Genomic DNA, 72,089 nt, shown 5'->3' with positions numbered 1-72,089 from the left:
TTTTTACATCATTTTTCATTTTTGCACAATGTGTAGGCCCCATACAATTCCCACCTCCCTTGTTTTGATTCTACTCTCTTCTCCCCTCATCATCCCCACCCCCGTAGTGTGTCTCTGGTTTATAGTTGCTTGTTGATTTTGATTTTTACTTTATTATAATTAGTCTTTTTCCAGGTCCCTTATTTAGGTTTTCTACATTCCTGCTGTTAAAATAAATAGAAGAAATACTGGATGGTCTCACTCATAGTAATCTGTGTTTTAACAGGTGCTGTTTATTGTTCTGATGGATGCTAAAGTTTGATAATGACTGTCTTGTGTGTGCCTAGCTCTGTTGGTGTGATATGTGCAAAGTGAATTTTAGTTGAGAATATACACCAAGTTGGTATTGGGCACATTGTAGGCTTAGTCGTTTATTCATTGATGTATTTAGTATACATCCATTGAATATTGGGCATTTGCTATTGTTACCCTGTATCATATAGATACAGCCCATTGCCCACTAGTAGCCAGAATGATCTTTTATTTTGTTATTTTTTTTAATTTTATTTATTTTTTGCACAGAAGAACTAGGGTGTAGGCCAGAGACGTGGGGGTGGGGGACATGAGAGGATTCACCAGAGACAGAGTAGGGAACAGAACAGGCAGATTGACTGAAATACACTGCTGAGGGGAGCAGCAGGTGAAACAGAAGAGGTCTGCTGTGCCATGTGGGCTAGCTCCCAGGCCAGGGATAGAACTCAGGCCACTGAGGTGGGCTGTTGCGGTGATATTGCTGAGACTTAACCCCTAGGCCACCAAGAAGGCCCCAGAATGATGTTTTAAAAAGGTAAATCAGTTGTTCACTTGTTATAAAGTAAGTTGTTCATTTTCAGTGGCAAGATGAAATAGAACTCCAAGTCCCTTCATGCCTCCATGGCTTGGTCTGCCTGCCACTCACATTTCCTTACTTACTATTCTCCCTGTCCCCGTTGATACTTCTTCCAGTGGTTGGCTCTTCCTTGCTATTCTAGTTCCAGCTAGTTTCACCTTTTCAGAGGAGACATCTGCCTTCTCAAATGTACCTCCACTTGCCCTCACTTCTCTTCATCATGTTAATCATTGGTTTTGTATATGGCATATGAAATTACTATGTCTATTCATTTGCTTATAATCTGCCCTTCCACTAAAATGTAAGCTCCATAAAGAATGTCCACTGCCTTTCAGTGTCTCAGTGGACACCAGACCACTGAGAGCCTGTTGTTAAATACATATTTGTTGAATAAATTTCCAGGTACTACCCTGGATGTGCCAAAAGTGAGATTTGAATTGCTAGAGGAAATGAACAAGTAGAATCAGCATTTTGGCAGAGGCATATCATGATTTCTTTTTTCCATTCGTAAATTATTTTCTTTCATTCTTAGAAACTTAAATTTACTTACAGGAAGTTCTTCTAGGGATCATGAAATTTATTCGTTTGGGCAGCATCAATTTGCTCAAGTTGAGTTGGCATTGTGTTCCTTTATTGACAGGAGATTGCCAGAAATTTGAAAAAGATTGTCAAAATGCCTTATACTCTGTACCACATCAGATAAGTAATTGACTCAGAAAATTATGATAGTCTTACAGTTGTTTTCCTACGGACAGTTCTGGAAATAGAGGAGCTCAGACTCCAGTGCCATCTAGTGGTCATATTTAGTTCCTCTAGAAATAAAGGCCAATATACACTAATAGTGAATTCGTATTTGGGAAGTGTGTGTGTGTGTGTGTGTGTGTGTGTGTGTGTGTGTGACTTTCTAGTCATCTTCATATTACTCTAATCATATTAATGGTGATGCATATTGGTCAAACTCATCAGTAACATTAATGCTTTATGTGTCATGTTATGGTGAAAATGTGAAGATTTTATAACTAGTAATTATATTACTTGAATTTTCATTTTAAGCCATATAATCCCAAAGACACTAAAACTATTTGGCAACCCCATTTGATAGTGGATGTTGGTGATCACCCAGAGACAAAGAAAGAATCCAGAACTTCTTATCTCCCAACTTTTACTCTATTTTTGAGATGCCCCATCCTTATTTGGGCTCATCTCAGTGACTGCTGACCATGACATTAATGACCTATCCACTGAGTCTTATGCCATCAAATTGCTCTGTAATAACATAGATCAATCCCTTCTCAAATTAAACAAGAATGCTTTGTAATCGAACTGAGGCAGGTTCTCATAACCTACCTGAGAGTCTGTCTAGTCAGTCTTGGTAGAAAAACTAGATCCAAATCCTTGCTCTCTCAATTATAACTATTGTTCTTGATGCTTCCATTTCTTGCACCTGAAGTAGACTTTATAACAGTTCTTATCTCAGAAATCTGTCATGAGGATGAAATGAGATCCTCCCAGTAAATTCTTAGTATAGTGCTTGAAGCATGAAAGCAGTTAATTTGATCTAAATATACTTGTGAATTTATGTTTAAGCTCTCTAGAGTGCTTCCTTATGTATCTTATGTTTTAGTTTATTCACAATGTAATTCTAATAAGGTGGTAGGATTTGACACAGTTTTACCTCTTTTAAGTAATATTTGAGACACAGAAAAATTAAATGACTTTCCAGTAGATGTTGAAATTTATTTTTTCTTTTGCCCACCTAGTTTCTCTTTCCAAACTCTTTTATTTTCTTTATAAATATACTAAAGGGGTGGGGAAGGATCATCCCCACCATCCCATGCCTACATCTCTGATATTTGCTGTCACAGAACTACAAGACTCACCTAGATAATGAAACCAAAAATTATCTTAGAACAGAGTTATGTTTTGACTGTCAAAAAAGAACCATCTATAACTAACTGTAATGCATACACCACATTCTAAACTGCACTCTTATGGTAGCTTAGGAAACCCACTTCCTGGCTTTGGTCCTCATTCTAAGAGTATGATTTTTCTGTTAAGTTAATGAAAAACAACCTCAGATTATATCCCTTAATTTGAGAATGGTCTACTGAAAGGCCTAGGAGACCTTCTTATGATAAATCCCAAATGATATTTTACCTTAGCCAACAATAAAACTCTGTAATAGAGACATGGAACCACAAATACATTCCCATTTAATTCCTAATATTCTCCAGGTCCTCAACCCCTTTTCTCCCTTTCCCTCCCGGAAAACCCCAAATTCAGGCCAAACAATAATGAAGAAAAACATTGTTGACTATGTGTCATAATCACATCTGTCTTCGGATAGAGAAGGCTCTATTCCCCAGATATTAGATTGAGCCTTGAATCATTTTAACTTATGAAGCTGATCTATTCAGAAGAAAGGTCATTTTATTATTGAAGCTCTGTCTTTCCTTCTCTCCATTCCCTCTTTGTAAAATAAATAAACCACAGTTTCTCTGATCACACTATACACTCCTGATCTCCTTTTCTCTCCTTTAAATGATTATAGTCTTCTTCTAAGCAATCTTTTGTCAAGTCTCACATTGCGTACAAACTACCCATCTATTAAGACTTTTATTTATTGGAGTTTGCAATGTGCTTTGGAGGGGTTAGAAGGAAAAAATGAGAGTGAGTAGGATAGTCATTTTGATGAATAATGGGTGAAACAACACTTAATGAATTTGTCTAATATTTTTTCAATTATTGGATATCTGTTTAAGAAAAAAGATATCTTTGTGGAACATCAAACAAGGTACTTGGTACCACTTTGTTGTTCAAAAGAGGGAGATCTTTCAAAGTCAGGCTCTGTAACCTTTTTGTGTCCCTTTCATTGGCTAACAAACTTAGCTCTTCTGGGAGGCCTCCCAAGGCAATAGGTCATCACCACCACTAGTGTCTGTGTCCAGCCCTACAGCCAAGTGAGAAAATCATTTCACCACTGTGACCTTTATGGGGGCTGACCTAATGGAACATTGTGTTCTTCAGAGCTGTTAATGACTGAAGAGCATGCATATCAAAACACCAGTGCCACCATAATAAAAAGTGTCTGGATGTGTATGTGTATATACCTGTTAAGTCCATATATACACAGTGACACAGGTATGCATAGGTGTGTATATACAGATATATTTATCCATCTATTATCAGATAGCTTGAAGCAATGGCATATGGTCATGTCACATCTGGAGTATAATATACAGTTCTGGATTATACATTTATGAGGGCCCTAAACAAGTTGAAATATATCCAGAGAGAAACCTAGGCTAAGGAAAGACTTAGAAATTTCTAGGTAGAATGAGCAGAAGAAGAAAGTAGGTGTTATTACCCTGGAGAAGTGAGAACAGAGTCATTTTCATATACTCCAGCAGTGCCACACAGAAGAATGGCTACATGTTATTCCAGAGATGGAGAGCTAAGAAAATACACAGACGCAACAGAAAGGAAGATTGGTCCTCAGTCTACCAGGTAGTGCTGCTCCAACAAACAACTGCGACTGCTGTTGCTGAGACTACTTCTAACATGACTACTATTGCTACCACTACAACTACACTAGCAAATGTTTATGTAGCACTGTGCCAGGCTCCATGTACAGTTAACTTTACCTGTCAGAATATAATAGCTCCAAAGATATCTTTAACTCCTGATATAAGACAGAAAGTGGGAAAATAGTTCCATATTTTGACAGCAAGAATAGTGGGGAATTCAATCAGACCAAATAATATATTTCAGTTCTTTGGTTATCTTCAAATGATCTCTTCCTTTAAACAAAATGTGGTATATACATGTTATGAAATATTACTCAGACATGAAAAGGAATGGTGTACTTGTGCATCTACAACATGGATGACCCTTGAAAATGTCATACTAGGTTAAAAAAAAAAAGCAGACATCAAGGACAAAAATTTGTAGGATTGTATTTGTAAAATATCTATTCATGATTCTGTTCATAAAAACAGAAAGTAGATCAAAAATATCAGGGGCTGTTGAGGGAGAATAGAGAGTTATTTCTTAATGGATACAGTTTCTATTTACAATGATGAAAATGTTCTGTAATAAATAGTGGTAATGATTGTACAACATTATGGATGTCACAATTCAATGCCTCTGAATTGAGCACTTAAAAATAGTTAAAATAGTTGACTTTATGTTATGCATATTCTAAAGAATAAAAGAAATCAAACTTTAAAAAGAGATCTACCCCCTAAAATATATCCTCCTCTTTTCCACTCAGAGAAAATTTAGTTTAAATGGAAAGTTTCTGAAGAGTAAAGTCAGTGCCCTACATGGTGCATCCTGGACTCAGAGTTGCTTGGAGTTCATTTTCAGAAAAGTCTAATTTTTGGGAAATATTTGGGTTTCAAACCAGCAGTGATTCTAGAGAGTAATACTACCCCCTTACATATGGTTAAGAGGGTTCCTTTACAGAGCCCTTTGCTTTAGAGTAGTGCTTTCAAATAAAACTTCCTGTGAAGACAGAAATGTTCTATAGTTGTCCAATAGTCATACATCATCTGCAGCTACTGGGCATTTGAAATATGATTAGCCTGAAATATGAAATATGATCAGCCTGACAGAACAGAGCTGAATTTTAAATATCATTAATTTTAATTAATTGACACATGTGTACAGTGGCTGTTGTATAGGACAACATGATTTTAGAGTGTTCTCTAGACCTTCTTTTGCAATACCCCTCCCCAAGAAATGAGTGATAGAAGGGATCTAGGAGTCTTGAATTACTCTCTTCCTCTAGGCTTATCAAGTGGTAAGAGTGGGCCCATTGAGGGATACTTGGGTGTCAGGACCATGAAAAATGTTTATCCAGTATATCTAAGGGAATTTTGAATTAGAGTCCTAATAAGTAATAAAGAGGTTTCTATGAAGTTGGCAAGCGTTGACAGTGATCCCAGCAAATACAGGTCAGAGAGTGCAAGATATGAAGATAAAAATAGGATTCTATCCCTGCTGATGCAGGCAGTTGAGCACAGTGCTGTGAAGCTGTTGGCAGCTTCTGCAGTGTTGGTTTGATCCTGGCCAGCAGCAGAGATACCCACATGGCATGGCAGACCTCTCCTGTCTCGCCCGCTGCTCTCCTCAGCAGTGTATTTCGGTCATTCTGCTTGTTCTGTACCCCACTCTGTCTCTGATGAATCCTCTCACGCCCCACGCCTCTGGCCTGTACCCCAGCTCTTGTATGCATAAATACATAAATCTTTTTTTTTTTTTAAGTGTTTTGAAGAGGAATTCTATCAGGAAAAATGTATCTCACTTGTTTGGCCCAGACTTACACAAAATAGGGTAGGTGATGGGTAACAGCAGAGCTTTTCTACCATGGGGAATTGGCAATCTATTATTTGAAATCCTTTCTTCTCTTGCGTTTGTAGGTGGCAAAAGCAACGTAAAAGTCAGTCAAGAGATAGGAGGGGTTATAAATCTTCATAATGCTGAAATTATCAATCTTTTTAAAAACTTCAAAAATTACAGGAGTTAAGATTATCTTTAGGCACAGTTTTAATGACTCCCTCTATAATTCAAAATTGCTATTCTGATATTTAAGGCTCTTAAAAATCTCCGATGAACTATTTGAAAATAATGACAAATAAGTTCATTTCTCTTTACAATTTTTGAAATAATTTTATTTGAAAGCTAAATGCAAATTAATTTTTTCTGTTTGTATTTTTTTCTCAGCAAATATGTAATATAAAAACTAATTTTTTCAACAAGTCTCATATAGGCACTTCCAAATCACTCCCTAAATTTACTCCAGTGTGCACACAAATCACATCACTTTTTGTGTGCTCCTGCTACAAAATGCATCTCAGTGAAAGGAGGAGGAGCATCATAGTGCAGTGACTATTTTCTCCACCCTGACTGACATGCAGCTGCCTTGGACTACAATTCCCAGTATGCCATGCTGAATGAGTGGCAGCTGGGAAGGAGTAGTATGGTACATATATATTTTAGAGGTGGAACAAAAGAGGAAAAGTCACTTGTGGGGAGACACTTGAGGAAGCTGCTCCTGGTCCTTGGCAGAAACAATGACTGCCTTTATCTTGACCTTGTGGTGGACTATGTGGTACATTTTGAATTTTGGGTCTTTCCCCTTCTGTCCCAGATCTCTGGAACCTGCCTAACTCCTATATTTGCTTCCCCACTAGAAGGTGTCTTAGACTAGTGGCAAGTTTTCAGACCTCAGCAGTCTTGGTTCAGGCCAAGGCTATTTGCCAGTGAAGCAATTGGGTAATTTTTGGTGTTTAATTGACAATCTATTGTTTGAAATCCTTTCTTCTCTTTCTCTATCTCGCTCACCACACAAAGCAATTCTATTAAAGAAATTTCACATTAAGAGTCTTCTTTCTTTGCCTTTGTGCACAAAGATGACTGAACTCACTTAGAGCATGCACCATTTAACAGTTTGGGGTCCCTGGGTACCCCTAGGTTGTGCTCTTACATGCCCTGACATCAAATACAATATCCAACACTTAATTCCAACTCAGCGTCCAAACATATTCTAAGTGCCCCATGTGTTTAACTCTTACTGCTCTCAAGATAGCTATGAAATAGGGTTATTGTTATAACCATTTCACATATGGAAAATCTTAAGCACAAAGGAGTTAAATAACTTGGCTGTGTTACACAGCCAGGACACAATGGAGCTGAAATTTTAACTCAGAGAGTATACTTGTAATTCTAGGCTTTACTGTCTCTCAAAAAGTTAGAGAAGCATTGGTCTATTAGAAGCAACCATATTACAATGTGGAAAACATTGGTTCTTGGGAGTCTACAAAATCATGCTTTTTATGAAAAACTCAGCCAGATTACATTAATATAACAGATAAGATTATATCGTGGGAAGGTACAATTAGGAAAAAGTTGCCCTTAGGGGAGCAATAATGAAAAAAAGATTTTAAAAAATTGGTCTAGGAGATATATTAGGAGCACACTATGAAAGTCTTTTCCTAACAGTAATCCCTCCTCAAACACACAGACACATGCACATTCAAATGTCACACTCAGATGTATGAATCTGCATCAGCCTATTTTGGTGTCTGGACTTTTCCATATTAGAGGATCATTCCTTTGGTTCATGATAATATGGTCCATAAATGACATCTTTAAAAATGCAAATATTGTTATGATGATGAGTATATTAATCTTTACACTTCGGTTAGTGAAAATGAGAATAGCAAAGTGGTAAGGGAATAGAGCAGAACAAGTCAGATTTCAGGAACATGGGCAAAAAGACAGGTTATGGAGTCTGGGAGGGTTGGGGAGAAGCAAGCAAGTGGTATTAGCAGAAACCTTGGTGGAATAAGGATTTATGATATCACAAGATACTCAAGGACCTTAGAAAACTGGGACTTGTGGCCCTCCCTGGTGGCATAGGTGTTAAGTCTCAATGCTATAACCACTGTAGTCTGAGTTCCCTCCCCAGGCAGGGAGCTACCACATATATGGTGCAGCAGACCTCTCCTGTCTTGCCCACTGTTCCCTCAGCAGTGTATTTCAGTAAATCCACCTGTTCTGCTCCCCACTCTGTCTCTAGTGAATCTTCTCATTCCCGGCACCTCTGGCCTATACCACTGTTCTATGCAAAATTAAAACAAACAACAAAAAACCCTGGGACTTAGAAAGAGGGCAAGTATCATCTCATTTATGATCTCTGGCATCATTTAGAATTCAGTTCAATCCTGGTTCTGCACACGGTATCTAGTGACTTATTTTCTGGAACCTCCATTGTTTTGTCATAGATATAATGGGCCTTAAAGTATAAATGCATGAAAAATGTCTGGAATGTAATAGACACTCAATATATGCTAGTTTAAATATAGTTTATTCCATCTCTGTATTTTCTATGGTATTTTTAATAAAAATCATATGATTGATTATCTCACAGTTTTATGCAGCCCTGACTATGTGTTTAGAACAATTGCAATCTTTCCTCTACAAATTCAGTGAGAAGTCAAGGAAAGAGAAAGGACAGTGTTGTCTCACTTCCCTGAACAGTAGTCAATTTCAATGGGACCTCCATTTGACTCCTCAGTGGCTCACTATGCATAACTGTACAGGCATATCAAGGCGACCATCTGACTTCAGGAGAGTAATTGCTCCTCCTCATGGTCACCAATATTTCCAAAGGGAAATTAAAGATATATATATATGTGTGTGTGTGTATATATATATATATATATATATATATATATTAGAATGCATCAAGTGATTAGGAAGACAGAGTAAATAAAAGGTGTTTTTTTTGTTTTGTTTTGTCCCCCCCCCCCACAGAAAAGAATCATCCAAAGGGAACTGATAAGTCATCCTTTTACCTCCAAATTCACTGGGACTTTGATTCAGCCAAACTGTTTTTTCTGATTTTGACCTATGTTCAGTTCTAGAATTTGGAAATGGAATGGCAATGTGATATCCTCAGAGAGAAGGCAGATTTTAAGGAAAAGTAGATACACATAAAAGAAGTGGAAATTTTGCATCCATTCAGATTTATTTGGGTAAAATTATTGATTGCAGTTGTAGTTTTGCATGACCATCTTCTTCAAGTCTATTATGGATTACAGCACAGCTATGCACAATCAAGGCCTCACCCTAACAGATTAAGTTACACCCAGACCTGGAGCCAGGAAGATCCCATCCTCCATTAGAATGTATAAATTCTTCCCTCACTACAAAAAGAATCTGGAAAAAATCTCTCTTTGTCTCAAATTCCCAGAGTAAATATGTCATGCAAGGTGACCACATGAGCACAACACTCCACTCAGCCCGTTTACCCTCCTATTTTTTTTTTTTAAGATGTATTTATTTATACAAGAACCAGGGTACAGGCCAGATGTGTGGGAGGGTGAGAGGATTCACCAGAGACAGAGTGGGGAACAGAACAGGCAGACTGACTGAAATACACTGTTGAGAGGAGCAGTGGGTGAGACAGGAGAGGTCTGCTGCGTCATGTGGGTAGCTCCCTGGCCGGTGGGAATCGAACTCATGCTGCAGAGGCTGCAGACTGCTCCATAGTGCTGTGCTTAACCCCTTGGGCCACCAGGGAGGCCCCATAAGCACTTTTACTACATTGTTTTAATCTACAAAAGTGCACCCAAGCTGCACCTCTTAAAGAGGAACTATTTCAGGCACCATTTAGTGCAGTCACCACAGGCTTCATAAATGGGGGGAATGCAGAAGGGGCAAGAACAGCCATCGTTTAGAACAGGCGCTGCAGAACAGCAGCCAAAGGCCAAGTGATAGGAGGTGCTGACGGCCAGGGTGTGAGGCTAATTCATGACTCTGCAAACTGGCAGAATGACCCCCTGCACTTAGCCCCGGCACAAGATCACACTGAGCTCCTTCTCTATAGCCTTCCTCACTGTGCTGTGTGGCGAGCTGCTGCTAGATTTCTAAAAATACAGCATTAAATCTCCTCTCACCTCTATTTGAATAATTCCTTGCTTTTTATTATTGTTTCCCAGCAGTGAACTCATAGAAGAACTGCATGTTCTAGCCAAGCCTAATGATTGTTTTATAAATATTTATAAATCAGATACTGTCTTTTTTTTTTTCTCTCTCTCCTTTCTGCCTGTCTATACATTATTTGGAGGCCCATTCTCCCCTTCCTCATAGCTTCTTTTTGACGTTTTCTTGGGCTGGGAGGGCATTTGGAATTTGACATTTTTCTTTGATTTGCTTGCCTGTACTTTGGGAGTCTTTGTTAAGAAGCTTCATTCCGAAGTATTTAAAGTTGGCCTCCTGAAGCTACCTTATTGTTCACATGTGCTAAAGCCAAACTGAAACTTCTTAGCAAAGATCTATGTTCTTTTTGTGGATGAGAGAACCCATTTAGTAAATCCATCTATCAACGGAGGAAACGTCACTCTGGCTGGGACATCTTTTTGCTTATCCTAAAAACCATCCAAAATAAGAAGAGAGTTGGGTAGAAAAGGAAATATCTGGGGCAAAAACATCTAGAACAGAAATCGATAATCTGATATGTAGATGAGATCTTGTTCCTGGAAAGATAGCTGTCCCTTAGCTGGCAGTGAATGTTACTCCATCAGTGGTGTTTAGAAATCTGCCCCAGTGGCCAAGGTTTGCAGAGAGCAGTGCCAGAATAATTAGGTTAACTCTCCAAAATATTATATTGGATGGATCTTATTTTTTATTCTAAGCATAGAATCACTATGGAAGCTAATTGCTAAGTAACTGCAGGTCTTTTGTCTGGTACCAATATGTTCTCCTGATCTTCACTAATTGTGATGGGGCAGTGACATAAAACAGAGGAGCTGACAGGCACCACCTTCATCAGAATGTGCTTTTCTTGTTTTCAGGTATGCCATAACCTTCGTTATTGAATTAAGATCTTCCAGGAAGCTAATCTTGAGGACCAGGGAGAAGTGCTTATCTAGGCTGCTTCATAGAAGAGCTGTCTATTAAGAAACAGAGGTAGGTAACCATGATAATAACAACTCCCACCATCCCCACCAGAATGTTAATAACAACAAAACAGCAAGAGCATTTTGAGTTTCTACTTTGTACCAGGACAGGCCTCATACAAAATAGCTATCACACCTTCTTTCATTTTGTGTCAATATTGGGCAAATATGTAGCACATTTAAGAGCATTTAGGACAACCCAAGATAGTAGGTGATGTTAATTCCAATCTTCTAAGAGGTGAGGTAACTGGGGATTAGGAAATGAGTGACTAAAAGTCTTATTTGAGATCAAGGAGTGGCGCAGCTGGGGTGTGTCTGGGACTCTCTAACTTCAAGGGTGGCATTCTAAACTGCTGCATCCTATAAAATGAGCTGACCTTGGGATGTGATAAAAAGAACTTAATTGAGCTCCACTTTGTCTTTTGGTGAAGCCCAGGGGCCTTATTTCTTCAATATCCTCTAAAATCCTCTCTAGATAGGATTCTTTGCTCCTCAAGATGTCCCCAAAAAGAACCATGGCAAGAATTCATCCCTAGAATATCATTTGGAGAAAGGAACAAACTTATTATGTTCTTGCATTTTCTGGGTAGAGTGTACATGAGAATGAGACCTGGACTTGTGGAACTGCCTTGAGTGCTAATTCATGGTGAAGAATCACATCTGGGAACTTGCAAGTTGCTCACTTGCAAGTTGAGGGGGAAAAAAATGGCGTGATAAACTCCAGACCATATGGAAGGCTAGCTGCTAGCCAGCGACCAGCCCACAAACCACGAACCAAGCAAAGCACCAAAAGGCTGCTTTCCCTAGCCTTTGTGGGAAGGCACAGGAAATGGGGTGTGGGAAATGAAACATCATTTTTTTTCAAAATCAAGGCAAATGAGAAAAATGCAAGTCTTTTGTCTGGTACTCAATTTGGATTTCACCAAATTAAATCTAGCAGACCACTTCCCTATGGGTTAAGTGGTATGGCACATAGCAGTGGTTTTCACTCTTTTTCATTTCAAACAGGGGGAGCCTTTAAAAACTGACATCTCATGTGCATTACCATGCTACTTAAAAATTTAATGTGGAGTTTCTCAGATGTAGCGGCATCTCTGCTCCATTCAGAGAGGACTCAGGCACCTCCAGTGCCCCAGAAGATTTGGAAAATATCATCTTTTATATTTGGGGGACTCTACCTTTACATTAATTTTGATTATTTTATAAACAAAGACCAATTTCATTTTAATCAAATGAATCCATTGTCCTAATCACAGAATTTAAATTGATGAATTCCAAATTAATGAAGCTTGAATGACTTCATGTATCTCAAGTAACATGGGATTTAAAAGCAAAAGTTTTTATAATAGAACTTTCAAACAAACACAGAATTTTTTGAATATACAATGAACCTCTGTATATTAACAACCAAGGCATACCAATTATCAACATCTAGTTAAGCTATCTTAACCTTCCTTTGGTTTCCTGGAGTATTTAAAGAAAATCTGGAATTCCAGATCATTTCATTAGCAAACATGTAAGCATGCAGCTGAAGACAACAGGAGTTAAAAAAAAGTAAAATCATGTGCAAAATGACACTTAACAAAATCAATGATAACTCTTTTTTTTCAATCAGCCATAATACAGTTCTACTCTATTTTTAATGTTAGTGTTTTAAAGACTAGAATGGGGGCCTCCCCTGGTGGCGCAGCAGTTGAGCGCTGGGCTGTGAGGCTGCCTGCAGCCTCTGCAGCACCGGTTAATTCCCCGGCCGCCGGCAAGGGTCCCACAATAAATAAATAAATAAATAAATAAATAAATAAATAAATAAATAAATAAATAAATAAAAAGTAAAGACTAGAATGTTTCATGCAGACATGTCTGGTCAGAGGGCTGGCTTTCCTGAATGAGGCAGAATTGTCCTGATCAGTGTCTCATATCAATGATAACTCTTTAAAACAGTTTAGTCATAGCATTTTAGGCTGATATTTTAATTTAACCAGTTTATCTCCATTGAGAAACAAGTTTTCATGGATTTTAACATTTTGATGTTAATTACATCAGCTATTAATAAAGGATATTCTTCAGCAAAGAATTTCATGGTCAAATTACTTGCGGAAACTTTTAATTTATGTGAAGCTCGCCTGTAATACATCTTAAAACTTACTAATTTCTAAGCAACTCCCAAAGAGGGGAATATGCAAAAGTTTTGAAATTTATTTAACGATTGACACATTGTTTTCGTGGAATATGGAGCAAAACAAATGTCCCACAAAATAAGAGTAGGAAGTCAGTTTAGCCCCCGGACTATAAACTCTTCAAAGGATTTTTGTAACCCCCAGATTTAAGCAGCCTTACTTTCAGTCGGCTATGAATAAGATGTTGACTGAACATCAATTGTTATTATACCAAACAGTGAAGATGTTGCTAATGAAGGGTATTTCGTAATCTAATCCTAGAGAAAGACAAATGCGATATGGCAATTCAAGAACCATGTGGTATTGTGTTACATTAAATGGCATGGCTATGAATGCAACAGTAGTACAGAAAAGAATAGATGAGCAGTTCTGTCCAGAGGACTTATGGTGAAGATAGAGTTTGGGCAGGGCCTGGAAAAGAGGTAGGAGAGAGGAATACATCTGGAATATGACTGCAAATCATGAATAAGGACACAGAAATATGACAGATTATGTTGTGTTCAGGGAACAGTGAGGAGGCCAGCCAGGCTAGGGAGTGGTTGGGAGTAGGGTCTGATGAAGAAAGTGAAGTGTGAAAATGTTGGAGAAAGTCTATTTGGAATATGATCCAGGGGGTATGATTATAAACTATTTATGGCATCCTTCCAAGTTGAGTACTAGAAATACAACAGACTCACATAAACAGATGTTTATATACTTAATTTCATTGAAAGGAGTGAACCGTGAATTCTTACGTCTTAGCATAAACTTATTGATCAACATAGCTGGGCTATCAATTAATACAGCTGAGACTGTGATAGGATGGGCCGCATGAACGGCCAAATTTGATGAAAGTGAGGGAAAAAAAGGAAGATCAAAAATGTGGAGTGTTTGGGGGCCAAGGTTACCAAATCATAGGGTTCTGTTATAAACATGGAGAAGTTAGAGGAGGGACTGACTTGGGAAAACAAGAGCTTCAGGGCAGCAAGGAGAGAAGGAATGATTATCAAAAGGGAATAAAAAGTCCTCACTTGAGTGGAAGGTGGAGTCCTATTTTAAAGAGAGTTTTGGGTTTTAGAGTTGGCACTGGTGTTGATGTTTATAATCTAGCTTAATGCTACTCTGTTTGTGAACCAGTACAAATCATTGAATTGTTTGTTTCTAGTCAGCAATGAGATAAGTATTAAATTTGTGAGTAAGCTACATGACATGGCCGGACATTCAAGCAAGTGGTTCCTTTCTAGTAATTAATTTTTATTGTATTTTACAAAAAAATATTTATTTAAAAAGTGTTGAAAAAACAGTGCTTTACCACAAATGGTTTGAGAAGCAGAATCTAGAATATTCTTGAAAATGCCCCCAGGAACATGTCTTCTCTATTCCAGTTTTTTTTCATTTTGCATTTAAACAAATGGTTTTTTCTCTCTTTCAAATAAGGTGACTTGTATTTATGGGCCAATTTATTAGAAAAGTGTGCATCTAATCCTAGAAAGCTATCCACTACATGGGGAGAGGCATAAGAGACTTACACTGCCCATCTTGCCTCTAGTGGGAGTTTATTTTCCTTGAATAGAATAGTAGGAGTAACTATAGGCCCTATTCAAATTTTCTCTCATTACATCTTTCCCTTCTTTTTTTCCTCCCTTCCTCCTGTACTGATTTATAATTCAACATTATAATGTCCGTATATCATACAGCTGACTACCCTTATTCATACATAAAATTTTATTCTCTTGTAATATTTTCTGTTTCTGACATGTTACCCCTAAACAAAAAATAATCTAGGCAGGAAATATATTATTATTATCCTGTTTTACAGTTGAATACACTGAGGGTGTAAAGTGAAATTGTGATCTACCCTGTTCATATTGCTAGAACTCTTATCTTCTGACTACCAGCCTAATGATCTTGACTTTTGGTCATAGCAGGAGAAGCTGAGCAGGGCCAGAGAGTTTCCACAATGTGGAATTAAAAAAAAAAAAAAAATTAAGCAAGAGCCACCATAGAAACTGCTAGAAGATAACTACTCAGTAAATATTTTCCTGAAAAAATAAATGCCAGAAAGTAGCACAGAATGAAAGAGTTATGTCTTTCAATAAGACATACCCATACTTTTGAAAGTCAAGAATATTGGGTTAGCATTGTACAAATCATTGAAGTCAACCTTCCCCAAAGTGTTTTGCAGCCCATGTTAATTGTATTCCCAATATCTGCCATTTACTGTTTGACCTTTCTTAACTACTTAAACTCTCTGAGCCCCAAGATTCTTTCATCTAATAAAAAATGGTTTATACAATTTACTTTGCAGAGAGGTTATGAGCTTTAAAGATAATATGCTTAGCACATAATAGACTTGATAATTGGTATTGTTGTGCTATGTCTACACAATTTTACATTAACTTTATCTAGCACAGAATGGTCAAATCAACCAATACCTATTGAGCACCACTTCGACTGAGCCTTGTGTGAAACAGATCTGCCACCCTTAACTACCTATTCTTTAATTTAAAAATCAGAGAATTAAGTCCCGTTATCAACAATATGCTGTCATGTGTACAAATGCAAAAAGCCTATTTGTATTCCCTTAAAAATATGTGTCCTTCCTAAATTTCTGTTGTATGGCACAATATTCGAGGCCTGCAGGGATGATTTATTATAGTCTGGCAGCACTGTTTCTTCAAAGCTGAATATACTGGAGGAAGATTAAGAGGGAAGACGGAACCATTTGACAGTATAATTACACACACAACTTTTAATGTTATTGTGCATGTATCAAAGATATTGTATCAAAATTTAAAGAGATAAATATTTTAAATTTAGAAAATGAGAATACTTTCTGTTGGTGGAGCAGAAAAAAAAAGGAATTTAATAATATGTCGTTCAAACTTGCTTTAAATAATTATGTTATTTCAGATCTACAAGATAAACAGTCCACACCACAGAACAGGGCATGGGCTATAATTTAATAAACACATGTCCCACAAGAGTGATGAAGAATATGGCCAAAGGCTGAAATTGGATGCATACATGATCTGGGGGTGTAACTTCATTTGCAAAATGAATCACAGTCTAAACTTGGACTCGGTTGACTTATTGAAATCATACTTTTGCACGAAATGTTGTTTTTCCTATAGGGGCACTTTCCTCAGCTTATTTTTAGTTGAGTTCTTTTGAACAAAGCACTGCAGTGTTCACTAAAGATCAACTAAGGACACATTTTAGGACCTTTCTCTCCATATTTGACTCTCTTTGACCTACCTCCAACGATTTTCTGACCTCATTGACTCCAATTTCCCCTCTCCCACGCCCTTCAAATTTACTGCAGAAAACAAATGTTATGAAAGATTTCAAAAGTTGCATCCAGGGTTTCTACAATACTCTTTTTTTTTTTAAGATTTATTTATTTATTTATACAAGCACTGGTTACAGTCAGAAGCGCGGGAAGGTGAGAGAATTCACCAGAGCCAGAGAGGGGAACAGAACAGGCAGATCGACTAAAGTACGCTGCTGAGGGGAGCAGCGGGTGGCAGGAGAGATCTGCGTGCCATGTGGGACCCTCACCGGTGGCCGGGGATCGATCTGGCACTGCAGAGGCTGTGGGCAGCTTCGCAACCCAGTGCTCAACCTCTGCGCCACCAGGGGAGGCCATATAATACTCTTTAATGCCAAGCTCAAGGCAGCATCTTGTGGAAGGAAAAATACAGAAGCAGGAAAATAGGAATGTAGGGTCATTAATGATCTGAGAATCTTGAGCAAGTCACTTCATTGGTTTTGGGATCAGTTTTTTTCATTCACACAGTGTAGGATGAATCCATGAATCTCAAACCAAGAAACTCACCTAGCGCATTCTATGAGGCACAATTTCTGCCTTTATCTGTCAATGAAGATCACGTTCTTTACCCAGTTCCAATAGTTATCAACAATATGATAGTAAAATTCATGAGTCTTCTGTAGCATCAGTTTCCAAATCTATAATAGTATTTAGTATAAATACTATTTATACTTTATAATAGTATAAAGATTTGATGATATTATTTTCCTGAAAAAGAGTATTGTAATATTAGATGAATTTATCTGATGAGCTGACTTGCACATGTCTGTCAGAGTGTAGGTATTAAATAAATGTTATCTGTTATTTCATTTTTAAGAGTGATTTTTATTCATTGGGAAAGAAGGCAATAGATGCTGGGGTTACTCAGAAGACATTATTTTAGCAATCATATTTCTCATGTCAGCTTTTCTACTTGGGTTCTATCTAGTCATTGCCCAAATCAAGGAAAGTCATGCAAAGATCATTCTATATAGCAAATGGCCACCATGTAATAATGCCACTTCACTTTCTGAACACACATTTCTTGATTGTCTCTTCTTTTGCTAGAATCTTCTAGGTTTAGTCAATCCTTTCTTGTTTTGTCTTTTTCAATCCCAGATTCAAAGGATGAATGTCTTGATATAACATAGTTTAAATCCTGAAATAAAATAAAATAAAATAATGGGTATTCTAGCATAATAACTCATATAGAGACTCTTGGCTTAAGTTTTGTCTTTGCTGACACTTGCTGTGGGTAGCCTCATCTCTCTCCACTTGTAAAATGAAAATAGTAAGAAAATATCTCATAGGGCTGGTGTGAAAAATAAATGAATTCTTGCTTAAGACAATACTAGCACATAATAAACACTGTGTATTTTGTAGCTATTATTTTTTTAAGATTTATTTATACAAGAACTGGGGTATAGGCCAGAGGTGCAGGAGGGTGAGAGGATTCACCAGAGACAGAATGGGGAACAGAAAAGGCAGATGGACTGAAAGCACTGCTGAGGGGAGCAGCGGGCAAGACAGGAGAGGTCTGCTGTGCCATGTGGGTATCTCCCTGTCTGCCTGGGGATCGAACTCGTGCTACAGAGGCTGCGGATAGCTTAATAGTGCTGCGTTTAACCTGCTGCCCCACCAGGGAGGCCTGTAGCTATTATTTCTAATTATTACATTTCCTAAAGATAGAAAGTATAAGAAAGTAATCTCCAGGGCCTCTCTGGAGGCGTGAGAGGTTAAGACACAGCCTATGAAGCTATCCTCAGCCACTGCAGCATGAGTTCCATTCCCAGCACGAGTTCCACATAGTGCAGCAGACCTCTTCTGACTCGCCCGCTTCTCCCCTCAGCAGTGTATTTCAGTCAATCTGCCTGTTCTGCTCCCCACTCTGTCTCTGGTGAATCCTCTCACCCCCACACCTCTGGCCTGTACCCCAGTTCTTATATGCATAAATAAACAAATCTTTAAAAAAGAGAAAGTGATCTCCAGATACATGAACCACTTGTCTAATGTTATGCAGCTGGTAGAATGGAGTAAAATTAAATGGGCTGAGAATGAATGGAATGGGTTGAGATTAAGGAAAAAATGTATTTATATATGAATTGGCACTGAAAAGGGCATACCACATCCTACATAAAACAGAAGTGTGAAAATTTGATCTAACAAAGAATGTTTTACTGTATCATAAAGAGTGTACTGCATGCCAGTCATGTTCATAGATTGCCTCATTTCATCCTCATAAGAGCCCTCCTTGGAATACACCATCACCATTTTACTGATGAGTAAATTGAGAGATAAAGGGGTTAATAGCTTGCCCAAGTACACACAGCTGATAAGTGGCAGATCTGGATTTAAATCTTCATTTGACTTACTTCAGAAACCGTGTTTATTCAGGATGTCATGCGGGCTAGCAGTTGTGGAAGGGTGGGGGATATCTGAGGAGTTGTATCTGGGAAATTTATTTTTTCTATTGTTCAAAGTTTACCTATGTTGTTTTATACCCTTAGGCTTTTTTTTTTCTTTAAGAAATTTTAGACATACTAATGTCATCTTCTGAAATACTTCACCAAAAAGGAAATTTTTTAAGGATGTTGAAAGCTAATAATATCTTTTCCTTGCATGACAGTAGTCTTCCTTTTCCAGGTGCTGGGGTAAGTGACGTTGACTGCTAAAAACGGATCAATTTTCTTTGTTTTTTTTCAAAAGTTATAGTTATTTAAAACTGAATATTAATTCAAGACATACCAATTTTGCAAGGTGGCCTGCCAAAATTACTCACAGATGCTCTAGAAACAGTTAAAGAGTACAGGATTAGTCATTTTTTCTCTAAAGCACTTTCTTATTTATCTTCCTTTTGAAGCAGAAACCTTAACAAACCCATTGTTGAAATGCAGAGATTTTCTTTTTTTGCTAGAGTGATTATTCTTGAAAGAAAATGAGTCATTTAAGACAGGCTATAAAAATGGTGAAAAAGAGAAAAATCAACAGAAAAACTTATTGAAAAACCCTAAAGAGATGAAAGAGTAACTTTCTGCTCTGGCTCTAGCACTGTTTTTTATTATAAGTTGACACCTGACCTTACTGTCCTCCTTAACCAAAAATGTTCTATTTTTTTATTGTATTAATTCAAATTTATATGTGCATAAAGAAATAACCTACTTTCTTGAGAACATGTTCTATTATAGATTATAAATACCACACTGAATTAGTTATTTTCATATTTTTGTTCTCTCATTTCAGTTCATTTTCAGTATATAACCAAAAGATGATCCCCTGAAACAGCACAAAAGAACTTTTTATTTTTCTTTTAATAAAACCACTCTTTTTTTATCACACTTTCATTAAACATTTTATGAATGTACTAAAAAATATTGACGCCAACATTAAATGCTCTACTCTCATAGCAGAATTATACTCCTTCATTCCTCTCCCTCTGTGTGTCATGGAACAGTCCCAGCAGCCTGTGAAATGTGACCTCTGTGGGGTCCTGAGGATCTAAATGTGTACTCCAGTGAGAAAAATACCAAACAAGAGTAGGAAAGGAAAATAAAAATGGAATGATGTATTACAATGCCATCTTTTATGATAACATTGGAAATTCAAAGTATCAATCAATCAAGTCATTAATTTAATCATTTATTTAATTCATGTAACAAACTTATGGAGTTCTTTCCACAGCTAGACATTGTTGTAAATGCTTCAAAATGATAGTAAGCAAATAAGTTACAAATCTCTGCCCACAAAGTTTAATTGTAGAGGGAAGAGACGGGTAAATAAAATGCACAGTATATTTGAAGGTAATAGTTGGCATAGAGAAGAATAAACAGGGCATGCTGGGTGAGGTTGAGTTCCTGTTTCAAATGCCGTGGGCTAAGAACCCCTGACTGACAGAATGATTTAAATTAAAGACTTTTTTTTATTTTATATATATTTTTACATCATCTTTCATGTTTGCACAATGTATGCATTTTCATCTTGATTATAGTCCCCATACAGTTCCCACCCTCCCCCTTATTTTGACCCTAATCCCTTCTTCCCTCCCTCTACACCCCCATAGTATGTTTCTGGTTTATAGTTTCTTGTTTATTTTGATTTTTACTTTCTTATAATTAGTCTTTTTCCTGGTCTCTTATTTAGGTTTTCTAAATTCCTGCTATGAGTGAGACCATCCGGTATTTTTCTTTTTCTTTCTGGCTTATTTCGCTGAGCATGATCCCTTCCAGCTCCATCCATGTTGCTGCAAATTGCATGAGTTTATCTTTTTGGATTGCTGAGTAATATTCCATTGTGTATATATACCACATCTTCTTGAGCCAGTCATCTCTTTTTGGCATTTGGATTGTTTCCATAGCTTATCTGTTGTAAATAGTGCTGCTATAAACATAGGGGTGCAGGTACCCTTTTGAATTAATGATTCTGTGTCCCCTGGGTAAATACCTAGGGGTGGAATTGCTGGATCATATGGAAGCTCTATCTTTAGTAGGTTGAGAAATCTCCACACAGCTCTCCATAGTGGTTGGACCAGTTTTCACTCCCACCAACAGTGCAGGAGAGTCCTTTTTCTCCACATCTTCGCCAACATTTGTTGTTGCTAGATTTTTTAATATGTGCCATTCTCACTGGTGTAAGATGGTATCTCATTGTAGTTTTGATTTACATTTCCCTGATTACAAAAAATAAAATAAAATTACAGCATAAAAACAATCACACCTGAAACATTAACACATTACCATAACCATGTACTGAAAGTAAAAAAGACCTCAAATTTGGGGCTGTAAAAAATTGTAGTTATGTGAGGTAATGCATGAATTACCTAATTTATTCTGCTAATCAGTTCACAATATAAACATATATTTTACACCTTATATTTACAAAATGTTACATATCTATTACATCTCAATAAAATTTGAAAAAACAGGTTAAAAAATTAAAGACTTGGAGGAGGTGAGGGAAGGAGAAAAGTGGACCTCTAGAGGAAGAGCTTTCCAAGAGAGAAGCCAGTAGGTACCAATGCCCTGAGATAGGAATTGTCTTAATATGTTCAAGGAATAGCACAGAAGCTTAAGTTTTAACGAAACTTTTAAGTTTTAAGTTTTTGATTGGACAAAAGGCAACAAAAGTGAAATAATTTTAAGACTTTTGCATTTATATCTGTGAGGGAAAGTTATTTTCTTTCTTGTAATGTTCTTATCTGGTTTTGTAATGTTCTTATCTGGTTTTGTAATAAAGATGTGACAGTCTTATAAAACAAGCACTATTTTGTATATTTTGGGGAAAGATTTGTGTAAGATGTTATTTCTACTTTAAATGGTTGGAAAAATTCAACAGTAAAACCTCTTGGATGTAATGTATCTTGCAAGAAGGTTTCTAATTACAGAATCAAATTCTTTGGCAGCTATGAGACTTTAGATCTTCTGTCTCCGTGATAATTTTTATCTAAATTTTCAAATTTATTGAAACAATGTTATCCATATGTGTTCTTAACTTCTTACGGGCTGTGGGACTTACAGTTACATACTACCCCCACCCCCCACAATCCCCAGTTTTTCTGCTAATCATAAATTGTGCCTTCTTGCTATTATTTGATACTCTACTTATTTACAGGATAATTCCATGATTCTATTTTTGTCTCTTTAAATGTAATATTGTACATTTATTCTCTATTAAATTATAGAAGATAATATGTGTATAAGCATATAAAGTGCATCACACAAGTTTTGACATCTCAAAGTTCAAAGTATTTTCTATTTCACTGTGATTTCTTATTTGACCTATGTGTTTCTATAAGTACATTGCTTAATTCCCATATTTGTGGATTTTCCAGTGGGGTTTTTTTTGAGCATTATTTTCAGTTCTATTCCATTCATCTTGAAGAATGCAGTTTTTGTGACATGAATCTTTTGACATATTAAAATTTGCTTTATGATTCAGAGTCTTACTAATTTTGGCAAATCTTCAAGATAACTTTGAAAAATATAGTCATTTAATGCATAGCTTTATATGGATCAAGTAAATTGATCCTGTTATTCATATCTATTGCATTCTTATTGTGCTTCATTTTGTTTACTTATTCTGTTAGTTATGAGGAAAGTTGTTTAAAACTTCACCGACAATTTTTGATTTTTCTCTTTTATTTTTTGCCAACTTCTGCTCTATATATTTTGGGGTCTTTAGCATACATTTTGCTTTTCCAACTTGTTAGTAATAGGTCATTTTATAATTATGAAAAATTCCTGTTTAATCTCTGGTGATATTTCCTTCTTTACTATTTATATTATCCTAATTGTAATACACTTATATCAGCTATGTTTTGCTTCATTTTGCATTATACATGTTTTTCATTATTTTATTTTCAAATTTTCTGTTTCCTTTTATTTAAAGTTCCTTTAAGTTCCTTTGAACCTATAATTATTATACTACCCGATGATATTTATTTTTTACTATTTTTAAATTTTTTATCTTTTTAATTATAATTGAGTTAACATTGGTTTATAATACTGTATATAACGTAGGTGTGTAGGTTCACATTTTTTCAGGTGTATGTCACCACACCACACCCATCAAAGAACCCTTATCCCTTTACCATAGACCATTGGACCTTCCCTTCCCTTTGTTCCCATTCCTGCTCACCCTCTAATAGGCTCAGTTCTCCAGTCAAATTCTAGGGTTAGTTTTGATTTAGTTTTGTCAGTTGCTTTTGTGTTTTTCTCTTTTTGACTTATCTCACTTAGCATAATACCTTTAATCCATGTTGTCAGTGACAATGATTTTTTTTTTAATTGTAGCATTTGATATATTTTATTTAGTGCAATTTTGATATAGTTGGATTTAAATCTCTATCTTATTTGTTGTCTATTCGTCCCTCCTATTCTAGATACCCCTTTCTTTCTTTTCTTTCTTGACTTCTTTTAATGCAGCACTTATAATAGTTTTATACCTGTTAAATGTGCTACATGCATCTATGGCATATTAAATCCTAATTTAAATTATTTCACTATCTTAGTAATTTAAAGATCATAGGACAGTTTTACATCTTTTGTTCCTTATGCATTTTGTTTTTGTTGTCACATATTCTAATCATGTATGTAATTAAATATATAACATTTATAGACTATATGTTATAGTCTATAATCATATAAATGATTAACTACTCAACATACATATGATTATGTAATATATAACACTATATATGTATATAGAGAGAGAGACAGAGAAAGAAAGTATATATTATGCTCCACAAAACATTATTAGTATTTGTATATAAAATTAATTTGGATTCTTGCATGTGCTTATCTTTTCTCATATGCTTTATTTCTTCTGGTATTTTCCTGCTTATGTCAAAGATATTTTACTTCTGTTAATGAAGGTCTTACAGTATTTTCTTTAGTGTAAATGTGCTGTTGATGAAATCTCTGTTTTGGTTTGAGAGTATACATAACCATGATGTAGAAATCTAGGCTGGCACTTTTCCATATTTTTCCTCACAATTTGAAAATATCATCAATTATCTTCTGATTTTATATATTTCTTTTGAAAACTTAGCTATTATCTTACTTTTCCTCCCTCTTTTTAAGCTTTGAAAGTTTTTGATGTACTTATATATTATATACATGGTTGTGTTTTCATTTGAAATACTATTTTAAGCTATGACTTGATGTATTTTCATCAGTTTTTGGAGGTTATCAGTTATTATCTCTTCAAGTATTATTTTTGTCCTATTTGTTTTTTGTCCTAGAATTCTAATTAAATGTATGTTTATAATTAAATGCATATTCTATGTCTATTGTGTTATATTAAACATCTGTTATATTTTTAACTATTACATTTTGCAATATTTTTCTCTGTGGCTCAACTTAAGTATCTTCTTCTGACACAAATTCTACTTTAGTAATATTTTCTTCAGTTTTATCTACTCTGCTCTACTCTTAAATCTGTCTATCAAGATATCATTTTTGTGTTCATGTTTTTTAATTCTCTAGCTTCTATGGGCTTTTTTTTTTTAGTTTCTGTTTCTCTTCTGAAATGAACCTCTTCTCTTATTTTTTTCAATACATTAGTCATATATTTTAACATCTGAGTCTGGTAATATTATCTGGATCTTGTATAAAACTGTTTCAGTTTTCTACTTTTTATCTTGGATTTGAGAGTTTATTTTTGTCTCTTAGATATTGGTTCTTTTTTTAAACTGAATTCTAGTCAGTGTGTGAAAAATTGTAGTGTTATTTTCCTTCAAAAATGATTTACTTTTACTTCAAAAAGGATTAATTGGGCATAATTTGATAATGGGGCAAGTAGGTTAGAGATAGACTTTATTCTATGTGAGGGCTGGTAAATTTCTAGGGTATACCCTCAACTGTTTTCTAAGTCCTCTCCTTCTTGGAAAACCCTGGACTCCAACTTTTAACCTGAGTCCCATAAGACTTCCAGGAACTCTGTAAGGCTTCTCAACTGTTGATTGAAAACTGACAAATGTCTCAAGAGGAAAACTGTATTAATGTTAAATTTATCTAGAAGCTTCACTTTCCTCTGGGATCTTGGCCCTTGAAGTCCTTGCTAATTAGGTAAGCTTTCTGATGCCTTCAAACAAGTGTTTTAATACAACTTCTGCATTTTGTAATTGTCCTTGACAGAAGTATTGATCTATATATAGTAAACTCATTTACTACTACTGGAGTGGAAATATCTGACCATAGCATTTTACTTTTTCTGTTTTTGATATGCCAACAGTCCGTTTCCTTTTTGATTTCTTCTTCTTAATTATCTTTGACTTTGTCTTCCTTGTATCAAATACATTTGATTGACACACTGTCTCTGGGTTTGTGTCCTTCCCCCCTTATTCTTAGCAAATTTATTTGTACATATGAGTCTCAAATCTGTTTCTTTAAGATGTATTCTGGCGTTGATCTCCTTGTTTTATTATACTTCTCTCAAAACAGTCTACTAATTATGAATAGGACATTGAGTCATATGAGCTGGAATCATATCTGGACTTCATAAATTATTTGCAATGCCTCTTAGATAAAGCTATTTAATCTCTTTATATCTTAATGTCTCCATAAGCGATATTGAAATGATATGAATAGGATTATTATGGACTAAATAGGGTCAAGTATATGAAATGTTTGACATAAGCCTGACACAAGGTAAGCACCTAAAAATGTTCACTGTTAATATTGTAAATACGAAAAGTGAAGTTCAGAGCTGGGTATAGTATTTATCCTTAGTGTAATGCTTCCCATCCTGTACTGGAAATATTTCCATTAGCAAGTCTCAATAATTCTTAAACTAAATACATCAAAATTAAAGTGAATGCTTTCTGACTCAGAGTCAATCATTCCTGATGTTTCCTGTGGCATATCTTTATATTCACCTCTTCAAGACAACAAACAGAACAATATACATTTCCCTCAAACCTCTTTTGCGTCTCTCATCATTTCTTGCCAATTGCTTTTCTGTAATGTTTCTGCTTATTTCTTTTGCATTTTTTCTCTCTATGCTTTCATTGTAGGACTGGGCCTTAATTATTCCATGTGTCGATAGCATTAATTAGCTATTTTTAATCATCCAGGCTTTTGCCCATTCAACTGCTATATCCTGCACCCCAGTTAGAATCATTGTCTTGTAACACAAACCTATTACTTACTCCCCTGCTTACCTTTACAAAAGTTCTAATATTGATGATATCAAATCTTAACTCCTTAATTTGGTATGTAAAATATTCTAAAGTTCTATCCAATACCCCTCAACGCATTCATCTCACCAGGATCAGTTCTTCTTAATGAAAAGTCTGAAGATGGTAATAACTGATCTGAACATACACAGAACCCAAATTTTTGTTGCTTATCACAATTCTTCAGTAAAAGGAATCAGCAAATAAACAAATAAATGGGTACAGGAGAAAAGACTTTTTTTTTCCTCACAGTAGAATGCTATTTAACAAATATATAAGAAAGAAATAGAGAATCATCATTGGAGGAATATTAAATATTAAATATTGCAGACAAGATCCAATGGATTTTAAAATTAGGTGTAATTATTTGAGGAGAAAAAGGATTTGCATAATCTCAAGGAATCTTATCCAGAATACTTATCAAGTAGTAATTTTACAGTGGAGAATCTGTAATAAGAAATGTTGACATCATAAATTCCAAGATATAGTACATTAAGAACAAAAATGTCATTGCTATGATTTTCTATCCCAAACTGCATAACCTAACTCCAATCATAGGAAGATACTGAAGAAATGCAAATTAGGGGACATTTGACAAAATAACCAATCAACAGTCTTCAAAAACATCAAAATCATGAAAGATCATGAAGAATTGTGATGAATTAAAGAAAAGTAAGGAGAACTGATCCCTAAATGCAATGTGGAATCCTGGTTAGGGACCTGAGACAGAAAAAGACTATTGATGAAAAACTTTCAATTTTGAATAAGGGCTTTAGATTAGTTAGTAATACTGAGTCAGTGATAAGATCTTATTCTTGATAATTGTCATATGGTTTTATAAAATGTTAATATTAGTGGAAGGAGGTTGAGGGTATAAGAGAACTCTTAACTATGTCGTTAACTTGTCTGTAAGTTTATAGCTAATTCAAACAAAAAGTTAAAAACATTTAAATTTTTTTTTTAAGATTTATTTATTGATTTATACAAGTACTGGGTACAGTAAGAAGCGCGGGAGGGTGAGAGAATTCACCAGAGCCAGAGCAGGGAGCAGAATAGGCAGATTGACAAAGTACACTGCTGAGGGGAGTAGCGGGCACAGCAGGAGAGGTGTGCGTGCCATGTGGGACCCTCACTGACGGCAGGGGATGGAACCTGTGCTGCAGAGGCTGTGGGCAGCTCGCAGCCCAGTGCTCAACCGCTGTGCCACCGGGGAGGCCCTAAAAACATTTAAAGTTTATCTAGCTACAGTCTTCCACGTGATCCCTTATATTCATTTCTATACTGTTCTTCAGGAATCTATTCACCTTACTTTTTCAGTCTCTCCAGAGTCAATATCCTTCTTAATGCAGTTTCATCGAACATAATATGCAGTATGGCTAGCATATCAGCTTCAGTGTCAGGGTGATTTGCACTTAAATTCTAACTCAATCTTCCATTAGCTGGATGTCTTTAAGTATATGGTATTGCCTTTCAAGTCCTCAGTTTCCACATTTTAAAATGGGAGTAAAAATGATATTTTATTAAAAGATTTTTGTGAAGAGCACAATGAGATAAGGTTGTGCTGTGAGATTTGCACTTTGTAGGCACTCAACAGTAAAGTGACATGAAGTGCCAATGCCATTTCTTTTAGAGCTTGTCTCTGATTAATCAGTAAAACCTCTGTGTTCTCTCAATATATGCCAATTCAATTCTTGCCATTTGAATTTGTATTTGATATTTAATAAGCTGCCCTTAAGTTTAGATAATTTCCTCAATTAAATTATAAAATCATTTGATGCAGAAAGAATCTTTTACTTCTTTTATCGTGCCCCAACTGCTTAATTCAATATTCTGAACACAACACAAGATGAATGTTCACTGACTGACTGATTATAAGTTGGCAACACTGTATTCATTCAGCCTTCCTAATGAGCTGAAGCGTTCATATACTGATAATATTTAATAAACTGAAAATACTGCAACTTTGCATGTCAGCAAAAATATTCAATAATTATATGAATTTTTACATTTAAATCAAATATTCCATGGTGTTACAGTCATATTATGGGAAAATGTCTAAAACATTAGTATATAAAACATCACAAGAATATGCTATCAAATGACAGTTTGGAAAACCAGTGATACAAATGTTCATTGTCAAAATCATTATGACATCTTCAGTCTTTGAAACTTTATTTCTGCTATATTCATTTATAGGTAGTTGTGATAACAAAGAAAAAATTGCATACATGATTTAGTTTTAGATACTAATGGAAAACACCCTCTCTTTTAAATAAGGTGTCTGTTTCATTCTTTGTTTTGTTTTGTTTTGTTTTTGGAAAGGGGAGAAAATCTACTTACAGATGAACATTGTGTGATTAAATTTAATGATATTACTCTTAGAACTTTAGGGAAATTGAAAGATGACTCAGCTGGCTTTGAAAAAGATCCTAAATCCCAGAGTGGTTGCCTAAGAGGCTGGGCTTTTGCTTTAGGCTGTATGGATCCCATCTTCATTCCATGACTCACTAGATTTGCTGTATAAAACCTTAGGTATGTGTGCTTTTTTATTTTTAAATTGATTTCTATCTCAATTTCTTTATTTCCAAGATAGAAATAATAATAGTTGTAACTTAATCAGGTTGTTGTTTACATTAAATAAAATCCTATGCATACAATATAGTATATCATGTACCTCACTAACACACAATAGACATTAGGTTTTCCTCCTATAAATAGGACCCTCTCTTTCAGGCCCTAGAATCTTAGAAGGGGAGAGGAATTATACATATTTTAAAGGTCAGCCTGTTATTTCCACAGAGGAATCAGCTGAAGCACAGTGACTTGCCTAAGGTGACAAAACTATTAATATTTATTGAAAATGGCTAATTTAAGGGTTGGTAAATGAAGTCTATTCAGAAATACCTCCATGGGAATTAATAGGCAAACAGCAGCCCTTCCTAAAATGAACTTCCCCCACCCCAAAGAGCAGTCCTTATTAAAATAAATTCAACCCTTATCTCTTCCCTTTTCAATAGTTTCATGCTATATGTTGGAATATTAGAAATGTTTGAAGATAAGAACTGAATCATTATTGTCTTTTAAACATATACACTTCAGGTCAAGCAGATTGCAAAATGTGGAAATAATCCAAATGTCCATTAACAGAAGAATGGATAGTTAAAGTGTCACATATTTAGGCAATGGAATATAACACAGGCATCAAAAAGAACAAAACATAGCTACATAAAGCAAAGTGGATTAATTTTAGTAATTATTTTATTTATTTTTAAAGATTTATTTATTTTTAGACATGATAAAAATATATAAATGGAAGACAAGCTAATGATGGAACTAATTTAGAATATGACTACTTTTAGGGGAGAATGGAGAAAGGATGAGCTAATGCCAATAAAATATGCGTAAGTAATTACTAATATTCTAGTTCCCATGATACGGATGGTTTTGTTAATTTAATAAGTTACTAAAACAAAGAAAGGTCTTGTTGAAATCAACAGTAAGGCTGTATCAGAAACAAAAACATTTTAAGAACAATGGTGTATATATGTGTATGCCCATGTATGTAAATATGTGTATGTATATGTACATATATATGATATATGCATGTGTAGCTATTATCTAACTATAATTACATTATGCTTTATGTCTCATATTGGGAAGTTAAGCTGGACACATTATATGATGCTTTGTTTGCACAAGACTTACAAACTTCCTACTTCTATAGCACAATGTCAATACCCAGTGAGAAATCTATATTTAAGGCAAATTTTGCTTCTATATCTGGCAAAGAGGCAATTATAGTGAATGAGATCTTACATGCACATACAAGGCCTTTCTCAGACATTCTGAAATTCAGTAGAAATCTGGGTTATTTTGCTCTTTGGCTGTACATTGGTATTCAGTTATTCTATAGCTTGCCAAATAGCAAACCAATGTATTCATATCACCCACCCTCCGATTTTATAGGTAAACACACTAAGATAACATATTACTTTTAAGCTCACAAACTCTGCTATAAATCTTTAATTGAGAGAGTCAGGGAGGTTTATCAAATCTTTGAGTATTTGTCTCTGTGGCTCTATTTCTAAGTATCTCTTCATTTCTTTCTCTGTCTTCCTTGTCTCTGAAGTGGTAAATGAATGGGTCTGATAGAGTGTGACTAGGTGAAGAATGTAGAAAGAAAACCTGATAGTCTAATGCAAATAATGGCAACAACAGTAATAACCAACAACTAGTGACTGCCTACTGTGTGCCAGGTACAGTTCTACAGTACTGCTTTGTGCCTGACATATATGTGGTGTTTGAATGAAATTAAATCATTTGACTCTCAGGACAAGAATCAAAGAGCTAATGCAAATAATTACTTCATTGGAATAGAAATCTCATCCTTTTTCTTTATTTTCTGACACACTGTACACATGGTGAAAGAGAAAGCTTAGTATTCATTAAGAAGTCATCTAAGATAAGGGATAAAAATGATTCTCTATGTGTTGCAATATCAAAAGTTCTTAGGTAGAAAATATTTCATATAATTGAGCTTCTTTTGGGTGTGAATGTTTACTTGGTCTGATTTTTAGCAGGCCTTTGAAGTCTTCAAATTTTTATGTGGTGTACTGCTATGCTTCTTCAATCCCTTCTAAGATGAGGGAGAATTTGTTAACCATGCATTTCACCAATATGTGTCCCCTGCAGAGCAGTTTTGGACTAAAACCTGTCTTCCTGCCATGAGGCACCTCTGGAGCTCTATTATTTGTGCCTGTTACTCAACTATTAGAAATGAATGAAAGGGGCATTTGTTTTACTTCATTGATGTTGCCTTCTAAAACATGAAGACACAATTTCCAAAAAGTGGCCATATTATAATCTATGCTGGGTATATAGTGAAGTGGAGTGAATTAGAAAACTCATGTCATTATTCTAAACTCATTTGATAAGGCATAACATGCCTGATCTTTATCCCTTTTGTTCAGCCCAGCCCTACCTAGAAGCATACCAGTGAATATGAGAAAGAAAACCTCTATACCATGCAGTTTTTGCCTGATTCTGAAGAGTATGTGGGACTGCAGTGAGATGGGAGGTGTGAAAGATTTGAGGATACCCGAGCAAATCACACTACATCCTATTCCTTCCTCCAATTCTACAGCACATTTTTATAAATTAAGTCAGATTAAAATGTGTCCAAGTCTTGAAGAGATTGAAAGGTCAGAAACCAGAAGATCATAGGGTATATAAGAAGAGATGAAAGGTGTTTTTTTTTTTTTTTATTGGCAAGTAGTTTAATCAGTCCCACCAACCAGCCATGGGACTTTGAGCAAGTTACTTTCTCTAATCTTTCACTTCCTTAGTAGGTATAACAATTGCACCTTCTTAGTATTACATTAACAATTACATGAAATTATGTGTGTAAATTACTTAGCATCAAACATGGCATATATTGTATAGTCCCTAGTTACTAGACTAATTATTATAAATGAGAAGAATGACAGATCTCTTATAAGACTGTTGTGAGAAATGAGATAATGTATGTTATGGACCTGACATTATGCCTGATACAGAGTAAGGACTAAGGATATTCAGCTTTTTCCTCTGGTGTCTGTTATTAAAATAACATAAGGATCTTTGAGGAAAAGGATCAAATACTCTTGATGTACCATTTTCAGGGTGTTATTGTTAGTTGGCAGCATGATGGACACCCCAGGACCCCCAAACCCACACGCTCTAAGTAGGTTGTCATCCACTGCATAGAGACAAAGCATTCTCTTAATGTGCAAGAACATTAGTAGGATAAGTGTGCATAGAAAAAGAAGAGAAGAAAGGATAATAGTCTCCAAAAAAAAAAAGAACCAAAGTTACCCAACCCCTTATGGGAAATGCCCAGCCAAACAGGGTTGACCAAAAGTGAGGCTGGTGAGGCCTGAAAACTTGCCACAAGTCCAAGGCACCTTCTGTTAGGGAACCGTGGGAAAAGAACAGAAAGGGTCAGGCAAGTTTGGTACAAAAAGAGCAAAATCGGGCGCGCAGACCTCTCCTGCCGCCCGCTGCTCCCCTCAGCAGTGTACTTCGGTCCTTCTGCCTGCTCTGCTCCCCGCTCTGGCTCTGGTGAATTCTCTCACCCTCCCGCGCTTCTGACTGTACCCAGTGCATGTATAAACAAAACAAAACAAACAAACAAATAAATAAAACATGCCTCTATAAAAAAAAAAAAAAACAAGAAGAGCAAAATCAGAATATTAATCAGGTTAATGCTACCATTGTCAGCTTCCCCCTGGGTCTCTCACTCACAGTTCTTCCAAGTCTCTACATGTCTCGACTCCATGTGTCTCCTTCCGTGTCCCCCCAAATAAGTCATCGGTGCAAGATCAAAGCCAAAAAGCAAGCGGGTCCTTCACATGCCTGTGTGTTCCACTTACCTCCTCCAAGTATTCTCCTAAGGCTTCTTTTGTTTCTGCTCCCTACTCAGCTCCACCCTTCATAAAGTGGAGCAGAGAATCTGGAATCTCCCCTTTTTATGGAGATCACACTCTGTAACAACATTAATTGTAAAACCATATATAATTTGCAGGGTGCTCTCCAACTTTTAACTCGCTGGATCCTCATAATAAGTTTGTTGCTTCATCTCTAAAAAATGGTCTTCATCATTCTCCAGTTTCAGAGGAATTATGACTAGTAAAGTTTGTGACATATACAAGTTATGCAGTGGGAGAGGAAGGGTCTGAATTCAGGTGTGTAGGTACCAAGCCAGCATTCTTTCAATACTACCTCCTTAAAAATCATAGCTCACATTGAGCTAAGTAGATTGAATGACAAATTTCTGCCTAGCTATTACCTTAAATAATTCATTCAAGTTGTCTTCATGGTTGTATTGATGCAAATGGCTCCATTAACTAGGTCCCTTAGAGCAGTACCAGAGTTAAAAAAGCAGCTACCAACCAAGAAGCCAGAAAAGTGAATGCAATGTAAAGATTTTTTTTTTTGGGGGGGAAGATTGCAGTTTATTTAAAGCAAAAGAACTTTCTGGAGATGCAGCAGCAGCAAATCTATCAACTCCTTGCAGTGTCATCAATCACAGAAGCAGAGGGGAAAAAAAAGCAAGCTGGACCCAGAACCCATCCTTGTAAATTATTTTTCAGGAAATCCTGCAGGCTTGGATTTTTACCAGGAAACAATTACAGTTTAATATAGAGAACCACAGAATTCACATGGAACAGATTTCTATTTCTTTTTGTTCTGCTTACACAAAAGAAATGCAATTTTTCAAAAACAGCAGAGAAACACACAGCACCGGACTAATACAGTGGCGCCTGTCACTTATAACTGAGGGACTGTATCATTTTTCGTTGCCAGTCCTGACAGTGTCTCAAATAAAGAGGTGTCTTAGCAAATTACGTTCTTGATATCACTTACTGAAATGCTCCATTTTAGGTAATAAAGAGCAAAGACCAGATGCTGGATATGGGGAAAGTTTACCATAGCTTAACTGATTGTTCATTATATTTCTTACTACATTATCTTAATCTCATATCTTTATCATGTATCTGTAAATGTTCAAAATTAAAAAGCCACGGGTAATTTTGTATTTTATCACAATTCACGAGAAGGGATTGTTAAATTAGCATTGCTTTGATATGAAATAGCTTGAACCTGTAAATGACCTTTCAATATGCAAATAGTAGCTTTGTTGGAAAAAATGCGATTTGCTAATTGTTAAATGAGAAAAAACTGAAGGAAACTGGTATTTACTTTGAAATAAACCTTGCTGAAGGTTTATGTGATAAGGATAAAGAAAATGTTTTATATTTATGTGCAGGTTCAGAAGAATGATTGTCTAGAGCTGTTCAAATCTGTGACTTTGCAGCTGTAATCAAAACCAGCGGGAGAGTTTCTGACTTATATCCCTGGCAGAGACTCGTGGAATACATAATACATACCCAGAAGAGTTAAGAGAATTTCAATAGTTTCTTAGGTAACAATTTTCATTCTCTGCTCTAAGATGTTTGAAAAATGAAAGGCTGTAACCCCAAATCAAACAATAATTAAACATCCGTCTCCGTTTTTAAATGAGCTTTTTAACACCAACGTGCTCATGAATCTAATGCCCCCAGAAATGAGGAATGAATACAACTTCCAAGAACGATTACATCAGTGGACCCCTTTTGTTGGAGCAGTCTCCATTTCCCCCAGGGCTGAGAAATAAGCAACACAGTGCTGGTCTGGAATGTGCTGCCTCAAGACTGTACTTGAGGCCACCGTAGCACAAGCACCTAGCTACATGACTTGAGCTCTGTCCCTGACATCTGACTGGACTCTGGGAGTTAATAGGCTTCTGGGAAGGGGGCAGGGCCTGGCAGCCATTTTTGAAGCTCTTAATAGGAAGAGTAGTAGCTATCACCTTTTTTTGTAGGAGCTATACAACCAGTGGGTGGGTGGTGAACCCTCACCCCCAGACTGCTGCATGGTCCTCCCCACCCCTGCAACCTTCCCCTGGCTGGACTTGGTAAGACTTTGCCTCAGGCTCCCACTCCAGCTTCCAAGGTGGTATGCTGCCTGTAGCTTGCCCTCACAATCATTTAGTTTAGATCTCCCTCTACCGCCTTAAAATAGTTTTTCTCTTTGGCTGCACCAAATCTCTTTCTGTTTATAGTTGTGGCACTGAGTGCACAAACCCAGAACTGGTGAGAGGGGTCCTAATCCTGTGAGAGATTTTTGTGTGCTTTGCGTAGTAGCACCTTATCCCTAGAAGTCCACTGTTTTATTCTTGAGCTGCAGGATTCAGGTTGTCAGGGTTAGTTACCCCCGGTAGAGAGAGTATCCATAGTGCGTTGGACTTGGACAAGCATTCATGGAGAGTTGCATATAGCATTGCATTTGCTATTACTTTCAGGAGATTTGACTTAGGTTTCCAGAAGTCCACTGTTTTATTCTTGAGCTGCAGGATTCAGGTTGTCAGGGTTAGTTACCCCCGGTAGAGAGAGTATCCATAGTGGGTTGGACTTGGACAAGCATTCATGGAGAGTTGCATATAGCATTGCATTTGCTATTACTTTCAGGAGATTTGACTTAGGTTTCCAGACTAACCATAGTTATAATTGTAGAACCTGTTTAATATATATAATTGCAGAACCTGTTTAATAATATAATTGCCATGTTATAATTGCAGAACCTGTTTTCCTTGCAGACTGGAAGTTATGTGCGCTTAATCTAACTCCAAGGGGGAGTTCTCTTTAGTAAATAGAGAAGGCACCATATATCCCCACCCCCTCATCCCTACTCACTTGGGTTTGGTGAGGTTGCATGATATCCATTTCTTTAACTGCAGCATGTCACAATGATAAAAATAAAGTAAATGTGTGAACCAGAGCTATGTAGCAACTATATGCTGTTGAGCAAGTTATTTCTCTGTGTCTGCATTCTCAACTGTACTAAGGTTTTCATGCTACTACCTATCTCAAAGTATTGTGTAGCAAATACCTAAATCAGTTACTTATACTCTGTAATAGAATCCCCTGGAATATTGAGGAGGCAATTCTTGGGTCCATCTTGGAAAAATGAAGATGGACACCGTTTACACTATCTCAAAAGAGGGAGTGAAAAGTAGTGAGAAAGTGATGAAAATTGATAACATCCATTCAATGTTCTTCCTTCTTTTGGAGGTTAAGACTGGGAGTTCCAAGGACTTGGGACCTAAAACTGCATATGCTTTTACCTAGCTTTGTAACTTTTTGACTTTGAATAAATTATGTCATTTCTTTGGAACTTTACTTGCTTTTTTATAGAATTGAATAATCTGTTGGGTTTTTTTTTGCATTCTGAAAAATTGTGATTCTATAAGAAAAGAATATATGGGAATGGAGTGGAAGAAAAGGAAAGGGGAGAGGAAGAGGTGGAAGAGAAGTGAGAGAGGAAGAGATGAACATCTTCATTTTATGATTATAATTGAACACAATGATATATTTGTAGTTTATAAAAGGTCAAAAAACTTTCATATATTTCAGCATATTAATTCTTGCACAATATGTCTATATAGCATCGCTATTTTATAAATGAAGAGGTTGTAGTATAGAAAGTTTATAACTTGCCAAGGTCACATAGCTAAGGCCTTTATCTAGCAATTTTACTGCCAATATGAAGAAGCATTTTCTGGATTAGGCTGAAAAGTCACTTATAAAACACCCTGAAAACTTCCATGTTTAATAATACATCAGTGATGTACTTTATGAAGAGTAATTTAAAAGATGCAAATACTTGTAAATCAAATCCCACATGTCACTGGAAGCGCTTTCATTTGCTCTCCATTGGATGTTTTCTCCTTTAAATGTTTCTTTTGTCTTATCTCTTTTCTTTTCATGTATGCATATATGTATGTATGCATGTAACATTGGTTTATAACACTCTATAAGTTTCAGATGCACAACTTCACAACTCAACACTGTATCGATCACACCATGCCTGCCACCAAAGGTTTCCTTTCCATTTACCACCATCTAATTTCCCCGCCCCCCCCCAACCCATTCTACTCACCTTCCCATCTCTCTGCCCTTTTGGTAACCACCATTCTGTTGTCACAATTTAAGGCTTAATTTGTATTTTGTATTTGTTCATTTGCTTTGATTATTTATCTTCCATGTGTAAGTGAAATCATATGGTATTTGTCTTTCTCCATCTGATTTATTTCCCTTAACATAATCCCCTTAAGGTCCATCCATGTTGTCACAAATGGCAATAGCTCATCTTTTTTTTTATATATATAATTGAGTAGTATTGTGTTGTGTATATAAACCACATGTTCTTTACCCAGTCATCCATTGATGGACATTTAAGTTGTTCCCATACCTTTGCTATTGTTAATAGTGCTGCAATGAACGTAGGGATGTATATATCTTTTTTGTCTTTCTGATAGACCTTTTTTTTTATTTATTTATACAAGCACTGGGTACAGTCAGAAGTGCAGGAGGGTGAGAGAATTCACCAGAGCCAGAGTGGGGAGAAGAACAGGCAGCAGGACCGAAGTACACTGCTGTGGGGAGCAGCAGGCACGGCAGGAGAGGTCTGCATGCCATGTGGGACCCTCGCTGGTGGCCGGGGATTGAACTGGCGCTACAGACTGCGGGCAGCTTCCCAGCCCTGCACTCGACCGCTGCACCACCGGGAAGGCCCTCTGCTAGACCTTTTTAAATTTTATTATATATATTTTTACATCATTTTTCATTTTTGCACAATGTATGCATTTTCATCTTGGTTATAGTCCCCATACAATTCCCACCCCCCCTTGTTTTGCTCCTATTCCCTTCTCCTCCCCCAACCCCCCCCCCACTCCCATGGTGTGTCTCTTGTTTATAGTTGCTTGTTGATTTTGATTTTTACTTTTTTTATAATTAGTCTTTTTCCTGATCCCTTATTTAGGTTTTCTAAATTCCTGCTATGAGTGAGGCCATCAGGTATTTTTCTTTTTCTATCTGGCTTATTTTGCTGAGCATGATCCCTTCCAGCTCCATCCATGTTGCTGCAAATTGCGTGAGTTTATCTTTTTGGATTGCTGAGTAATAGTCCATTGTGTATATGTACCACATCTTCTTAAGCCAGTCATCTATTTTTTTTTGGCATTTGGGTTGTTTCCATAGCTTACCTATTGTAAATAGTGCTGCTATAAACATAGGGCAGTCAACTAATCTTTGACAAAGTTGCAAAGAATATGCAATGGAGCAAAGAAAGTTTGTTCAATAAATGGTGCTGGGAAAACTGGGTCACTACATGAAAAAGTATGTATCTTTTCGAATTAGTGTTTTTGTAATCTTCAGCTAAATACTTGGAATACAATTGCTGGATCATATGGTAGTTCTATTTGAATTTTTGAGGAATCTCCATACCACTTTCCACATTGACTACACCAGTTTGCATTTCCAACAGCAATGTGGGTGGGTTCTTCTCCTCATCTTCACCAACACTTCCTATTTCTGACTTTTTGATAATAGCCATTCTAACAGGTGTGAAGCGATAATCTCATTATGGTTTTAGTTTGCGTTTCTCTAATGTTAAGCAACAAAGAGCCTCTTTTCCTATGTCTGTTGATCTTCTGCTTGTCTTCGTTGATAAAACAGACAGATCTGCAGATCATTTGCCCACTCTGTGATCAGGGTGCTTTATAATGTTGCATTGTTTATAAATGTTGGATATTAACATCTTCTCTGAAACATGATTTGCAAATATCTTCTCCTATTCAGTTGGTTTTCTTTACATTTTTACTTTATTATGTTTTTATTGACATACTGTTATCTTACATCCTTGGTAGTATTTTGCAAGTGTAGGGCTTCCTACCTAAGATGGAATTATCATAGTGTACCTGCCGCTGAAACACCCATAGTCCTTCACCATCCACTGCACTATTTCCTCACCCTCTTCTCACCAGTCCTTTTGCCCTCCCACTCTGGATGCCAGTGTTCTATGGTCAGCTTTCAAGGGTTGAAGTTAAAGTTTTTCTTTTTCTGATTCTTTGTTTGGCATCTCTATATTCCTCATTTAAGTGACACTATCTGATATTTCTTTTTCTGTGTCTCTTGCTTTATTTCTATATTTTGTCTCTAACTTTTACCCATTATTCAAGTCCAATGGAAGCTGTATTTAAATTGACTCTTCTTCAGTGAATCCACTTTAAATTCTTTGACTATATATTCATAACAAAATACTTTCATTCTGCTATACCTCAGCATGTCAAAATATCAAAATATCTATAGTTAACAACTGGACATTATGGCCTCCTTCTTGTCAATGTTTTAAAAAATTAATGAGATATCTGTGACAAAATGTGGAACAGAGTTAAACATATAGGAATCATCATCTCATTTGAAAATCTGAACTTTATTTATTAAAACTTTTTAAAGGGAATGTTTAATAAATATTTTATAAATAAGCATTTTATCAATGTTCTTTTAATATCAAACTGATTTTTGAAAACTTGTTTTGAAGATCTTGAAATTTTTGAGAACAAATTCTACCCTATAAGAAACTGTAGAGCTATTCTTAAAAAAAAAAAGGAATGATGAAATCAAATCTGTGAGCAATCATAAAAATTCTAGTTCCTATTTTTATTAGAAGCTTGAATATATTAATATTTATACACCTTCAGGTGTGTCTATGCAAAACTCTGCTTTTAAAAATCTCAATTGTAAAGTAGAATCAGAGAACTCAACCCTTCCTTTTAATTTTCCTATTCATGAATTATCCTTTGGGGAGTTTCATGATGGCAGACAAATTTGTTTCTCAAACAGAGCATTGGTTTTTGCAGTTCTGCTGGAGGGCTGGAGATCAGAATGCCCGTGGACTTCATAGATTCCTGTAAAATTCAACTTCTCCCCATCATACATCTCTCTGATTGCTGCTTAGCTAGATACATTTACAAGGAGAAAAACAGCCTCAAATTGTAATACCAAAAAGCTTTCAGAGTTTTGTTTCAACTATAGCATATGGATATGTTTAAAGGCTGAAATCCTTTACATATTTTGTGCTTGCATTATAATTTCACTTGCTAAATCATTAAGTATACCTTTAGAGGAGAAAAAAGAAAAAGAAAAAGAAAAATCCCTAGATTGTGTATACATGTTTATATATATTTTTCCTATATTCACTTTATACGTGTGTGTATAATGAACATCTATAATGTTTAGCAAAGGATTTTTCCTCAAAATGACTCTGTTAAAACAATCACATCTTACAAATTTCAAACAGCCACAGTGTGCTGGCTTTCTAACCTCTGGAGAGTATGGCATTGTGGTTTACTCATGATAACCAGAGATGGTGGAAAAGTTAACTACTTGGCAGTAGATCACATTTCGGTAATAATCCATTACACATCGTACATTGATTTGTTTCAGATTTGGCACAAGTATAAGCAGCAAATATAGACATTTTCTTTAGTCTTCTGACACCAGGTTTGACCATGAACTTTATTCACATGGCACATTTTCCTTCTTTGCAGCTAGTTTCAATAGGGAGTCAGGAGCCCATTTGCAAAAATTTCAACCTCAAAATTTACGGGTTTGGAATTTTGATCAAAATCCAAATCTTTTGGCATTTAAGTTCATTTGCCTTTGGCAAAAAAATATTGTTTTCAAAAAGAAACAAGTCATAAGAGAACTTTATTAAAAAAGGCTCAACCAGCTGTTTAAAAGGCTATTTTGATGATGTCAGTGTGAGTGAATAAAAAACACATGGATTTAAATTCCCTTAAATTATACAAGCCCTTAAAAATTAAAGGAACTATGTTGGGCAAATGTGTTTTAGGTTTATTAACAATCAGTCTTCTATGGTTTCTAAACAGTATTACATTGGAGGGACATTATAATTATTTGTTAAACTTAAAGACAAGTGAGAACATGGTTCAGTAAGAACTAAGAGGCTTATGTTTGTGAACTCAAAAGCGTCTCTTAATAGCCAGTAAGAAAGTATGAAAATTATGTCTCCTTCTCCCCTCCCCATTAATGCAGCAGAAACAAGAGGGAGAATGAGCAGTACACTTCCAGCTTACAACTACAGTTCTCTGTGACGCTGTATTTCTACTTCAATGTTTATTTTCCAATGTGTAGACAAAACCTTGCCTATTGAAGTACTGTCAAATTGATACCACTTGTGAACGAGATCTGCCAACCTAAGGGTTTCCCATGTCTTCTGAACATTATGGATTTATTCTTTAAAAATCCAAGCTTATGTTATTTTTAAGTTTCCATAAATTGGGTAGGAAGATAGACTATAAACAATTTTACTGTTCAATTCTTAAGGCAACATGACACCTCTGCAGAAGAAGATGTGGTGAAGTTTTGACAAATGAGTACATTCATACATAGACTCTATAATAAAAGCACTTGGAAAGCATGATTGATGCCCCCAAGCAGTCATTTCTTGTTCTTAATTTGGTGAAAAATAAAAGTCCGTGTCTTCACCTGCTAGTTCCTTGTTTCCTCTAAGCCGTTTCTGTCATGACATTGTTACGTGATGTTGGGACTCTGAGCCCTGAATAGCAGACAGTAATAACCAATCACATCTGCCCCAGCAACATCTTGATGCACTCTTTGAACCACTCTAAAACACTAGATTCCCCTGCCATAGTCTTTGGAGACAGAACATTCCAATTTTCTGGAAACAGTGGAAAGACTGACAGAGACTCTACAAGCGGTCAGAAGTATATAAGTCTGATGGTGAGAAACATGGCTTTTATTGGTGGTATTGCTCATAAGTCCCATGTCTAAGCTTCCTGGTGTAGGCAAAAACTTAGTAGATAGATAAGAAATAACAGTTATTATTTCACACCCACTAATAATTTATTCATTCATTTATTTATTTATTTATTTTAAAGATTTATTTATTTGTTTATACAAGAGCTGGGGTACAGACCAGAGGTGCGGGAGGGTGAGAGGATTCACCAGAGACAGAGCAAGGAGAACAACAGGCAGACAAACTGAGAGCACTGCTGAGAGGAACAGTGGGTGAGACAGGAGAGGTCTGCCTCGCCATGTGGGGTTTCTCCCTGGCCGGCCGGGAATCGAACCTGTGCAGCAGAAGCCATGGACAGCCTCACAGCACTGCACTCAACCCGCTGCGCCACCGGGGAGGCTCCATTAATAATTTATTATTTACAACCCTCCTCTGTGATAACTATTTTTATTGCCATGTTGCAGATGAGAAACACGAGATTAAGAGAGGAAACATGGCTTGAGATGTCATAAACTGCTAGAACATGACACAACAGGAATAAAAGTTATGTCTGTTTAATTCCCAAATCAATGTTCTTTAATAAATTAAAAATACTCACCAGAGCAGCTAAAATTAAAACAACAGACACAATGAGAAGGCAAAGTATTAGGCTGGTGAGTGTAAATTGGCGTGACCAGTTTGGAGACTGCTTAGAGATTTCAATTAAAGCTGAATATCCTCATATCTTACATTCCCACAGTTCTGCTCCTTCATATAGCAACAAAACCATGTACACGCAGTTACTAAAAGATATGTACAGGAACTTTTACAGCAGTATTATTTATAATTGCTCCAAACTGGAAACAATCAAAGTATCCATTAACTGTAGAATGGATGTAAAAATTATATTATATTCATCAAGTGAAGTACCATGTAGCTATAAGGATGAGCAAACAAGTACAGTCAACCACGTGAATGAAGCGCATAAATATTAAGTGGACTGGCAGAAGCCTGATTTAAGGCAGAACATTCAGGAACACATTTATATAAAACTTGAAAATGAGCAAGTCATCTCTCTTATTAGATGGAGGTATAATAGTTACCCTTGGGGAACAGATAATGATTGGAAGGCAAAGATTGTACTTCTGGCATAACTGGGAAAGTTTGTTTCTTTATGAGTCCTAGTTATATGTGTATGTTCACTTTATAAAAGTATTGACCTGTACTTATGATCTCTGTATTTGCTGTATAAAATTTACTTTCAAGATTTACTTCTCAATACAAAGTGCATTTCACAAATTTAAGGCATGACACCCTTGGGGAGAGGAGAGGAGAACTGGAATAGCTTGGAGGAGAGGGGTGCTACGCCCCAGGTGGTAGGCCTTGCTCATCTCCCTGCAGCCACTCTTCATCTGTGAAAGTGTGAGCTCTTTCAAAAGAGCCCAGATTCGTTGTAACTTTTGTGCAGAGAGGTTTTAGGTGAACTGTGTGTCACTCGGGCAAGAGAGAGAACACAAAACCTTCCTTCCACAGTATCACCCATAGGAGAATACGATTCCAGCCATCCACGTATGAAAATATTTTCCAGATACTGAATCCACAAAAATCCTGGTCAGTGCACTAGATTTATTCCAAATCTATTGACATGGATAACTATTGCAAAGCACGCCTAGCCACCCCGGCCTGTTTTGGTGCCACGGAAACAAATGTGTCCAGTCATGCCTAGTTGAGTTGAGTGTTTACTTTCAAAACTCTTCAAACTCCAAATAAAATGTTTCCGGCATAGGAAGCCAGCCTACATTTGATTCATTGTGTTTCCAGAGTTGTTGCAAGATTTCTCTTCATAGTGCTGAACATGTGATCACAGCCTAATTTACATGGTTTATATGCACACCCAAGTTTAATTTGGAATCACAAGACCCCAGGGTCCCTGATGCTAAATAACCTGGGACTTCCATCTGTAGCATAGCATATGTTAGTCTGATGTAGTAAAACTGGGCAAGAAATTCAAATCTAATTATAAATTTAGAGTAAGAATGTCAGGTAAATTACACTTGCTGCAAGTAAATTATTACCTTAGGACACAATGGACTGTGGCATGCTGGGCCATCTTCCCCACAGCGCATTCTACCTGTAAGTAACTACAGTGGGACATTACCAACTGAATTTTAAAGTTTGGGAGGAGCTCTTGAACAAGTACTTTGCTGCTTCTACCAAAATCTTTTTGTCTGAATTCCATAAACTATATGGAAACCAAGTAATGAAGTCAATTGCATCTTATGATTATGCAATGCCCTAGGGCAGGGTGTTTCAAACTGCAGGATACAACTCAAAATCAAAAATCAATTTAAAGTCACAACTAGCACTTTAGAAAACTGAAACAGAAGAAATTAGAAAATTTATACATGAATCACAGGTGATGATTGTCAGTATTGTTTAGAGCATTTTTTTTTTTTTGATTAATTTTGTGTGCATGTGTACATTCCATGATAGGTTGGGTAGTTTTTCTCACTGGATGGCAGATTAGAAAAATTTTTAAAAAAATGACTCAAAGGTACATTGTAAATAGATATAATATTATAATGACTATAAGCAGATCAGTGTCATAATTTTATAGCTCTTTCACTTAACAAAACTGACTACATGGCTGGCAGATGCTAGGCTTTGTAATGGAGCAGTGACCAAGACACTTCTCTCCTTCATAGAACTTGCATTTAGAGAGTGTATGTTCATTACTATGAATTTCAAAAATAATTAATGATGCAACTTACTGATGTGATATCAAGGAAACAAATGCAGGGGTTGGGAGAGTGAATACTAGATCAACCTGACAGGGTGTGTCAGGAAGCTTGTCTTTAAAAAAGTGATAATTCAGTTAAGATTTCAAGGATTAATCAGAATCAATTCAGCTCAGTATCAGAAGCTTTAACCATTTTAATATAACTCTTGTTTTTCACAAGCTCCCCATTGGATTCTCAAGATGTTCTATGTTTCACTTGACTTCCAGAAAAACACCTGTTGACACACATTGTTCTGTGTTAATGATATATTCTCAAAGTTTGCTATACACAATTCTCTATTCTCCATTAAAACTGACTAACCCCTGCTTTATACTGCTCATTGGCAGACATCGGCCTACAAAGTCTTCATCAGTGGTGCTTTTCACTGAGTGTCTGGAAGAGGTAGAGAAAAGGTATTGGATCTGATGCATACATGGCCTCTGGGGGAGGGGGGTGTTGACCCACTCTGCACCTACAAACTCTCCCCTGTAGTCATGGGAAAGAAGGACCATGCACTATCCTCTTTACTTCACAGACTCCTGTCCTCTGCTTATTCACCCGATCGCTTTTCCAAATTGGGTAATAAAATGAGAAAATTCTATGTTAAGAGACTTGTTGAGATGAAACTTACATTTATTTGGAGAAAATTTTGAAACCATCGCTTGGGAAGGTGTTGGGGAGGTGGCTAAATGCCAGTCTGGCACAAATCATAAACTACCTTCTGAAGAGGTGGACTCACACCAGAGAGCTCATTTTCCTTTCTGAGGCAAATTTGTGTGGAATTATGATGGTAAGGGCTGAGTCAGAGCTAAAGTATTCCGCAAAATAGAGAGGAGAAGTTGATGTTCCTGGGAGAGATCCAGGTGACTGTGTGCTACATAGAAGAAAAATACGGAAACTCTTAGGGCTCCAGTCTTAGCTCCAGTTTGGTCCTTGTGGATTTCCTTATCCTGAGCTGAGCTTTTTGCCTAAAGTGGCTTGTATTTTATCCATTATTCTCAGTGTTGAAACAAAAAAGGTCTTTAATATTTACTTTAACATACCACCAGCCACAGAAGTCCTTTGAGCAAAAGCCACTCACTGTACTGTAAACACAGCTTATATTAAGCAACAATCTATTTCCATTCCATTATCAAAATGTAATTTCTAGAATGGCGGTTAGAGTTGTAAATCTCTGCATCATGAGCACTATTGTTACTTTTTAGAATATGTGAAAAATATATTATTAAGGGAACTAGAAAAGATCATATTAGTGAACTAGGTCAGTCCCATAAAAACATGATCTCCACATTTTGACCAGAGATTACAAAAGACCCTATACTGCAATGAAGTGATGAATGAAATGGAAAACTAGAATGAAGGCAATTCTGATTAAAAATCCACTAAGTTTTTGGGGCCTCCCTGGTGGCCTAGAGCAGTAAGTCTTAGCATAGCACTGCTATACCTGAGTTCGATCCCTGGCCAGGGAGCTAACCCACATATGGCCCAGCAGACCTCATCTTTTGCCTGCTGCTCCCCTTTGTGGTGTATTTAAGTAGATCTGCTTATTCTACTTCTCACTCTGTCTCTGGTGAATTCTCTCCCTGCTTTGCACCTCTGGGCCACACCCCAGTTCTTCTACAGAAAAAAAAAACAAAACAAAACACTAAGTTCTCAGCAAATTTCAGGCAGACAGAACTCTGGAGAAAGTTTTAAAAGGGATTTAAAAATTGTTTACTATGGGAAAGTCACACCTTTTCTCCACCTGCCAAGCACCACAAACATTTTAATGAAATCTACATAGCTCACTGATACTTCTACGTGAGTGAATACTTTGTGAGGGGAAAAAAAAAACATGTTGAATTTTGTGTCTCAGTAGGTGTAAAGTAAAAACAGAAACTTAGCAGCCAGAAGTTGAAGGAAAAAGCTGTCTTTGTTTATCACCAAAGCAGGAGGATATGGTATTTTCTTCTATGGTAACATCAGGATCTCACTTGACTTTTTGTTTTACTAACAAAAAATAGTGATATAAATAGTATGAGTTAGCTAGTCTATGTCGGGGAGGTTAGCAAACTTTTTCTGTTAAGGACCAGGAAGTAAATATTTTAGGCTTTGTGAGTCAGACTGTCTGTGTTGGGACTACCTGACTGTCATTTTAGCACAATAGGTAAAAGGGTGTGATATGTTCTAATAAAACTTTATTTTCAAAGGCAGTGTGGGCAGGTTTTGTCCTACAGGCTGTTCCTTTGCAATCCCTGCTCTATGTAAAAAAAGGCAAAAGCTTAACTGAGAAAAGGCTGGAATCAATTGATGCTCACACCAATCTTAACCTTTTCTAATAATTGTTTCTTTGCAAAACAATTATTGTAAATTTTATAGTGGTTTGTAAAGAGTTTAGGGGTATTGTATATTCTTTCTCTAAGGCCTTTAGCAATAGATTTTATTGCTAAAGAGCAATTTTCAAAACCATTGTGCTTTTTGCTTTTTTTTCCTCTGACAGTTGTGCTGATGTTACTGTTTTTTTAAATAATCAATGTTTCCCCCAGAAGTAAAGCTGCACATCTGATTGCCATGTGTTATTAGAAAGGAAATCAAATGCCCTATGACTAGAGAGTAACGCTCTGAAACAAATCTAATCAAGGAACTCTCAATGATTCAGAAGAATAATGTTGTCATTCACTAAGCTTTATCCCAGAGTCCAAAAATATGTCAAAGATGTACTATATATTCATAAAATGCTTTTAACTTTCAAACTTTTTTTTCCAGTTAGCATAATTCTCATTTTACAGCCCAAAGAGGATAATTTAAAAACTGAAAAAAAAAAAAAACAAAAACAAAAAAAAACAAACCTATTTCACAGATGCATGGAGCCAGTGGATTTTGGGGGGAGGGTTCCACTGGTCAACTCAGAGGCCACTGTTTCCATTGGCTGACTCATCCCCACATCTGCTGGCTCATTTCCAGTAGTGGGAAGCTGTTTGACCAAGGACAACACATTCCTTTCCTGGTTTGCCTATTGTCATTCAAAATGTTATCACTGCATTTAGGCAAAGTTGCCTTTCTTTAAATCTTTGTCTGCCTAGGGAGGCAACAGCACTTTACTAATCTAAAACCTTCCTCTCTGCCTCACCCAGTTTTCAGAACAAACCTTATATTTGAGGATAGCTAGCTATTTGCCTTTTATGATTGTTTATTTCTAAGGCCACACATCACCAATTTTTTCCAAAGCCCCGTATGACTTAGTGGAAAAGAGGAAGCTCAAACTCAGTCATCCCCAGGGGTGGGATAACTAATGTAAAGTGTGAGGCTGGGTGGATGGGACTGAGGTGAACCAGAAAGCCCGTAGGAAGAAGAAGCATTACTCAGCTTCTGCCAGGTGTTGTTCCGTGAAAGTCTGAGCTCGTACTGCCAGTGAGACTTTAAAAAACCTGAGAAGCAAAATTTCTATTTGAAAATCTTCCATTTTTTTTTTTAAGTTTGGTAACTAATTAAAAGATGTATAAACACTCTAAGCCAAACAAGAACACATCTGGAGACCAGATTTCCTTTGTGGGATTATAATTTGCAACAGTAAGTTTAGAGTCATCTTACTGTCCTGGTTGTCACATTTTGTCCACATTTCTATGTAGTCAGTTATAACTGGAGGAACATTGACCATTGAAAAGGGAGCAAGTGCCTTAATTGAAAAGTAAACAGAGAAAAAAATAACTTCAATATAGATGAGTACCAGCTATCAATTTTATTGCATAATCAGAACTTAAGTTACAAATAACAAAAGGTTAAGTTTTAACTTTTAACTATTGTTAAAATTTTAAAAAGTAGACATGTGTTAACATTTGATATGATAGGTCGACAAGAAAACATATTGCTCTTGTCTAGAAGAGGTCTCTTAAAAAAGGGAATAAAACACTAAAGGAATATAATGTAAAGCCATTACCAGACCATATGTTTGTGATAGAAAATGAGGCATTTTCTTGCCAGGATATCACATATCTGTGGCAAGCTGCCATTAGCCTCTCTCCCCGTTGAGAGTGAGAGAGACAGAGAAAGAAAGAGAGAGAGAGAGAGACTCAATTTGGGATACATTAGATTGATGTTTTATTATAAGAATTAATAAAATGGATTCCAGGAGTTCCATACGTCTCACCAAAGGAAATAATTATATCATTGGGCCAGAAGATATTGTTTTGTCATTCATAAGTCTGCCCTTTCCATGACACATAAAGCTGATTTTAGAAAGACTTAACTGGAGAACATTTTTGTTCCTGTGTTTCTTGCCCTTTGTTGTACATTCTGATTTTCAAGCTATTTTGCCCTTTCCCCCTCATTTCCTCAAGAATCTGTTAGAAACTTAATTGAAAGGAAAGAATGAACACTAAACCTCAGCTGGACAGCCCCCGGTGTTAAGGTCAGTCCGCCAGCACCTTATCAAATTGCTGACCCCTTCTTCATGGAAAGGGTGGTCTTGGATGATTCTGCAAGTCCATCACTGCTATAAAATTTCTTTGTCCAAAATGGCAGTTCAGAGAAGGGAAGAAAAAGCAGGGTAGCTTTGTGGAATGTTTTATATGCCACAAATCCATTAATTTCAAAATTACCTCTTTTTCAGAGTTCACAGAAGCATCTTGTAAAAAATATGTTTCTGGCATGACAACTCTGACTATTGTTGGGCATACTATTAAATTAAAAAAATGAACATCTCTTATAAATGCATATTAAAAAGATAATTCAAATTAAATATTAAAATTATACTATAGAGACAAAATGATTTTAGAATTTATAGTATTTGGTTATTCCTGGAATTAGTCTTTGTGATTATAAAATAAAAAAAAATGCTAAGAAAAACTATTTCCCTTAGCTAATAGAGATTAGATATGCATAGATTTAAATTAACTGCTAGCCAGATAGTAATTAAAACAATGACATATATAGTTACAATGTACAGTTCAAGTATTAGTTGAATCTTGGAATTAATATTGCTGAATCTAATACTTTGAAGGAAACATTCTCACCTTCTTGTTTTATATTAACACTCCTAAAGAGATTTAAATGAGTCAAGAATATAAAATCTAGACAACTTAAATAGCTAGGTAATTATTTTCATTTTCACTTTACTGCAACAATAAACCCAGTCATCCCATAGACTTACCCTTCCTAAGGATATTTCTCAATGCATATTATAAAACACAGTCTTTGAGAGTTTGGATTTTACTTTCCAATGTATGCACTTTGATTAATCAACTCTGAAATGTAGCACAGTTATTTCCTATATACTTTGATAGCTAGAGAAATTGTATCAAATTGCATTGTATAACTGCTATCTCCCTGAATGCTACCTTCCAATTTACTTAATCTCAAGGCTCTGAAAAATCCCTCTCATGCTGCTTATAAAATAGTTATTATCCTGAATGAAAGTGTTTCGAATATTTTGTAAAGTATAGACCATCTTAATATACAATTTACATGGATTAGTAGCAACTTATTCACATGTGTTTGGGATATTATTCTAAAGTTCTGGATATAGAATAAGCCATGGCATTTGCTATTTTGTGTGCTATTTTCAGTACAAGACTTATACACACTAGCAGAATTTCAGATCCAGATGACAATGTTACTACAAAAGACTTCTAAGCTGATGTCTCTATAGTTTATAGAGAAAATATATATGTACATATATATACACACATATAAATCATATTTATATATTTACATCTATATGTTACATATACAGTTAATTATTATTATTATTATTTTTTTTTGCTTTGCAAAAGACCCTGTTAGGACAATGAAAGTGCAAGCTATAGGCAGGGAGAAAATACTTGTAGTACTTGTAAATCATAAATTGGATATGATTTAATAAAAGACATGGGTCTAGAATATTTAAAGGACTCTCAAAATGCAACAGTAAAAAAAAAATCCAATTAGAAAATGGGCAAGAGATCTGAAGAGATATTTCACAAAAAAAAAAAAAATGATATACAGATGGTACGGCAAATAACCAAAGATGTTGGGCATCACGAGCTAGTAGGGAAATGCAAATTAAGTCCATAGTGAATGCCATTGTATACCTATTAAAATAGCTAAAATAAAAAATAATGAAAATGCCAAATGCCACTAAAGAGGCTGAGAAACTGGATTTGTCAAACTGACTGGCATCAGTTTGTCAAACATCAGTTTGTCAAACATTGTTGATGAGAATGTAAGATCATACAGCCACTCTGGGAAATAGTCTGGCAGTTTCTTAAGAAACTAAACATGCATTTACCATGGAAGTCAATCATTGCTCTTCTGGGCATTTTTGTTTGAGAACAAAATTTATGACCACACAAAAAACCTGTACATGAATGTTCATAGCTGAATTAGCTCAAAACTGGAAACAACAAAAATGTCCTTTAATAGGTGGAGCATTAAACAAACTGGTGCATTTTAGCATGCAGTACCACTCATCTATAAAACAGAATGGGCTGTTGAAACATGCAACAACTGGAGTGGAACTCAAGGACATTATGCTTAATGAAAAAAAGACAATCCCAAAAGGTACTATACTGTATGATTATGTTTATATAACTTTCAAAATGACAAAATTATAACGATGGATATAATGGAGTAATCGTTGCTAGGGATTAAGAGTTATGGAAGATGGAGTGTGGATGTGATTATAAAGGAGTAAGATGAGTGAAGTCTGTGATTGATAGAATTGTTGTGGTGGCTACACAACTCTTCAGATGAGATAAAATGACATAGCATTTACACAATACATATTAGTGTCAACTTTCTGGTTTTGATATTGTACTATTGTCATTTAAATGGGTATTCAAGAACTTTCTACACTTTGGCAATTTCCTGTGACTCTATAATTATTTTGATATAAAAGGTATTCTTAAAAATCTCCAAGAGTTATGTAGAATCCATAGATGATGTATTAACTATTCTTAACAAGGTGAAAAACATGATTATTTTTAGAAATTTATAACCTGAAATGCACAGTACACAGAGTCTGAGTTTTGGTGTTGATTAGGTTTGAATTTCACCTCTTTTTTTTAATAGAAAATTACTTACTTTTTCCAAGTCTCAATTCCCTTTACTCTTAAAATATAATGATGGGAATGATAGTAATGACTACCCTTTTGTAGTATGTTTTTTCAAAGATTAGAATGAGATAATATATGTATTGCTCTTGGCATAGTGTCTGACATCTAAATAAAACCCAATAAATGAAAGTTGAAATTCTTTTTTTTTCCAGACCTTGATAGAGCTCTGTACTAATTTATTCCACTACTGTGTTTAAATATTTATTTATTTATTTATTTATTTATTTATTTGCTTACTTATGGCTTGAGTGCAACTGGATGGGAAATTTCATGAATTCAGTGACTGAGTTATACTTCAGATGCTGTTAGCACCTAGCAAATAAATATATAAAGTTTTAAATGTGTAGTTATCAAAAGCATCATCTATAGCATCCAACCTAATGGTCACTTTTCAGTATCCCTGTCACTAACTTCTCAGCAGTTTTTTGACACAGTTGATCATCATTTTAAATCCTGCTATGAACCAAATTGTTTCCCCTGAATTCATATATTGAAGCCCTAATGTCAAGGTGACAATATTTAGCAATAGGCATGTTGTGAGATAACTAGGTTTCAATGAGGTCATGAGGGTGGGGCGCCTCATGATGGGATTAATGCCTCAATAAGAAGAGATCCCAGAACTTACTTTCCTCTCTCTAACATGCATGGACATCTTAAGATGTCCTTATATAGCAGCCAAGCTATGTAAAAGCCAGGAAAAGAGCTCTCACTAGAAACTGACCATACCAGCACCTTAACCTTGGACTTCTATTTTTCATAACTATGAAAAATAACATTTAGGTTAGTCTATGGCATTTTTTAAAAGATTTATTTATTTATACAAGAACTGGGGTACAGGCCAGAGGCATGGGAGGGTGAGAGAATTTACCAAAGACAGAACAGAGAGCAGAACAGGCAGAAGGACCAAAGATACTGCTGAGGGGAGCAGCGGGCAAGACAGAGAGGTCTGTCACGCTATGTGGGTATCTCCCTGGCCAGCCGAGAATCAAACCCGTGCTACAGATGCTGCGGACAGCCTCATAGCGCAGTGCTCAACCCGCTGCGCCACCGGGGAGGCCTAGTCTATGGCATTTTGTTTTGGCAGTGCTTGCTGACTAATAAAATCCCTTTTGTCCTTTCTTACATTCTTTTCTTGTGTTTTCTCTTATTTCACTCATTTCATTTATTCACCTCTTTCCCCCTCTAGCTTTCACTATTAGAATACCTCTGTACTTTCTGCTAAGCTTTTATTTTCTTTTAACTCCATGCTTTCTTCTCAAATTATCTGATCAGTTGCTAAACTTCCAGTTATTATCCTTATGCTTGTGACATCCACATTCACATCTCTAATTCACACTTTGCTTCTAAACTCCACGTCCATGTATCTAAATTTCCTCTGGGATGTCTTATCATCATCAATTATGTCTAAAATTATTCTGGCAGGAAATAAAAGAAATTTAAATAAAGGAAGTATTTGAAAAATTGTGGACAAGGTGTAGAAAAATATTATAAGCTTTCTGTGGGCCTAGTAATAGTAGGAAGCTATTAACACTCCAAGATCTATAGGACAAGGAAAGGAACTGATTATAATGAGACAGAGAGAGAAAGAGAGCGAGAGAGAGAGCCACACCAGAGAAAAACAGACAGATGACACATAGACAGACAGACAGACAGACAAGCACACACAGTAAGACAGAGTGTTTTATAGAGAGAAATGTGTAATGGTGGGGCAAAACCAGCCCAAGAAAACCCTGCAGAAAGAGAGCCAATGAGATAAATAGCCAATCCTCACATTCCTCTCTCCTTTTGATTTCTTTTTCCTGACCCATTCACTAATGCCATTTGGAAGCATGAACACAAATTTACCAATTGATATGGGACAAGATGGTCTTCTAGGGTGGTAAAAGGAGGAAATAATATCTGGAAATGTGGAAGGATGCTATTCAGTACAGATGTATAGATGAAGTACAAACCAACTTCATCTTCAATATTTCCTAGCTCAGCAAATGTAACCACCATCCACACAGATCCTGAGGCTGACATACTGACAGCCATTCTTGATTCCCCTTAATTTCTACTTATACATCCACATCAAATAGAAACACAACCCAGATAGCTTACAAATTTGATAAGGTTTCTCCATCCCACTCTTGAATGCCCAGGGCATCTCTCCTAAACCACTAGAATAGCCTATAATAGGAAATTTAGTGTGTGTTGCTTTAAAGCACTATTTATGGTAATTTGTTACATCAACAATAACAAACTAATACAATGATCTTGCAAAATCTCAGGTTCGATCATAGCAGTCCATTGCTTTAAAACCCTTAGGTGTTTTCCATTGCCCTGACAGAATCTAAAATCCTTTTCCTGAATTCCAGAATCCTGTAGGACCTGCCTGTGTCTCCCTCTTGAACCTCATTATATTCCCTCTCCCCCAGCAAAAACTGTACCATGCCAAATCTTTTTAAATGCTAGGTTCTTGCATTCACAGCTCCTTTTGTCTGAAAACATTCTATTCAATGCTTATACTCTTTCAACGGGCATATTAGTTATTTATTTATTTATTTTTTATTTCTGCTTAGCAAGTTACCGTAACTTAGTGGCTCAAAGTAGATGCTCAGTATCTGTGGGCCAGGACTCCAGGTATGATTCGGTTAGACCCTCTCCTTAGCCCATCTGGCTGCAATGAGGTGTCAGGTAAACAGCATTCTCTCTAGTGGACAGGGGAGAATATCCTTCCATGCTCACCACAGAGGTACAATTCAGTTCCTGGCAGTTGTGTAACAGAGGTCCTTGTTTTCTTGCTAACTTTTGACTGAGGATCATTCTCAACAATTCCAGCCCTTGTGATATGGTTATCTCGTAGGTCCTCTCACAACCAGGTCACCAAAAGAATCTTTCTTTAGTCAGTGAAGACTGTTTTACACAATGCAGTATAATCACAGGAGTGACTACCCATTCCATCTCTTTTGCCGCTGAATGTTACTAGATTGGGAAAAGACTGTTCACAGCCATTGGTTGTCAAACTCAAAGGGGGTGCTATACATGGCAGGAGGCTGATAATATCTTGGGGGTCATTTTAGAATTCTGCCTACCATATAGGCTAATAACTACACATTCTGTAGATCTCAGCTTTTGCACATGGCTTTTGCTGGAAAATTATCATAAAGCCTCTGTGGGGGTTTGTTAGGTTTCAGATGATCAAATCAGTCTCACACAAATCAAAGATTAGACAAAATGTCAATATTTGCTAATAATTTCTAGAATGCAGACTCTCAAAAATCACAGACAACTGAGAGGCCAACAATTTTTTTAAATACCTCCCAGATCCTCCTTCCCTTCCTTTCTGAATCAGCATGGGCCCTTAAATCCAGATTGTTAAATATGGTCAATACATGAACTGTGTATTTCAATTATGAAATAATCACTTTCTATCCTCAGAGAGGTGTATATTTACTTTAGAACCATGCCTCCTAGACCTGTATATTGCAGCCATAAGAATTCTAAATCAGAGACAACCTTCTTAGAGCTTCCATAGATAAGGGCTCTCTCAGTGAATACAGGTCTATTGGCCTGGAGGTCTAGTTATCATGTTAAAAGGAGATTAGAAGAGAAGGGTCACCAATTTTTTTCTCCTTTAGAAGTTCTTGCAGATAGTTGGAGAAGAAATAGATCATGGGTCATATATTAGTAGCCTAGAGCTACTGTAACAAATCATCACAAAATAGAAGACTTAAAAAATAGAAATTTATTCTCTCACAGTTTTGGAGGCTAGAAGTCCAAAATCAAGGTATGAGCAGGGCCACAGGCTCTTTGGAGGTTTTAGAGAGTCTATTCTTTGAGGCTTTCAGCTCTGGTGACTGAAAACGTTTAACTTTGGCCACTCCACTCTAGTTTCTGTCTCCATGGCCACACATTGCCTCTTCCTCTTTTCTGTCTTTCTGTCTCAAATTTCCTCTTTTGTCTGTCTCAAATTTTCCTCTGCTATTCTCTTACAAGGACACTTGTTATGGGATTTAGGGCTCACCAAGTAATCCAGAATCATCTCCTTTTCTCAAGATTCTTGATACATATGAAAAGATCCCTTTTCTGACTTACATAGCATTCATACATTCTGAGGACAAGGATTAGGTCAGCATTTGGGAACCACCATTAACCTACTTCAGGTCAGTGCTGGGAATCTCCCCCCCAACCTGAGTCTTCCCAATGCTTGCCCCACCAGCACCCTAAACTTCTGCATAAAAACAATTGTGACTACTTGTTCAATATCTGCCTTAATCCACTAGACTGCAACCTCCCCACAGTTAGGAACCTTGTCTGTCTTGTTCACATCTATGTTCCCAGAACTCAATATGTATTAGGCATACAAAAAGCGGGCCCTCTCTCCGCAAACTAATAGTACCTATAGCTTTCTTTCCCACTTTGCTGTGTAGAAGTAGGCTAAGTAATTGATAATGAAAGTTCTTCCCATTAATTGTGAACTTGTCATCTCTCAAGCTGTCTCATTAAAAAAGCATTTTATACTGTGAATCTAAATGAAGGCATTTCTCTTCTAATCATTGCTTTACCTAAGGAACTTCAGACCAATCTCATTGTGTAACAGGAGAGTTGACATATAGATGATGCAATTCAACTCTTTTGCTATTGTCCACAGCATGCAAATGTGGCACAAGACACCATATCTACTTTAACAGCTCTGTTCAGTTAGGCTGATAAGATTCCCTTTTACAATAAAAATATTTAATCCTTTAAAGTCTGAACTCCATCTTCCTACATGCTGCGCCTTATACACTGAATTATACAGAAGTGGTACTCAGTGAATAACAAATAACAACCACAATGATGATCGTAATGCATACCGTAATATTGTTACTAGAAATATAATTATGTGAACAGACAATTTACAGAAGAGAAGGGACCTCAGAGCCCTTGTGTTGTCAATCTGGCCTCTCTCTTAATCAGGGATAATAATAATAAAAATACCCCCCCCATCTGCAGTCAGCTTGTCAACATAGCAATATTTATAGAATTCTGTATATAACAATGGCATCTCCATGCAGATGGATTAAGATCGAGGAGCAGCTGCAGATGGCTGTTCATTAACTGAAAGAAGAAAATGAATCTGAACAAAAGCACTTATGGAACCCCTAATTTATTAGTGCTGTAATAGGGAAGAGGAGCTCTCTGGAATGGTAACTGAGTAAGCATGGTTACAAGAATAATTGTGAAAACAAGACACAGATTCAGTACAACATGCAGGGACATTTTATTGCCTATAAGATATGTAAAATTGCAAGGTCAATAGATATCAAATTCAACATTGAAGACTTCATATATGTTAATTACATTCAACAAAGCACTCACTATCAATCTATAGACAGAAACTAAATTAACGTTCTGTCACAAAACCTGCACAATTCACCCAGAGAGAAGGGTTAAGATTTCTTTTACTTCTTTGTGATTAAATACACATGCACGCGCGCGTGCACACACACACACACACACCGATTCTTTCCCCAATATACTTTCTGATTGTGATTCACAGTGTCTCCTATCCATTCCAGGATTAGGTAAGGTACCATACATATGTTAAATGCTCATCAAAATGTCAGATATGAGAAGGTGATCCCCAACTGCAGATGTATTTTTTTTTTCTTTTCATGTTTTCTCTGGTTTCTATTTCTCCGAAAGAGCCATAAGTATATCAGACTCTGGACTATGACATTAGCCAGTGATTTCCAAACTATGACATTACAGTGATTTCCAAAGTGGAAGCTTCATTAAAACAAAATGAAACAAAAGTATTCAATAGCTGGTGAATGAATAAGTACATTGATAGTTTCTCCATGCAACATTATATTATTAAACGATAAAAGGAAAAGGGCCTTCCTAGTGGTCTAGGGGTTAAGTCTCAGAGTTATCACCTTGATGGACTGTTGTTCGATCCCCAGCCAGAGAGCTAACCCACATATGGTACAGCAGACCTCTTCTGTCTCTCCTGCTGCTCCCCTTAGCAGTGTGTTTCAGTAGATCTGCCTGTTCTGCTCCCCACTCTGTCCCTGGCACATCAGGCCTACACCCCAGTTCTTCTGCAAAAAAATAAAATAATAATAATAAAATAAAATTTAACTTTAAAAAAAAAAAACAATAAAAGGAAAAGGCTACTGATGTAACATGTAGCAACATGGATAAATCTAAAAATCATGATACTAGTGAAGACAGGCCCAAAGAGTGTATGACATAAATTCATAGATGAAATTCTAGGAAAGAAAAGTCTAATCTGTAGTGATTGAAAACAGAACAGTAGTTGCTTGGGGCTAGAAAAGGACCTTCTCTGGAAGGAGATGATGAAGTATTTCTCTACTTCAATTAATATGATGTCTCCATTTGTTAAAACTCATTGAACTATTCAATTAAGTTTACTTACTACATGTAAATTGTAACTCAATAAGTTGGTTTTTAAAACTTATTTGCTCAAATATGTTTGAGAAAAATTATATTTTATGTTTTCTTCTCAAGAATTCAAAGTTAACCAATTAAAAACTCTTAGTTTATTGAGAAGATTAAAAATCATTAAAAGATCTGGGTAATCCTTTGGTACAGAATGCTAATTAATTGTTGGTATGCACATTCCCTGAGTTATTTACTCCTAATCCCTCCCATTTAAAAATTAGATACTATTAACAGCAATGAATTATTAATTTAATGGCTGTGGATGAGTTGCTTAAATTTTTGTGCCTTGATTTTCTCCCCTGAATAAAATGGGATATTAGTTCCTATTTCATAGGAGTAGTGAGGGTGAAATAAGTTTTTGTTTGTAATGCACTGAGAACAGTTCCTAAGAAAAAGGTAAGGGCTCGGTTATTCTTGAAACACATTTTGGGAAATGGGAAGCCTTCCTTTGTTCATCTACTTAAGCACAAAGAGAGTCAGTATGAATATTATCATTTTATACATCCCTGAAAAAAAGAGAAAATTGAGTTACACTTCTATTTTTTTTAAAGATTTATTTATTTATGCATACTAGAACTGGGGTACAGGCCAGAGGCGTGGGAGAGTGCGAGGATTCACCAGAGACAGAGTGGGGAACAGAACAGGCAGACTGACTGAAAGCAGTGCTGAGGGGAGCAGTGGGCGAGACAGGAGAGATCTGCAGCGCCATGTGGGAATCTCCCTGGCCGGCTGGTAATCAAACTGGTGCTGCAGAGGCTGCAGACAACTTCACAGAGCTGTGTTCAACCCGCTGTGCCACCAGGAAGGCCCGAGTTTCACTTCGTAAGGAAGACGATGCTCAAAAGACCTTTATGTGAAGCAATGCACAATAAAGCTTTAGAGGGAATGAAACTTAAGTTGATGCCCCAACTCTGAGGTTAGCTGGCTATAAACTGGGAAGTCATATGCTGTCTCTAGATCACAGTTTCCCTTCATTTAAAATAAAGTGATTGTTAGAGATAGAAAACAGGTTAGGGATTGCCATTACAGGGGCTGGGATATAGGGGAATATGGCAAGTATTGGTTCAATGGGTACTGGGTATTTTGCAGAGAGTGATGAAAATGGTCTAGGATTAGATAGTGGTGACATTTTTGCAACATTGTGAAGATAATAAAAGCTGTTTAAAAGTATACTTTAAAATTATAAAATGGTGAATTTTATGTCATGTAAATTTTACCACAATAAAAAATGTACAGTGGTTGTACTGGATGATATTCAAGATCTTTCAGATCTTTCATAGTTTTTTTTTTTTTGTTCTTTCATTCATTCCTTCAGTAATTTTCTGTTAACTTTTTTTTTTTAAAGATTTATTTATTTACGCATACAAGAGCTGGGGTACAGGCCAGAGGTGTAGGGGGTGAGAGGATTCACCAGAGACAGAGTGGGGAACAGAACAGGCAGATAGACCAAAGTACACTGCTACGGGGAGCAGTGGGGTAGACAGGAGAGGTCTGCTGCACCATGTGGGTTGCTCCCTGGCTGGCCAGGGATTGAACTTGTGCTGCAGAAGCTGTGGACAGCTTCATAGGTGTGTCTTAACCCCTTGCGCCACCAGCGAGGCCCCCAATTCTCTGTTAACTTTCTATTTGAAAACAGGCAATGTGTTCTACGATGAGAAAACAATAATGAACAAAAAAAGATATAGATCCTAACCTCATGAAATTTCTATCTTTGGCACTTTCTTTCCTAACAATGATCTTAGTTTATGGTATTATGCTTGCTTGCTTTAATTCAATGGACAATGTGAGAGGTTGGAAAGCGTGGTAAAGGTTTAATGCTATTGCTTGAGTTGTTTGAATAAGGGAAGGGACTAACATTTATTCAGCCCCAGGTAGCTATGGCTGCTTATCTTATTGAATTCTCACCAGATTAATGTAAAATAGAGGTTATCATATACATTTTACAGATAAACTAAGACTTTAGTAAGTCAGGTAAATCTTGCTAGATTATATATTTTATAAGCAGTATCACAAGGAGTTGAAATTTGTGTAATGCTACATTTGTTCCCATAATCTAATATTCATAAATCTAGCATTGTTTGTATAAAACATAGAGCACATGTGACATTTAGATTTACAATGTTTCCTCTGAAGTTTGGCCTCGCTGTGACAGATGCCAGCAGAGTTAACAAGGTGAAGAAAACTCATTAAAGGTCAAAGAGGGAGCGATGCCTAGAGAATTATATTTTGTGTAATTTACATATTCAAATTAGTTGTTAATATTCAAAACTATTGTTTAGGATCTTTTTTTTTTCATCCAAGGGAGGCCATTGTTATAAAATTTCTTGTGCAGCTCCTAAAATACTCTATTAAGATTAATTTTATGGTCATCATAGTTTCTAACAAGATATTGAACACACTATTAAAAAATGATTCTTACAAGGCATTTTCCAGTCATTTACTGTTTGCTTATATACTTCAAGTAACTACTGAATTGCAACTGGCAAGGAAATTAAAGATAGATTGGATAGTAAAAGATACTGAAGGAACACAAACATGGACCATTTACTTTGGTTAGTAATTCACTGACACAAAGATTTTGCTACATTTAAGTTATGTTATTAACTGGAATGCTTGTGGACTGAAATATTTGCTTTAATCAGCACATCAGTTGATAAAAAGCTTGGATTAACCCTTCACAATACAATCATTTTTTAATTAGCTGGAAAGGAAATTTTCTAACTGAAATATGAACCTTTCTATTTTTCTAGTTCTTATATCTTATTTTCTTTGTTTTTACTTATTTGTCTACAAATGCTATTATGTGAAAAAAAAGTGGTGCTAGAAAGCACATTGTTTCTGACTTTAAAAGAGATGCTTTATATGTTTTAGTATGAAATAAAATATTTTTTAGGTCTGTTGAGAGATTATTATGAAGTTAAGAAAGTGGCCTTCTAATCTGTTTGCTAAGAAATTTTCATGAATATGTACTTTTATCTAATGCCCTATTCTGCATGTATTGATATACTCATTGTGTATATATTTTGTTACTATTGTATATTGCATTAATATACTTTTGGAGATCAAACCATCCTCGTAGTCCTGTTGTAATATTGACTCTTCCTCTTTCCTTCAGTTTCACTTGTCAATTTCTGTAATATACACAATCAACATTCTGGTCCTATTTGAACTTTCAATTCTTTGGCTATGTTTACCTTTCCACATCATATATGTTTCTTCTTCTTGGAACAGTAAGACTGGGCTGGTTGCTCTCCAAGACACCAACTTTGTTAAATTATTGCCTATTACCCTTAGCTTAAACAACACTTTTAAGGGGAAAGTCTATCTTTATGTTTTCCACCCCCTCCAATCCTCACCATGGCACTCTTTACTTGTTCTTTGAGAAATTTATATTAAGTTGTAATTATCTGTTTAATTTCCTTTTTTCCTAAATATACTCCATAGCAGAAAATACTGAAATTTCCCTATACCCACCGAGAGCCTGGAACACTGTAAGAATTCAATAAATGCTAAAAGAAAGAATGAATAGGGGCCTCCCCTGGTGGCGCAGTGGTTGAGCGCTGAGCTGCGATGCTGCCCGCAGCCTCTGCAGCACCAGTTTGATCCCCAGCCACCAGCAAGGGTCCCACATGGTGCACAGACCTCTCCCTGCCACACCCGCTGCTCCCCTCAGCAGTGTATTTCGTTGGTCTGCCTGTTCTGTTGCCCACTCTGGCTCTGGTGAATTCTCTCACCCTCCCTGGCTTCTGACTGTACCCAGTACTTGTATAAATAAATAAATAAATCTTTTAAAAAAATAATGAATAGGAAAAGCTTGCATTTCTTTGAATTTCCTTCAGATTACCTGCTTTCATTCAAATTAGGATATATATATATATCCTAATTTCCTTTCATGCATATATATGTATATATATATATATATGCATGAAAGGAAATTCTATTTTTTGAGCCTACAGGCCACCATGAGAAACAAAACATTGATGGAAAATGGAGAAAAGGTACTTCCATGAAACATTTCCTTCCTACTAATGAAAACAAGCTTTGGGTTTTTTTTTTTTTCTTTTTCTTTTTAATGTCAACCATGTGAGGAATTGCAAGATGTTAGTTCATGTTTAAGATCTTGGAAAATATCATTTTGTATTATAATCTTAGCAGTTGTATAGATATTACAATTTGAATATTCTGATATTAAAATGCCAGCAGCTCTGAGATTGTCACAACAACAGACAACAGACAAGAGGACAAAGTGGTGGAAGACAAAGGAAGAGAACAATTACTTCTCAGACAACCCTAGTGAGCATAAAAGTCAAAGGTATTAAAAGTACACAAAAGATGGAATAGAGATAAGCCTGATATTTGACCTTTCCTAGATAAATAGAATTATATGTCAGTAGCAATATCATGTTCCCAATTAGATTTCCTTTTCCTTTTCATAGTATTATCAATGTCCCAGTCTTGGTTTATATACTCATCAGTTTCTGCCTGTATCTTTGCTTTTTGTCTCTTTCTATTTCCATTTATCTTCTTGTTGGGAATTCCCTTATAAATGTCTCTTTCCACCCCACCTCATTCAAGCACATCTTTTTGTCTCCCCAGTAAGTTCCAACAGGCTTGGAAGTGTGTCCATGACATAATAGGAGATATATCAAGCTTTGTGCAGTGAATTATTGCATTGCTTCAATTTCAGACTTCTTTTTGTCAAGAAGGCATGAGAGTGAAAGTTGTCACATTCCTGCAGTCAAGTCTTTCTTATCACATTTGGATTATGTGTCTGTCTCTATTCCTCCCACTCTTACCTTTCCCTGGTTACAAATATCTGACCAAATGTCTTCATTACTCTTCACCTTTAGCACAGAACTCAAATTTCCCCATCTTTTTTACATTCATCTCTGCCTCAGAAATTGTCTTTACCCCATTGCTTTTTTTTGAAAGATTTATTTATTTATGCATACAAGAACTGGGGTATGGGCCAGAGGTGTGGGGTGAGAGGATTCACCAGAGACAGAGAGGGGAATAGAACAGGCAGACTGACTGAAATACACTGCTGAGGGGAGCAGCAGGCAAGCCAGGAGAGGTCTGCTGCGCCATGTGGGTCACCTCCCTGGCTGGGGATCGAACTCATGCGGTAGTGGGTGCAGATTGCTTTGTCTTAACCCCTTGTGCCAACAGGGAGCCCCACCCCCACCCCATGGATTTTGTAAACAACAATTTTTTTCAGGAATCAGGAAGGTCATATGTAGACATAAAATAAAATAAATAAGTTAATAAGGAAAGAGGGTAGGACCCACTCACTTTCTGTGTGTGCATGCTTATTCAGAGTTAACCTTCTTTTCCTGACCTCTGCTCTTAGGGCTGCTCTCAGACCTTGACCTACACTTGACCTTGATCTTGTTTTTTCCTTGAGTTACCACCATGGTCTGTAGTAGCCATACCTGCTTGGGGCCAAAAAGATCTGTTGTCATTATTCTAACTCCTTCCCACTGAAGAATTCACAATATTCACCTGCTTAACACAATGTATCTCAAATTATGTTTCTCTCTCACTAGTGCTCAGGTATTGTTCCACCACAAACTATAAATAATGAGAATGTATTTCTATTACACAGAAAAATTAAGTAAATTAATTAATTTCCTTTTTTGAATCCCTTCTGTTACTCATTGCACACAACAAAAGCCTAAATATTCAAGAGTAATAAGTAAATATTCATTGATTTGATTTGATCAATGTATTTTGGGATTTATTGAAATTAACAGACATTTCTTGAAAACTGAAGAGTTTTGGAATTTTCATACTACTGTAGTCTTATTAATTTGGGGATATGATATAATAAAAATATAAAACATGAAATAGCTATCTACTATATAAATCTACTTTATGTGTCTAATATATATATATTAGATATTACTTATCTATGGATGGTAATGAATGTATATAAAATATAAATACATGCATACATACATACACACATTCACACACTACACACACACACACACATTACTCATGGTGTGATGCTTTCTGCTAGTGACATTTATAACTCTAATATATTCTATTTTTTTAAATGGAAGCAATAATATTCTCTACATCTCCCTAATATTTTCTCCCTTTACCTATTTTTGCTTTTTAGTTTTTGAAATATAAAGCCTGCATGGTTTTGATTAAAATAAAAAGTCTCTTTCTGTTAATAATTATAATTAATTTCAGAGAAGGCTAAGATTAGAGTTCCTTTGGAAATATGCCTAGGAGACCCCTGGAGTGTCTGGTAACACTTAAACCTTCACTAAATACCCTATTATAAATTTATCAAATAACATATATGTTTATATCAAGCTTTACAATAAGTCACTCTCATGCTTTAGGCAGACATATGGGTTGTTTAATAACATTGGCATGTCTTCTGTCTCCAGAGCAGTTTCCTGCCATGCATCCACACACTATAAAGATATTATAGATGCATTTTGTGAGCAAGGAATGAATTTTGGAATGACAACCTGGCTATGCTCCATGATTTAAAAAGGAATGATAAGGCTTTTTCAAAAAACTCTGGCTTAAAATATAATTCTAAAATACTGATTTACAAAGATTCCTGAACTTGTTTAGGTTATTGGAAATTTAGTAGCCCTAGTAATTTATGCTATTAATCTAGGTGATACTCAGTATTCTATTTGCTGTTTTTCCAAACCAGAAATCCGAGCACTATGTTTATAATAACTATTTTCCTTAATCCCCAGCTGAACTGATAAAGGTGATTTTCTGAAATCAGGAGGAAAGAGCATTCCAAGTAATCACTGATGGTAGCAATTGCTGGACAGACTTTAGATATCTAAAAATAGGACATTGGTTCTTACTTCCTCAAAAAGAATCTGATGTCAGAAGTGTCAGGAAATGCAACCTAACCAGAGTGAGAACACCCCATGGGGTTATATAACTCACTGGAGTCATTTTCAGGTTCTGCATGTAAATTGTATAAATCTCCCAACAATATAATCCTCAGGATATGGGGATGATTGGCAGGCTGCAAAGCCTTTTCTTTAGACTCAAACAGTTCTTTGATACAAACAATATTTTTCATTTCAAAGGTAATTGTTGGTAGCCAATAGGCACTGATAGTCCCATGTGGGTAGCACAATAAGTACATTGCCTTTCAAAAAAACAGTATTGCTTTTCATGTGATAGAGACCATTTGTGCAATTGAAAACCCATTCAGAAAGCACACTGATAGACAGACCCTTTAAAATTCCAAGATGTAAATGTATTGAAGTGCACTATCAGACAGGCTCCCACACAAAAGCTCCTTGAAAAATAATTTAATATATATATATATTCAACCATCACTTTATTTACGTTTTTAGCCATAATTCTTTTTCCCTTATTTTCCATTAGACTTAGCAGAAAACTCTCATCTGTGTCTCAGCTGAAACAAAACAACACACAGCGCCACATTTCACCTTTTATCATTGTCTCAATTACTATTTCACACTTTTCCATTTTTGTTTCTTGCCAGAAATTTGTAAAAAACCTACAGGACAAAAGGATGATAAACAATTATATAACCTGGTCCCAAACAATGTTCAGGAAAGTAGAATTTCCAAGTAAATTCTGCAGTTTCTCTATCTCCCAGCACATTTTTATTTTACTCCCAATAGCATTTTTTTTCTTTTCATTTTATTTATACTAAAACTTTTCAGAGAGAAAGTCAGTAAGAGAGATCTTTAAACTGTTTAATGTTTGTGCTTATTGACAGAACTGAAGAAAACTTAATAAGAGTGTAACAAATTGAACTATTAAAAAACATAAAAGCAAGAATAAAGGATTCTGCATTACCATTCATCAAGAGATTAAGCATAATCCTATTAAGAAATCAAAGTACAGTTCTAAAGGAATTCCACACTCAAAATTCTTGAGTGATCAGTTGTCTGAAAGAAAATCAATTCTTACATCACATCAAGAACAATCTTTTTATGAATCTCTCCATAATTACTGATGGTAGGCAATTAAAGTAATAGAAGCGCAATGGCAATCTTGAGCCATTATTTAATCAATGCATTTAAAATAAAAAAAATGAAAAGCTTATTTAACTGGTCTTGATACCTGGGAAGAATTAGGTCACAATATAAAGCTTATGTTGGAATCAAGAGATCCACTTCATTTTGTTCTCTGCATTGAGTCACTATGTGACCTTAATTAGTTGCTTAATCTGTTTCATTTTTAACTTGTGTGAAATTTTATCTTGGTTCATTTAAACCACAAAATAAGCAGAGATGCCAGAAGGTTGCAAGCATCATTTTCTTAAAAATACCAACAGTTTTTGAGAAACACAGACTCATGCACTAAAATTAAAAATATATATTTCAGAGTTAATCCTTTTACTTATCTACATGCTAGGGAGGCTCCTTGCTCTCTGATAAAAAAAAATAGACATTTCAAATGCTATTTTTCTTAACAAATGTCTTGAAACCTTTTCAGTTTTCTCAGCTTGATTTTTAGCTAATCTAGGGTCTTGAGGGCTATATTGGCAGTATCAAAGTTCTCATCATCTTCAAATAGTCTTTCAGATACATACTTGGCTAATCTCCAGAATATTTGTTAATGACAATGCTTTAATAGTGACTTATCACCTTGCAGTTTATAATGAATACAACCTTGCACTTCACAAAAATATTCTTGGTTATTAAATGATTTCACTTTAGGGACAATGGTACATTTACTATGACTTCAGTCTTTCTGAGCAAGGAAATCAGTGGACTTTACCATCCAGAGATGAAAAATTTCTGGAATTTTGCCACTTAAATCAACCATGTGAGTCCACATTGTAATCATCTTCACTGGATATAATACCACACATTGGTATATGACAGGGTGTGCCAGTGCTCACAGTCAAGATATCTAAAATTAAAAAAGTAAAACAGGTGTTGTTGAGACAATAAGGAAGACTGAGGATTCTGTCAAGCTGGAGATTCAATTCTGATTGTCAGGAGGCAAATCAAGCCTAAGAGCAAATTCTGCAAAATGTTTAAGAAAAGCATGAAATTGGTACTTTATGTAAATATCCCATTTTTGAAAAATAATAGTCAATTAAACTATTTTGAAAACTCTGGCAGAAAACTCTGTGCTATGACATGATAATTGTGCTTCTGAAAGTCTCATATTATCAAAAAATTCATTGTAAAAACAGTTGCTTCAGTGGAAAAGTAGAGATTAAAAGCTTGGGAATGATCTGTCTCTCCAAAAGGGTAAAATAGGCTTTTCCCAGGGTGGACAATATCTAATATTTGTTATCTTGATATATAGAACTAAATTCAGTCCCTTAGTCCCTATGAACCTCAAGAAGCCGTTAACCAATACTTAAAGAATGAAGATTATTTTGAGATGAGAGCCCTGGAGGCTAAAAAGAAACATTGGTCCTTCCTTAAAACCTTTGCTCCAGCCCTAACCAGGAGGAGATGCTGCTTCTTGTAATGACCCAGAAGCATGTAGTTTGGGGTTTATCATCCAGGTGTAGGTGAACATGCCTTCTCTATCTGAGAAACTCACCTTTCTCGCTCTCAGTAAAGATGAAGTCACCCCTTCCTCTTAATGTGAAGTCCCTTCTCCTCTCCTTAATGCCCCAGGCCCTTTGTTTATCCCATTTACCTTAGAATTTACCACCCTATAAACTCTTCATATTTATGTTACTAAAAATTGGCTTTTTCTCTTACTGATGTTAGTTTGTTCATATAACTTCAGAAGAACCCAGAGGGTTCTCTTGTGCCCTGATAGGATTTTCAGTCTCTATCCTCTAGTATTTCACAATAATGGTGATTGTTATCATTATATAAGTATAGAGCTATAATAGTGAAACATCATGGAGTGTTGACTTCATGTAGACTTTTGCTCAAGAGCAACATCTATCACCATTTACTATTTACTATCGCTGATACACCATTTCTCACACCTCTACCATTTTCATCATCACTGTTAACATAAACAAATTCATAAAGTCATTCAAACAAGGGACGGGCTATAAATACAACCAATTGTACATTGGTTATATCTCCTTTTCATCTCATTAGACCTGTAATATATATACTGTATTCAGATATCCACCAAAAAGGCTGTCTTTTTATTTTCTTTTATTTTTTTAAAGATTTGTTTATTCGTGCACACAAGAACTGGGGTACAGGCCAGATGCGCGGGAGGGTGGGAGGATTCACCAGAGACAGAGTGGGGAACAGAACAGGCAGACTGACTGAAATACAATGCTGAGGGAAGCAGTGGGAGAGAAAGGAGAGGTCTGTGGTGCCAAGTGGGATTCTCGCCAGCTGCTGGGATCGAACCCGTGCTGCAGAGGCTGTGGACAGTTTCACAGCGCTGTGCTGAATGGCCTGAGCCAACAGGGGAGGCTCTGGTCTTTTTTTTTATTTTCTACAGTTATTTTCATCTCATCTAAGATACCCATTCCTGCTAATAGCTGAAAATAAAATACTTCAAAACTTGTTGATTGCAGTATCTTAGGCTCTTCCGGTTTAAATAGTCTTATTTCAGAAATCAGGGGCAATTCAGTTCCTATCCATCCTGCTTATCCCTCATGTTCCCCAAGGTGACTTATGGTTTCGATGGTAGTAGAATAGATGCCCTGCACTCACACTCTTTTCATGATCTACATTGACCACTAGTGGGCATCTGGCTGAGCACCCACTTGTGACATCACTTAGTGAAGTTCATTTTCTGTTCCTTTAGCAGGGAAAAGTTTGTTGATGTTCCACCAAGGAGTTAACTGTTGCTTCCTACTGATAAGGTCCTACTTTTCCATCTGTTATTATTATTTCCACCATCATCATCATTATAAAATACAAGTATAAAAATTACCATTTATACAATTTAATGTATACAAATTAGTGACATATTCATGGCTGTGCAATCATTGCTACTCTCAGAACCTTTTGTCACCCCAAGTGGAAGCCATACACAATAAGTAGTTTTACCCCATTCCTTCTCCCCCCGCCCCCCAGCCCCTGACATCCACCAATATGGTTTTTTGTCACCATGAATTAGTCCATTCTGGATATTTCATCTGAACACAGTAACATACTATGTGCCTTTTGTGTCTGGCTAATTTCACTTGACAAAATGTTTTCAAAATTTGTCACCTTGCAGGGTGGCAGCATCGGAAGAAGCACAGGGTGAGAGAGATTACTCAGGTCCATATAGAGCAATGAGAATCCTCGAGGGGCTACACCAGGAAATAATGTGCAACACCCATTCAAATGCAGTCTCGTAGTTATTGGAATCAGATACATAAGTATGTAGGGAGTGTACATGTGTGGGGGATGGTATTGGGGATGTAAGCTAGGGTGGAATGATGGGGCTAGGAGTGGAATCCCTGGGGTAGGGGGTCCATTGTTCCTGCTAGTCAAAGCATATTATTTCTATTCTAATATATGCCTGGTGTTTTCAGCAGATACTGGCTTCCCAGTAGGTTCCTTATACCAGCACTTGAGCTTGGTGAGAGGCCCCCTGCATGGCCCTATACCTAGCTGATAAGAAGGAGCTCTGGGCACCAAGACAATATCCCCAAGAATAAGGAGGGCTGGGGATCCCACAAAAGTTCATCCATGTTGTTGCATATATCAGTATTTCCTTTCTTTTTATGGCTGAATAATATTCCATTTTATAGTTGTATTACTGTGTATCACTTTATATCATTCATCCACTAATGGAAATTTGGCTCCTTGCCTTTTGGCTATTTTGAACAGAGGTACATAAAAAATTGTGAGCAAGTCTTTATTTGAAGACTTATTTTTAATTCTTTTGGGTCTATTCCTAGGAATGGAATTGCTGAGTCATGTGTAATTATGTATTTACTGACTTCTACGTTTGCTATCATGCAAATGCTCTCATATTCAGCCACTTCTTCCAGCTCAGTCCTAGTTAATGATGTTCACTCCATAGTTTCCTTTTTGAGTAGACTTGACCTTTCATTATAGATGCTCCATGGCAGGTCTGCCCACTTGCTGGGCTAGATGGCCAGTTCTGAGAAGCACTCAGAAATTTTTGAATCTCTTGTGCACTGCATGTTGGTATGTGAAGCCAGCAGGACATTCTGAGGCTCATCTTTCACTTTTCTCCTTCTATGTCATTTTGCTACAACTGAGTCTTGTTGGATGGGCAATTGAAATATCTACTTAAATATTCTCATACACTGTCTCCATTTTGCTAGGGATTCTAACATATACTTATTTCTTCTTGTCTTCCAACTTCCCACCCATCACTCTTACAAAATCAACACTCCATGATGGTTTGATATTATAGTTCTGTATTTCTACAGTTCTATACTATAGTGATAACAACCACTATTACTGTGAAATGCTAGAGGTTAGAGACTGAAACTCCTGTCAGAGCACAGGAGAATCATTTCCCCACTCCTCTGGGTTCTTCTGAAGTTATATGAACACATTCATATCAGTTTACCAGTAGAAAAAGCAAAAAATTTAATAATGTAAATATGAAGAATCTATATTGTGGTAAATTCTAACCTGTCTTTCTACTCTTCTTCCTGGTAGGTTGTTTCAACCCTGAAGAGTATAGGGCACTTCCCTTCAAATTTGATATCCTTCCTTCTCCATCTTTTTTTCTCCTACCATAAATAAAAACACTTCTAATTCCCCCCTGGCAAGGACTAATTCATATCTTATTCTTCACAAGTATTATTATTTGACTTTCATTCTTGGAATCATTATGGCAGAGGGCTACAGGGCACTATGACTTACGAAGAAAGGAAAACATGTTTAATATTTCAATGTTAAATTATCTTTTTTCCTGTTTAGTTCCATTTATGTAATGCAAATATATTCCATAATTAATTGGTTGTTCAACATTCACTTTTGCTTTAGGAGTTCCTACACTGTAAGAAAAATCATATGCATTTTTAACATTTCTGGAAAAATTACTATCTTTGAGAAAATTTCCACCAGGTCCACATGTCTCATATTCATGTTCTCCAAGTTTATTCTTCCATGGCTTTATTCTCAATAACTTCTTCACTGTGTGGTCAGTAACTTTTTATTGTAACCATCCTTCTGATTCCTTTGAAACTTCAGCCCCCAAAGCTGTTCTTTAACTCCTGTCTTGTCCAAGGTTTGCCACTGCAAACCTATCCTGCAATAACTATCTTGGCCTGAATCCCAAAATCTCTTTTATTACTTTGTTTGGAAGGTAGATGGAACATCACCCATAAAAGGGTTGTGTCAAGGGAGGAGGGAACTTCAAGAAGGAAGATATTGTTAACAATGTCAAAAGTTGAAGAGTTCAGTTAAAATTAGGTAAGAAATCTATCTTAGTGACCTTAATGAGAGAAATTTCAGCAGAGCAGTAGAGTTAGAATTCCTAGATAAATAATTGATACTTCCAAAATATTTGTATTTTGCCTTCTCTTTCACTGTGGCACTCAGCAGTTGTAATTTATTTTTTAAATAATGGTTTCATGTTGGTTTTTCTCAAAGACTCTTAAGTTCTCTGAGTACAAAGACTTTGTCTTTAATTACTTCTGTATCCTATATCTCAGGACAGAACATACTTCCTGGCACACAGAAAATGCTGAATATACTCAAAGAGAAAAGGGAAGAGACTTGGTGGGTAAATTAGATAAAAGGGGGGGTTCCTTATATGGTGAAGGGTAGAATTGGATTTTTAGTGGGGAACTTAATGTAGCATATTGATTTATAATGTTTCACACCTGAAATAAACTGTGTTAGAATGCAATGCTACTTCAATAATAATAATCTTGAAAAACAGAAAATGCTGAATATGTAACTGTGGAATGAATGCAACTTGGTGAAAAATTTAAAAACACACAACTTTTTACATATTGATGGTGCAGGTAGAAATTCTAAGAGATGCTTGTTTTAACCTATCAGTAACAAACAGCATAAACCCAGACATGACATTGAATTCCTCTGATTTCCAGTTTTCTCTTCTCATAAGGTGATTGAACTTCCTGAAGACGATCCATCATTCCTACCATTTTTTTTAAAAGAAAATTTAATCTTTTTTCCATATATAAGTGAAAAGTTTTACTTTCTTCATAGCCCACATTTTACTCTACAATTCCTGGCAATGTATTGCCCAAGATTTAGCTTACTAGAATTAAGATTTTAGTAAAAATCATATTTACCTGAA

Source organism: Talpa europaea (genome assembly GCF_964194135.1).
Source record: "Talpa europaea genome assembly, chromosome: 10".
Taxonomy (NCBI): Eukaryota; Metazoa; Chordata; class Mammalia; order Eulipotyphla; family Talpidae; genus Talpa; species Talpa europaea.
This window is presented reverse-complemented; position numbering follows the sequence as displayed.